General features: G+C 45.6%; 2 long non-coding RNA genes across 3 annotated transcripts; one reads left to right on the top strand and one right to left on the bottom strand.

The window, feature by feature from the left end:
* Nucleotides 1–36,043: 36,043 nt before the first annotated feature.
* On the bottom strand, nt 36,044–49,947 carry LOC113624506 (uncharacterized). Its single transcript, XR_003434365.1, has 3 exons — nt 49,739–49,947; nt 39,582–39,655; nt 36,044–38,657 (listed from the first exon to the last, which is right to left on the bottom strand). It is a non-coding gene; the product is annotated as an uncharacterized LOC113624506 (long non-coding RNA).
* Nucleotides 49,948–50,105: 158 nt separating this feature from the next.
* LOC113624507 (uncharacterized) lies at nt 50,106–52,774 on the top strand. 2 transcript variants are annotated; one of them, XR_003434367.1, is made up of 3 exons: nt 50,106–50,538; nt 51,320–51,463; nt 51,868–52,774. It is a non-coding gene; the product is annotated as an uncharacterized LOC113624507 (long non-coding RNA). The 2 variants fall into 2 exon arrangements; XR_003434366.1 differs by having other exon boundaries at nt 50,135–50,538; nt 51,888–52,774.
* Nucleotides 52,775–72,089: the final 19,315 nt, after the last annotated feature.

Genomic DNA, 72,089 nt, shown 5'->3' with positions numbered 1-72,089 from the left:
TCTGCCTACCATCCCTCCACCCTGGTCCTCCCTCTCTTCTTTTATCTTTCTCATTAGCACTTGTCATGAACTAACATACTATATATTTTATTTATTATATTTTGCCAATCCATGGGGCAGGGATTTTTGGGTCTATTTTGTTTATTGTTGTATCCTCAGTGCTCAGAAGCATACCTAGCACATCATAAATACACATTACATATTTGTTGAGTGTAGAAACGAATAAATGAAGCATTAAATGAAAAACTAAACTCTGCCCAGTCTTGAGCTACATGAGCACGGTGTGGAGAACAAGCTGCTTACTCTAAAGAAACGCATGATCTGTTTGGGAAGACAGTGCTGGGAGCACTGGCCGTTCAAGGTAGTTTTGCCATGAGACACAGAGACTCGCTCAAAATAAACTCTCAGGGGACTTCCCTGGTGGCGCAGGGAATCCGCCTGCCAATGCAGGGGACACGGGTTCGAGCCCTGGTCCGGGAAGATCCCACATGACATGGAGCAACTAAGCCCGTGCGCCGCAACTACTGAGCCCGCGCACCTACAGCCCGCGAGCCACAACAAGAGAAGCCACCGCTATGAGAAGCCTGAGCACTGCAACTAGGAGTAGCCCCCGCTCGCTGCTAATAGAGAAAGCCTATGCGCAGCAACGAAGACCCAACACAGCCAAAAAATAAATACATAAAATTAATAATTAAAAAACATACTCTCAGAAATTGGGGTTGATTTTAAGGACACCTGTGGACTAAAATAGGTCCAAGAAGCAGAAAGCCCTCAGGAGCCAAGGGCAGCATTGGGAACCCCCTCCTTTCCTTTTCTCCCATGGTTTCCCCCTCCTACAGAGCCTCTGGCCCATCTCGGAGGCCCTGGTTTGTTCTCCTCACCTGCCAGGCTGCCCACCCCATTCCCCGCTCTCTTGTCCAGATCCCACGAGGGCTGCTCTGCCTGATGTTCACTGTCCCCCTGTTGGACAGAGGCCCTCACACCTCGTGGGTCACTGGACCCACCCACGGGTGAGCTGCCCTTGACCAGGGACCTACTCTTACAGCCTCACTCTACTTTGCTGAGCAGGGACCCAGGTTCAGGTCAGTCAACCAAGGTCAGGACAGGAATAATACAAGACGGTTTGGAATTCTTTGAATTTTCTATGCATTACTTGTAATTATAGAAAAACTGAAAGTGTAGATAAGAAAAAATAGGTTAAAATCCTAACTACTATTGACATCTTGGCATACCTTATTCCTGGCATACAAAATCTGCTCATTGTTTTTATAAACACTTTAATACACGGTATCTACTATGTATCTACTATGCATATTATTTTATATTTTTGTTTTTATCACATATTAATCATATTTCATGAACATCATTCCATGTCATATCCAGAGATACACTGGTATTTAATTATTGAATAACGTTTCATTTTATAGGCATAGTATAATTTAGTCAACCAATTCCCTGTCCTTGGATACTTAGGCTGTACCTAGATTTTGCTATTATAAGAAATTGCTGAAGGGTAGTTTTTTTGTATAAATCCATGATTACTTTCTTAGAATGAATTCCTAGAAGCAGGATTTCTGGGTTAAAGGGCATAAACATTTTAAAAATAATAATAGCTGACATTTATTGAACACTTGCTATATACCAATTACTTTACATGTCACAGTCACAACACGCATATGAAGTAGACACCCTTATTGTACCATCCTGCAGATGAGGACACGTTTACAGAGACATGAAATAACTTCCCTAAGATCCCACAGCAGGTAAGTGGCAGAACCAGGATTTGAATGCAGGAACTCTAGCATAGAGCCCTTAACTTCTAAATGGTACTGCCTCCCTGGAAGAATAGAACCTTTTTGTAGAGGGAGAGGCCCTGTTAGTGCCTTGAAGGAAGGGTAGCCGGCTATAAGCAGACCTTTAACCCAGCAGGCCACATGCTACCAGTAGACAGACAGGCCACCTGCTACTGGTGGACCCATTCATTTATTTAACAAACGACATCAGGAGGTCTCCAATGAACAATAATGTCCCCCTTAGCAACATGCAGCTAAGATGTTTCATTTTTGACCCTTTCAAGGAAGAGTTGGCTTGCTGCCCTCTTAAGCCCAGCCGATGGCCCCTTGGTTGAGAAAATGTTGCCTTTACTCATGAAGGGACTGGCAATTGGGCTGGCAAGATCACTCATCTGTCTTAATAACTTGCATTTCTGGAAAATTACCTGTACCTAAATGTTATAGAAACCCACTCTAAAAATTGTAACTTAAAAGTTGATAAGTCCAACTTCAGGGTGATAGAAGGGACAAGCACGGGCAAAAGGGGGCTGTAAGTGACTCTCAAAGAGCAGGCTGGAGTGGGAGGCCAAGAGGCTGTCGGGTGGCTCCCTGGTGGTTGAGTCACAGGTGAGCAGGTGTGTGCCTGGGCTGGGATAACAAGTCTAGACTTCACGAAATAACAGTCCTCCAGACATCAGCGGCAGCAGGACTAGGTGGGACCCAGAAAGTCAAACATATCTTTTCACCTGGAGATAGTTTATGATGATGTGGAAACTTCACCTGAAAGCTCTTGGCTTCCTCATAGGTACATAGAATTCTTAGTTCTCAACTAAGAATTGGTACAGTCATCTGAAACATAGTCATCTAATGAGTCAGAGTTTGTAGAAGGCCATTCCCAGGGAACACAGGAAAGTATACAGCACAGCTGGAGAACACCTGATTGCTTGACTTGAGAATTCTACCCCCTCCATCTTTTTAACTCCATACTTTCAAGATACTTACACAGGTAAAATATATACATCTTTTAGGTCCATACTTTAAGATATTTATACAGATAAAAAATATAACATTATGTTACAAAATACATACATCTTTTAGGTCCATACTTTAAGATATTTATACAGATAAAAATATAACATTATGTCACATACGCAAGCATGTACTGAAAGGGCATCCACTAGGTTTGACCTTGTCTGTTTTCCCTCCAGTCTCCTAGAACAGAGCTCCCCATATCTGTGTGGAGAATGAGGACCAGGCAGCAGCATCCCTGAAAAAACATCCTGCCCTGAGTTTATTGACTTGCCCATCACCTTCCACCCTACCAGGGTCTTTAAACCTGCTGCACTTTCTCAGGCATGTGGCTAGATGTCTGTACTGGGAACTGTTAGGTCCCCCCACGGGCATCGTACCCACCCTCCCTCCTAACTGAACCCCAGTTCCATTCGGTATCCCCTCCTTAGTGAGGCACTTGTGCTTCCAGGGAGGCTGGGACCATCCCCTGCTTCCAGAGGCTGGGTCTTGATGAAGTTAAGCCACTTCGAATGACCCTGTTCCTCTTACTAGGGATAGTTTAAGCCTGAACATGTGATACAATTCCAACCAAAATGAAATGAGAGGAGTCTGCTGAAGGGATTTGAGAAGATTAGCTCCTTAAAAGAGAGACAGGGATATTTCTTTTATGTGACATTTTTGTGTTTTTAAGTGATACTTCTAGCAGTGGCTGCCATTTTATAACCACAAGTTGATAACCTAAGGATAAGCCAGTGGATTTGCACTAAGGATGGTAAAGCAGAAACGTGGAGAGAAGCTGGGTTCTTGATGATGTCACTAACTTGGGGGCCATCCTATTGCAGGGCTTTTTGTAATGTAAAATAAGAAATTCTCCTTGTTGTGTGAGAGCCAAAAACATTCTAATACAATCCGCCAATGTTTTCATACCCAAAGAGTTTCTGACCATCATTTGGTGATGTTAGAAGCATCCAGCATCTCCTCTCCACCTCCCTCTCTCCCAGCAAAAATATTCTAAAAGGCATCTTGGCTATGAATACAAATTAAGCAGAATTTCACCACACCCTGTTGGAGGTAGAAAGAGGTAGAGCTGATTGATACCAAATTTAGTTCTGAGAATTGTTGCCAGAACTCTATAACTGGAATTCTTAAAATCAGGATTCTGAGCCCTAGATTTGAAATGTTGGTGGTAAGCCTTCAAGAATTATAATTTTTGGCACACCAAATGTTTCCAGATGCCTATTTATCTTTTATCTTCTTTTTTAAATTAAAATTTTTTTCATTCATTTACTTATTTTGGCAAAATATGAGGTCTTATTTCACGAAGATGTTGGCTATAAACTAGTGTCATTTCTTAATCCCAATTGCCCCACCTGTCCCTAATTCCTTCCAGGAACTTGCTAAGTTCTTACAAATTCATGATTTCCTGACAGCTTGCTGTCCTCTCTTCCCCCTGGTGAAGAGTTAGAAATCTGAGTCCTTAATATAGAAGTCTGGCAAAGAAGAAAAATCATTGGCTTAGCTTTCGGGGTATGAAATCATGAAGATAATGAATCACATAAATGAAATCTGTGTCCTAACAGGTTATCAACAGTTCAGTTAACTTCCACCATTTATTGAAAGCCTATAATATATAGGCTCTGGGGATTCAAAGACGTTTAAATCGTATCATCTGACTTTAAAGAGTTGAAGGCCTAGTGGAAGTGTTCTAACCCTTCACAAAGAGGAGAAGAGTGAGTTGTTTGTTTGGAAATCATGAATTTGTAGGTACTCAGCAAGTGCTACTTAGGAATTAGGGATAGTTTAGATTAAGAACACCAGTTTTTAGCCAAAATGTTCATGAAATGGAACCTCGGATTTTTCACACACACCCCCCCTCAATTTTAAAGTAGAGTGAGTAGGGTTAGGGTCTGGGAAGGCGTGGACTAATAAACACATCATTTTAGCACATACACGCTAAATGCTACAATGGGATCTTGTGCAGCATTATAGAAGCACTGGGCCCAACCTGGTATGTGAGAAAACTTCTAGAAGACAATACCTGGGCTACACTTTGGAGAAAGAGTTACCCAAGTAAAGAAAGGTGGGCATTAAGTAAGAAAGTGGAGGGAACAGTGATGGCAGTCACAGAGCATGTGAGATAGCTAAACGCAACTTTGTGCCCAGGACAGAAAGAGGCTTTGGGGGCTGGGCAGGACCCAGAGGGCCAGGCCGGGCCTTAGACCCGCCGCTGTGTGCACCACCTTGGATGTTCACCCAGCCCCTTAATTTATTATTCTCCTTAATCCTGCTGCCTCCCTGGGGCTTAAAATAGGTAGAGCCTTCTCACATTGCTTTAGGGGGAAAATAGGGGTGATTCCAGGAAGGATTAGTCCTCACGCTGCCCTCACCAAAGTAGGGAGTCAGGCCGAAGAGAGGGAGTTCTGACTAACTGGCAGTGGCTCCCCTTCCCTGGACACATCTAAGTGAATGGGATGACTGCCAAATGGAGCAGCTCCTGCCCACCCCCCACCCTGGCCCAATCCACAGGCAGGACCCGGAAGAGTCCAGGGAGTGTTTAGGAATGAGGACTTCCAGGTCCCCCTCCAGTCAGAGAATGGGAACTGGCATTTTCAAAGCTCCCCATGTGATGTGGATGTCTAGCCAGGTCTCAAAACCATTCTTGAAGCAGCATTTCTTAAACTGTGTCCCAGGGACTTCCCTGGTGGTCCAGTGGTTAAGACTTCACCTTCCAATGAAGGGGGTGAGAGTTTGACCCCTGGTCAGGGAGCCAAGATCCCACATGCCTCAGGGCCAAGAAACCAAAACATAAAATAGAACCAGTATTGTAACAACTCAATAAAGACTTTAAAAATGGTCCACATCAAAAAATCTTAAAAAACAACAACAAAACACCTGTGTTCCATTGTTCTGGGAGCTACTGGGTCAAACACATTTAAACAGTTGTCTTAATTACAGGACCTCTCAGTTTTCTCTATCTGTTACTACACTGTAAGACTCCACAAGAGAAAGTGGGGCAAGGGTAGGAAGAAATATATTGTATTATATTTTCTAAACATATTTGACCATATGGTGTTTCTCTCTCTCTTTCTCTCCCTCTCCCTCTCTCTCTCTTTTGGTGGAGTATTTCTTAAGACTGGACTCCATGCAGCACATATTTTGAGGAAATCTGCTCTAGAAGCTCAGGAAAATGGTGTTAATTTTCCTGGTGATGGTTAATTTTATGTGTCACCTTGACTGGGCCACAGGGTACCTAGATACTGGCCAAACATTCTTCTTGGTGTTTCTGTGGAAGCATTTTGGGTGAGCTTAACATTTAAATCAGTAAATGAGCAAAGCAGATTGCCCTCCCTAATGTGGGTGGACCCTATCCAATCAGGTGAAGGCCTGAATAGCTGACCCTCCTCCAGGCAAGAGAAAATTCTTTCCTGTCTGACTGCCTTCAGACTGGGATATTGATTTTTTTTTTTTCCTGCCTTTAGACTTGAACTGAAACACTGGCTCTTCCTGGGTCTTGAGGCTGTCAGCCTTTGGACTGGAATTATACCATCACCTCTCTTGAGTCTCCAGACTGCTGACTCATCCTGCAGATTTTGGGACTTGTCAGCCTCCATAATCTCATGAGCTAATTCCTTATAAATAAATGTCTTTCTATCTACCTTTTGTAGGAGACCATACTAGGCCACCCCAAAACATGCTCTTGGCGTAGAGATTATTTCGAGGAATAGTAAACACAGGAGAAGCTATAAAAAACTGACTAGAGGTTACTCTTCGGTAAGGGAAATTTGCATTTATTTTGAAAACATCTCAGTTTACAAGGATGTTTCCTTCTCTGTACCTGAAAGAGAAGGATGACTGAATTATCAGAGACATCAATGGAGAAGACATCGATTCAAATCTGTATAACAAACTTTGCTTTTCTTTATCATACTTTTCCTGATCTCCCCCATAATTGGCCTTGCCACACCCTTGTCTCTTTGATTTAGCTGAAGATGGTATTTAAGCCTGAATTCTAAGATACTTCTTTGAGAGTTTCTGGGTGTCTCCCGTGTATACATGAGATATACATGTTAATAAACTTCTGTCTTTCTCTTGTTAATCTGTTTTGTTACAGGGACCCCAGCTGAGAATTTTGAAGGGTAGAAAGAAAAGAATTCTTTTTCCGCCCCTACTCTATCATCTGTCTGTCTCTCTCTCCATCCATCCATCCATCCATCCATCCATCCATCCATCCATCCTATTGGTTCTGGTACTCTGGAGAGTAATACTGGTGACCTCCATCACTCACTGCAGGAGTGGGGTGAAGGCAGGGCACGCTGCCTCCCACCAGCTGGCCAGAGAGTGCCATGTAGTCAGGAGCCATCATGGTGATAGGCAGCAGCCTTGATGCATAAAACCTACCTGGTGAGTACTTCCTTCCAGAGCCAAGGCTTTCTCTAGGCACCTGGGAAGGGATGACCACCCTCTCCCCAGGACGCTGCTTCTTACTCAGGAGGTAGTTACAAGGCCTGGCTGGTACACTGTGATGTGTGGGCTCCAAAGTGAGGGAATGGATTCTTTATGGAGTTCTACAATTGACCAAAGGACCCTCCCTTCCCCCAACCCCTTCCTGCTTACTCAGGTGCTTCACAGGGACAAAAATGGGTCCATAGAACAGTCACAGGACACCTCACAGGTGCACAGTGCTGTTTTCCAAATAAGCTGACGGCCCAAATGAGTCGGAAAGGAAGCAAACTAGAGCTGCATCCCTCGCAGGAACCTGCCTGCTCTGGAAGATGGTGCTCAAGCTCTGGAAAGGCAGCAGCTAAGGGAGACCCTCGTTTCATTACCTGACACGGTGAGTGTCATCTAATGCAGAAGTTACTGCAGGTCACACTGTGGGTGTGCCAGCGATGATGGGGAAATCCTGCCAGAACCCCTTTCCTGTGTGGCGGCTGGCCTGAGAGAGCAGTGCAGTGTGCTCCAGAGATGGGCAGAGCTGGGGACTGAGTGAGAATCAGATCCCTCACTGGGGTTCAGAAATGTGTTGCACAGCAGCCTGCAAACCATCTGGGAGTGGGACACGCCCAGCTTACCACTGAAGCTGAGATGGAGGTTTGAGCCTGGAAGACTTAACTTCAGGAAAAGGAAGGAAAGATTGTGGAAGGAAAGAAAAGAGGGAAGGAGAAGAGAAAAAAGAGAATTAAAAAAAAATCTCCTGCACTTGCTCTGGGCTGGGTGCACACATTTTCTCATCATCGCTCACCACAGCTACAGGAGGAGAGTGCTATTATGCAGACGTAAATGGGAAGTACAGTGGTCAGGAGACTTTCCCATGGTTGCCCAGCAAGGATTCTAACTCCCACCTGCCTGGCTGCAGGGTCTGGGTGCCGCGTGGGTAGGAAGAAGGTGAGATGGAGGGGACAGAGGACAGATGTTGGCAGCAAGATGTACAGAGAGACCAGCTCCTGGCTGCTCGGCACGGAGGATGGTTCCTGGGTTCACAGGACTGGAAACGAGAGCAATGAGGGGATGGAGTGTCAGGTCCCCCAGGGTGAAAGAGGGCACTCCTTTAGCATCTAGGGTGAAGGCTCCAAACAAGCATCTAATGTTTTCTCTGGATTCTTCTCCCTGGAAACATGTGCTTTGTAAGTTGCACTCTTTCTTTTGATGTCTCTCTTCTCTCTGTTTATTGACCTGTTTTCTTGGAGCTGCTAAGAAGGGCTGTGGCCTGTGGCCTTTTTTCCTGTGAGTGGAACCAGGAATTGGGAGCAATGGGAGAAAGAAGGGAGGGGCCTGTAAGGCCTGTGGGTGGCCAGGAGAGTGAGTGCTCAGGGCCTCGTGGGAATGTGGCCCGCCCACGGCGCCCTTCCATCAGTGGAGCTTTCCCTATTAACAGCAGACCCAGAGGCGTGTCAGCAGACCCAGGTCCTCTGCAATTTCCGTGGGCCCAAATGTTTCTCCTGAGGCCCGTGTCTTTGCCAAAATGGGCAAAGGATCCTGTGGCTGGAGGGATAATTGGAGATGTGTGGGCCGGGCAGATGTCCACATCTGACAAGAGCAGCAGCTTAAACAGCCTGGAGAAAATTTCAGAGTCAGGCAAGGAGACTTCGGTACCAATCTCCCGGTGTTCCTTGGCCATCACTTCATGCTGGATATTGCTCAACAGTCCCACCAGTCACACGGAGCCCCATCCCCAGACCATGTGGAAACGAAATCTTATCTTTACCCCGCTGCCTGGGAAGCCTGCTTTCGGCCTCCGGGCTGGGTTCTTCCCGCCTTCTCGGGGGGCAAGGAGGCTGCCATGGCGGTGAGGCTGACCTGCAGGCTCTCCCCACTCTCTCCTCTGCTGAGTGTTTAGCACCTGGACCTGCATCTGGTCTTGCTGTTTTCCAAGGACGTGCACAGGTCTGAGAGGAAACGGTCAGCCTGGAGGGAAATCAGGTGGGCGAAAGTGAAAATGAATCTCCTTTAAGTTCCTCTTGGGTTTCCGTTCATGGTATTACTGAAGCCAGGGTCAAGAGGTTGCATAGTTCATAACCCGGAACCGATCCACTCCAGAAGACTGCAGGGGCCGGCAGGGAGGCGGTGTGAGCAGTGCCTTGTTGGCCGCGTGGGCGGAGTCACACTTTCCAGCAGAAGTAAAGCAGGTGGCCGCCTGCCTTCTGTGGAGGTGGGTCCCTCCCAGGCTGGGTCCTTGTACTCGCTCAAAGCCAGCTGATAACCAACCCCTGAACCTTTGTGTGTGTGTGTGTGTGTGTGTTTTAACAGCGTTATTGAGATATAATTCATCTACCGTACAATTCACTCTTTAAAGTGTACAATTCAGTGGCTTTTAGTATATTCACAGGGCTGTGCAGCTATCACCACTCTCTAATTCTCAACATTTTCATCATCCCCAAAAGCAATCCCACACGCCTTAGCCATCACCCCCTCTAATCTTCCCCAACCCCCTAGACCTAGGCAACCACTAATCTGCTTCCTATCTCTATAGACTTGTTGATTCTGAACATTTCATTTAAATGGAAATCATATAGTATGTGTTTTTTCAGGCTGGCTTCTTTCACTTAGCATACTAGTTTTCAGGTTCATCCATGTTGTAGCGTGTAAAAGTGATTCACTCGTTTTTATGGTGAAAAACATTCCATCGTGTGGATGTACCACATTAATTTAGCCATTCATCATGGACATTTGGACTACGTCATCCACCTTTGAGCTATTGTGAATAATCTGCTATGAACATTCATGGACAAGTTTTTGTGTCGACATGTGTTTTCTGTTCTCTTGGGTATATACTTTAGGAGTGGAATTGCTAGGTCACATGGCAAACTCTGTTTAATCTTTTGAGGAACTTCCAGACTGCTTCCCAAGGCACAATTTCAATGTACCATTTTGCATTCTTTCCAGCAATTTGTGAAGGTTTTAATTTCTCTACAACCTCAACAGCCATTGTTTATTGTCTTTTTCTGGGTGTGAAGTGGTATTTCATTGTGGCTTCGATTTGCATTTCTTTGATAGCTTGACCTTTTGTTTTTGAGAGATTAAATCTGTTTTAGAACTTTAAACATTTCATCTTTCAATCGTCTCCTGCTCTTGGCTCCCAGAGGAGTGGAAACTTTTCTCTGAGCCATGACAGCATCAACTCCTTGACCACCCTGAAAAACTGGGGGTTCATTTTGTCATTTTTTGAGATTCCTCACCACTAACCCCTTGTCAATTGCTCTTCTTTGAACTTTCCACATCTCTCTTTAAAAAAGCCTGGATTCTTCAACAAGTTAATAGCAGAAGGAAAAAAAAAATGTGAGGGAATATTGTTCTAAATTTAAAAACACATGAGATATAACAACCAAATGTAATGTGGGTGTTGTTTTTGTATCATGATTTAAACAAACTGACAGTAAAAAGACATTTGGGGTGCATTCTGAGAAAACTGGGTACATACAAAGGGTCAGATGACAGCAAAGAATTGTTGCTAATTATGTTAGGTATGATGATTGTGTTGTGGTTAGACAAGAAAATGTTCACATTTTTAAGAGGTAACTACTAAAGTAGGGATAAAATGACACAATAGCTAAAATTTTCTTTAAAATATATCAGAAAGGAAAAAAAAAAGAAATAGATGAAGCATGGATAGCAAAATTTGCGTGATGGAATATGGAAATTTACTTTTCTCTCTAGTTTTATACGTGCTTGAAATTTTTTATGATAATAGTGATAAAAACAATGGAGACACTCTAAGAACTGAATGTTAACTGTAAAATGAAAAACTTGATCAAATATTTGGGTCCCAGACTGAACACTGTTCACCTATGTTTGGTTGAAATCTTATTAGGTCTGATACGTGAAAAGTAACTGATTTGAGCGTATCTTATGTATTGTATTTTAACTTACAACCTACAATATTAGCCAATGTTTTGATATTGGGTAAAGGTTTTTTTTTTTCTTTTTGAGTATGGGGTCTGTTGAGTGGCGTTTGTGTTGTTTCTCTTACATAGAATCCAGCCATAGTGTCTCATCTACAATTTTTTATTCTGGTTTCTTCAAAGTGGAACAAGAAGATATAGACACTACAGAGCAATCTGAGTGATGAATCTTTCTATATATTTATTATTTTCACCAAACACCAAAATTTTTTCCACAAGCCAAAACTGACTGCAGATATCTTTAGGAATTTAACTTAGTTTACTCCTTATAAGCTAAATGCTTTGGCTTTTATATAACCAACAGCTCTCTGTTTTGCACTTGTATTTAATTGTATTTAACATGTGAGTAAATCGCCTCACTGCAATTACAAGGACTGCTACCATAAACAGACTGGGAGACAAGCACAGCTGAGATTCTTGGTAAGCCCAGAGCTCAGCTGGTGGGAGCAAAGGGCATGGTGCAGCCTCCGAGTGTGGGGCATCCACCAGCATGTTTTGTAGGAAGGTGGAAAGTATGGTTAATATAGTGGGCTAGGAGGAGGTCAGTCTCCTCTATTTGGGAAAATTTGAATTAGCTGACAGAATTTTTCCTCTTACATCAAATTCTTTGAGTGATGGGTACCTGGCCAACAAGCGTGCTGAGGCTGGGGAAGGTCGATGTGATGCCAGCAGAGTGTAGTTCATTCCACACACGGGCACGTGGCTGGGACCAGAAGCAGCACACAGGGGAAGGGAGCTGGCACGTGAGGTGAAGAGGGTGAACTTTTCTATCACTTAGCATTGGAGGTTGCCCTTTCCTCTCCAGAGATTAAATTTGTTCACCTGGTTCCCACAACAACTTATGCTAAGAATGGGGGTCAGTGACTAAAATTCAAGCCTCTGGGCTCGGTCGCAGCCTCCTCCTCGAAATTCAACTACCCTGGGGTGAGGCTGGGAGTAGCTGAGTATTTGTTTCTCACTGCCAGGTGGCTTGGCGGCCAGATCCTTGTAGAACATGATATGCTTTTTGCGGGAGCAAGAGAGAGAATAATTATGGATCATGGAACATCAGAGTTGGAAGGGGCTCACTCCAACCATCCCATTTTACAGATGAGATTACCCTCTAGATAGAGGGTATGGCTCATTATCAACTTGACCGATGTGCTGACCATGTGCAGCTAATAAAAATATGCTAATGATGTATTAATTCCAAACTTCTGCCCCCAGTTCTCTGAGCTCAGAGGGGCACTGTATTGCTGGATGTTAATAAAGGAGCAAAGTGGCCATTGAAGTGATGACAAGGTGGCTCCAACATGTAAAAGAGATTCCCTGTTGAGTGAGAAAAGATCTTCAGTGACCTTGTAGCCCAAAGCTTTTACTTTGTAGTTGAGGACATCCAAGCTCTGAGCAGGTAGTGAATGGATTAGCTGAAGAATGAACGAGGAGAAGGCGATAAACTTTGAAATGCTGGAAACTCATCCGTTGAAATAGGTACTGCCTGGGCTGCTAAGAGCCCCATGTTGGCTGAGTTAACTTTATCTCACGCATCTCTATCTCCAATGTCTGGCACAGCACACAGTACGTTCTTGATAAATGTCTTTTAACTGAATTATGAAGCTTATCATTTAAGGCAACACAGCGTAAGGCACAATATATATTCCATACAGAGATGAAAATGTGGTCAAGACCACAGATGGTTGAAGGGGTAGGAAATTCTTCCTCGAGGAGATAGCATTGAGGTGGACCTTGAAAAGTGGGTGGAAATTTGAGGGGTGGGTTATAGCGGTAGGAAGTGGGAAGAGCATGTTCTCCGCAGTGGGAACAGTATGTTAAGGATGCAGAGGGCAGGGTGCCTGGGGTTTGGGAAGCGTCTGGACATCCAGTTACACCCAGTTGGCTGCAGTGCAGCGCTGGAACAGGGGAGTAGGGCTGGTGGGCTTGCCACCAAGGGCCCAGAACTTTGTCCTTAACCCATCACGAGGCTCTGGAGAAGCCTACGATTTTGAGGGTTGGGAAGGACATACAAGACCCATCATTAGGAAAGAGACCCTGCAAGAAGCCAACAGGTCACAGACAGGAATTTCCCCACTTCATCCAAATGCTCTCTGGCTCTACAAAAAGGTCAGAAAAACACGGGTGACTGTCTCTTTTGGGAAATACTTTCAGACCATTTAAGCTGTCAGGGAGATAAGCAACCTTATGATGGTTCTGGTGATCCAGACCCATTCTGGCTCAGGAAGTACAAGGGCTCACAAAGATTAGCTATGCCAGAGGAAAATATTTGCTAAACAGTCTCAGTTCTTCATAAAAGTTCAGGATGAGTTCAAATTTGGGGCTGGGGCTGGAGCCAATGTGCATTTTATCAGCACCTGTTTGCTCCGAGACTTTAGAAGAAAGGTCATTTGTATTAGTACTGTTGATGCCGATGGAGGAACCAGTAATGACCATTTATTGAGTGTCTCCTCTTAGGCACTTATGTACATTTTCCCTAATCTTTTTGGCAATTTTGGAAGGTGCATAGCTTTAGGGGTGTGTGGTAGCTATCGATGTTGTCTTTCTAGCAAGCTTTTCCATCACCCTCCTTTTGGTGGCCACGTGACGGAGGCCAGGCCAATCTTGAACCAAGGAGTGGGCATAGGACCCAACCTGCACCAGTCACAGACCTTTCCTGAGACTGATACCTTGATGTTGGGGAGAGAAGCACTTCCTGCTGGGTTAAGCTGAGGTGACCACTGCGACAACTGCACTGCAGGCTGGCCTCTCCCTCTGCCTGGTCCTGTTTCCTTTACTCCCTTACAGGTGTGGGACATGAGCACTCACCTCAAACACCTTCTTGCTTGTTTACCTATTTCTCAGACTGGACTCCTAGGGAACAGACCAAAGAGGAAGAGGAGGCGGATGATAGTGGTGGTGGTGAGGTGCTGATGTCTGACTTTACAGAGAATTTTTCTTCTGTTCCATAGTATAATTAAAAATAAAAATACAAGCATTCAGGAAGACTTCAGAGAGCTAGGATAGTTTGGAGGTGGTTTTGCCTAAAGGCTGAGGAATGACCCAGGTGGCCTCTCAAAGATGCTTCTGACTTTGAGTTTCTGTTAGTTATGTTTTACATACCTAAGAGCTGCTTCGAATGGTTGATTTCAGAAAAGTTAGCAGTTGGCATGGGTTGAGATTCAATGCTCTTTTTGCTGAGTGGGCATGGGTGACGAGTGCCTCAATACCCAGCGGGTGATGCAGCCATTGGCCAGCCCGTGAACTCCAGTCACCCTCACCGCTCCATCTCCGACATGATGGCTGTTCTCGGGTCTACAGTGGGCAAATCTGAAGCAAGCATTCCAAGATCTAAGCTACCAGTTACCCTCTCTAGAACAGGGCAGAGACCATCCCAGCAAAGTTCTGTGGTCAGGGGCTGGGGCTGCCTCACAGCCTCCAAGGGGCCGAGTGGGGCCTGAAATCAGCCTGTGCTCTGTTTGCCAAGCTGTGTGCCCAGGAGCCGCTGTGCCCACCTGGAGGACAGGCTTCCTTTCTCCAGTCTTCACACAGGCACCACACTGACTAGTTTCTCCTGCCGGGCACACACCTTCCCTCCTTTCTAATCATTTTCCCATGTGAATTACAAAGGGGCCTGGGGCCCCGGCATGAACGATTGTCAGGAACTGGGACACACCTGTAATGGGTAAGTTTGTTCACAGTTCACGAGGCATAGAGATTTAATTTGTTTTCACATTAAATAGGCTGATTAGATATGACAACTAAATTTCTCATTGTCCTCTCAGTGACAGAAAGGATTTGGAGTACTTTTGATTCATGCAGGCAGTTCATGGAGTTTACCTGTAGACTTAGCTCACAATCAGACAAAAAGATTAGAGCTGGGCATGTAGAGTTTATTGAAAAGTTTAGAGTGAGACCAAAGAAAAGCAAATACAATTTTTCTTTGCTTCTTTTCTTATGCCCATGCCAAAATATACACAGTAGTCAACACCTTGAGAACTTTGCACGGAGGTAACTCTTCCTCCCTGTACTGCAAGTACCTGAAGGTGAAGGTGGGGTTCTTCCAGAGGCATGCTGCAGCCCAGGCCTCATGGCTGGGGCCTCTTGGTCACTCTGAAGGGGCACATAGACGCCACGTAAGGGGCATGGCTGGCCACTTCTGGTAAGTTACATCCGCTCAGTGACACATAGACTGAGGGGCCTGAGGCTGGTGAGAGCATTTAGCACGTTTGTGCCCCAGACCCTCATCCTGAGCAGGACAGGACGAGCCTCTCTGGACATACTAGAGAAATGAGAAAAGAACTTGGCCTTGAGCTGTTCTCCAGATCCATGTGACTGACCAATATTAATAAACAAAGACATAAAACTAATATCACAAATGAACAAGTTAGACTGAATGACGGGCCCGGGGGTGTCACTTGCTTGGTGCAATTTGAGCAGCTTCGCCTTTGAGTTTGACATTGCTTTTCTTGAGGAACTTCTTTCTAATGGGAAAGGAACGTAGTAGGTCGCTATACCTTAGCAAGAGTGAGTTTGTCATCTGGAACCAAGGGAACAAGAAGAGAGGTCTGGAAGTTGTATGAGGGTTGGAATGATTGTTACCAAACGCAACTTCGTGTACCTGACACACAGCGAGGCCAAACCAAAACACTGAAGTTTGGAGCAGAGGAAGGTTTATTGCAGGGCCATGCAAGGAGAATGCGTTACTTATGCTTAAAAAACTCCAAACTCCTCAAAGCGTTTTCACAAAGCATTTTTTTTTTCTATTTTTTTGGCCGCGCAGCATGCGGGATCTTAGTTCCCCGAGCAGGGATCGAACCCATGCCCCCTGCAATGGAAGCACGGTGTGTTAACCACTGGACCACCAGCGAAGTACCCCACAAAGCATTTTTAAAGGTCAGGTGACGGAGAGACGTCCCAGGGTATGTGATCAGTTCGAGCACAATTTTCTGATTGGTTGACGGTGATCAATCCTTAGGCGCCAGAAAGTCTGGGGGCTATGTGCTCATGATCATCGAGTAGTTAATTTCTTCCATTTGGTGGTGGTTTCTAGCATCTGAAAAACTCAGGAAATATGCTTGAAATTCTATCTGGGTACTTCAGAGAGGAGCTACAGCTGAGGATCTGGGGAGGGGTCTGTCCCGGGAAGGCCTCATATGGTCCCGCTGGGTTACATGATGGTGGGGGAACAGGAAGTGAAGGGGGGAGTGGGCTTGATGGGTAAGTTTGTCCCCCTCCTGCAAGCTCACCTTTTCCATGAACTTGTTGCGGGGTAAGAGGGCAGGCTATGTCCAGTCTCAGCCTCTGTTTTGCAGCAGTGAATTGGGAGAGGTGGATTTCCTTGTTTCTGTACAGCAGTGCCTCAGACTTCTCAACATAAACAACAACTCCCACAGCCTGAGTCAGGCTTGGGCCGCGGGACCCCACTAGGATCAGGGAACAGCAGACTTACTAGAAACCGAGCCTCCCTGAGCAAATCTATTTTGAATTCCAAAGTTAGCAGGAAGCATCTAAGAAAATAAATGTTAGCAGAAATAACTGTTAGCAGAGCACAGCAGCTCTATTTGTTCTGTGGGATTAGGTACCTACAGAAAGCCCTCCTCTTGCAAACAGAACAGCAAACAGTAGGATTTGGAGAAAAGAAGGAAGAAAACCTCCAGAGATTATCTGAGTTCCTTGTGTTCCAAAATGTTTTTCTGCACAGAAGATCCTAAATCACGTGGCAATCCACCCATCATCCACCCGTCATGCGCTTACCCACCCATCTCTCTACCCATCCATTCACCTGCCCCCCCCATCCATTCATCCATCCACCAAATGCTTCTTGATACCCATTACATGTGTCAGGCCAAGGACAGTCAGCCACACATACCCATCTACTCACTTGGTGGGCAGGAAGTAAGTAGTTCTTTTCTTTGGTAAAGGAAATAGCTGGCAGACATACTAAGGCCCAGTAAGATGCAGTATGGCATAGACGTAAAGAGCATAGGCTCTGGACTTAGCTGTGTTTTAATCATGATTCTGTCCCTTTCTAGCCATGTAGGAAAGTTATCTAACCTCTCCTCAAGTGCCTCAGTTTCCACTTCTGTAAAGCGAGACAATAATAATAGTTCCTACCCTAGGTGAGACAATGAACGTAAAGTGCTTAGCATGGTGCCTGGCACATACAATGTGCCCAGTGCAACTTAGCTAGGGATGTTCAGAGTAGGAACCTGAATAGAACCACAGTGAAATCTGCAGAGTCGAAAGAGGTAGTGAGAAAGGGGAGTTTCCCAAAAGGCAGAAAATTGTGTCAGAGGCCAAAACCAGGCTCTGGGGACACTTTACATACACTGCAGCCACTGGGCATGTAGAGATTAAGTTGATGGTGGAGGGTGGGGGGGGGGCAGTTAAAACCTAGGGTTTTTTCACTACGTTTGTCTTCATGTTCCCAGAGGCTTAGCAACAACTCAAGCCAACAGTTCTGTCAAAAAGGGTTCCAGTGGGGAAAGCCAGGGAATGGGGCATGTCCCCAGAAGAATAGAGGGGGCAGATCAGAAGACCTAGGAGGCAGAAATCTTGTAGGATCCTAAAAAGAGCAAATTGACAGCGAGGGGAGCCTGCAAAGGCTTTGAGAGTCAAGGCACATCAGAGCCTTTGAGCGTGCGGGGTCCTGGCTCTTTTCTATTAAACATTCCCCAGGGAAGCAGAGATAAAGGGGAGAAATTGGAGGAGAGACAAAGCCCAGGTCTAAGGCCGAAGGTTCTGTGGCCGTGACCACAGCAACTTCTATTTTATAATCCCACCTGAATGTCTGGAGAAAGAAGAGACCCTGTTTAAGAATCACACATCGGGGTGATATAGAGAAGCCAGGTACTGCCTCTGGTGGAGGAGAGAGGTAAACACCCTGAAGTCCCACAGTCTTCTTTTGACCAGCTGGTCCCTGGAAAACGGGAGTTAGGATTGGGATGGGGGAGGATGCCGTGATTAGTAGGAAAAGGGTCCCTCTGATTCTGGGACCTGCAATTAAACTTCTCGGGGACTCTTTCTGTGTGTCTTGAAGGTAGAGGGTAGGTGTCTGGACACCCTGCAGATGGCAGGAAGGCCCACCATCTGACTGCCTCCATCTCAGGGAGACAGGATTGATGCAAAGCCTGAGGAAGACTGGAGACCCAGGGCAAAGGAGAAAGGATTACTGTACCGAAGAATTCTGCCTGCTGGTGGTGGAACTGCTCTAGAAGAGAGCCAGGCTACAGGGGAAGGTGCTGGTTATCTCCAGGCTTACACAGTGCAGAGTGCACTGCTTTAGGGGCAGACACTCCTCAGATTCCAGCAGGGCTGCCCTTGAAGATGCTGGGACAAACTGGTTGAGTTTGTCCAGTATGTGCCATGCGCACAACACCCAAAGAATCCCACCTTATCCTTTAAGACTCATCAAGGTTGGCTCAATTACCCATTCCAAGACCGGTGGAAAGTACAAGTCACCCCCAAAGATATCTGCAAATTCTAAAGGAGGCTTGTTCATGGGCAGCCTTGGCTCTGAGCTCCTGCTTCCCCTGAATTAGTTCCATGTCTGACTCTGCTCCCTGTTCTGTAGCTGCTGTCCTGGTTTTACATCACAGTGACCCTGTGGAACGCAGCCCCTTCCCTTGGTTTCCCCTAAGAAAGCTACTCCTACCAACCTGTGTGAATGCTTGTGAAACAGACTCTCCTGAAGGCACAAGGAAGCCGTGGAGGGGATTCCATCCGAGCAGAACAACCGACTTCAGATTCTGAAGTAGACTTCCTTGTTTGTAAGGGTTTGTTGGCCTCTCAGTAATGTGGCTTGTCATCGTCCTTCTCCCTCCACAACTAGTGAAGACCAAGATGCAGATGTCAAAGGTGCGTTGGAAGAGTTTGATCAAAAGTACTGTGTTGTGGGCTTCCCTGGTGGTGCAGTGGTTGAGAGTCCGCCTGCCGATGCAGGGGACACGGGTTCGTGCCCCGGTCCGGGAAGATCCCGCGTGCCGGGGAGCGGCTGGGCCCGTGAGCCATGGCCGCTGAGCCTGCGCGTCCGGAGCCTGTGCTCCGCAACGGGAGAGGCCACAGCAGTGAGAGGCCCGCGTACCGCAAAAAAAAAAAAAAAAAAAAAGTACTGCATTGTGAGTCGGTAGAAGCAATATTTCTACATTATAACCCTGTTGTGATTTTTTAATATATGATTTAAACTATTAACCTCTTAATCGCTATTTATAAATTAGCACATATTATGTGATTTTAAGTATGTATATGTAATTAAAACAACGCATGAACTGTTATACACAGACGTGTCTATTTCATTTATATTCTGACACATTTTTGTATTCTCATCAACCAAGTCTTACCTTTAATGCTCACTGGGTAAATAGGGATACTCCAATATTCAGAGTTACCTCACCCTCAGCACTCACCCAGTGTTTTGTGTCCACTACTTCACTCTCCTTGAAGTGATAGCTATATCTTCTTTTTTTTTAACATCTCTATTGGAGTATCCAATAGAGATTTACTATGGAGTATCCAATAAAGATTTAGAGATTTACTAAACTGCTTTACTATGGTGTATTAGTTTCTGCTTTCTAACAAAGTGAATCAGCTATACATATACATATATCCCCATTTCTCCTCCCTCTTGCGTCTCCCTCCCACCCTCCCTATCCCACCCCTCTAGGTGGTCACAAAGCACTGAGCTGATCTCCCTGTGCTATGTGGCTGCTTCCCACTAGCTATCTATTTTACGTTTGGTAGTGTATATATGTCCATACCACTCTCTCACTTCGTCCCAGCTTACCCTTCCCCCTCTGCATGTCCTCAAGTCCATTCTCTACCTCTGCGTCTTTATTCCTGTCCTGCCCCTAGTTTCTTCAGAACTTTTTTTTTTTATATTCCATATATATGTGTTAGCATGTGATATTTGTTTTTCTCTTTCTGACTTACTTCACTCTGTATGACAGACTCTAGGTCCATCCACCTCACTACAAATAACTCAATTTCATTTCTTTTTATGGCTGAGTAATATTCCATTGTCTATATGTGCCACATCTTTTTTATCCATTCATCTGTCGATGGACACCTAGGTTGCTTCCATGTCCTGGCTATTGTAAATAGAGCTGCAATGAACATTGTAGTACATGACTGTTTTTGACTTATGGTTTCCTCAGGGTATATGCCCAGTAGTGGGATTGCTGGGTCGTATGGGAGTTCTATTTTTAGTTTTTTAAGGAACCTCCATGTTGTTCTCCATAGTGGCTGTATCAATTTACATTCCCACCAACAGTGCAAGAGGGTTCCCTTTTCTCCACACCTTCTCCAGCATTTATTGTTTGTAGATTTTTTGATGATGGCCATTCTGACTGGTGTGAGGTGATACCTCATTGTAGTTTTGATTTGCATTTCTCCAATGATTAGTGATGTTGAGCATCTTTTCATGTGTTTGTTGGCACTCTGTATGTCTTCTTTGGGGAAATGTCTATTTAGGTCTTCTGCCCATTTTTGGATTGGGTTGTTTGTTTTTTTAATATCGGATAGCTATATCTTAACACATACCGTCCAGCCCAACATACAGTCTGTCCTCAGTCAAAGGTTGTTGAGTTGTTGCTGTCATTTTAGAGATAAGAAATAGCAACTCCAAAGGGTTAGGAGACTGGGCCAAAGCACACAGCTATTAATGAGCAGAGTTGGCTGGACTAGAACAGTTTCCTAATGTTCCAGCCAGAGCACAAGCCACTCTACCAGACAAGGAAACGTTTCCTCCTACTCCTTTGGCAACAGGGCCCCATCATGAGGCAGAGATTCTACAAAGCTTTGGACTGGAAGCCACAGAGCTGGAGATATCTGGAGACGTGTTTTTCTTGGATGTGGCGATTGCCCAGGCCGCACATAATTATGGCCTTTTGATAATTTGTTATCAATCATGATAGCTGGCAAGCAGAATTGGCAACATTTGATTACATGGTTTAGAAATTCCCACTTTTTTTTCATTTCAGACATTATCTCCTTTATTCTCACATTCTTTTCAATGCGTGATAGTAGCACTACACACTGCCAACAGTACACTTGTATAAAGAACACTTCCCCGGAACTCCCAACTTTTCAGAGAGGACAAGGTTAGTGGAAAATTTGCAGAGGTATGGTAATGTACAAAATGCTAGGAAAAGGGCTTTGACACAACACGCATGGCAACCAGGCTGCTAATACTGCAAGTTGCTGTGTTTTGATTGCTAACAGTCAATTTGGTTATGGTATGAAGAAGGTTTTTTTTAAAAACAAATCACAATTTATTGAGATTTTGGAGATATATTCTCACAAGTTGAAAAAATGTGGTCTTCAAATATAATTTTAAGAAAAACACTTTAAAGGAATGTTAACATTCCCCTAAAGGGGAAACGTATGGAATGTATGTGTGTGCATGTGCACCTGCGCGCACATGTACATGTGTTTAAATCTTCGTGACTTCTGAACAAGTGGACAAGTCAAGCTCTCAAAGGCAGAACCGTCTCTGGGTAGAATCGTACTGTTGCCATAGGTTGCGTCCCTTCTTGCTGCCTTCCCACCAATCGATTGATCAAAAAGTCCTTGTCGATATCCCACCTCTCCCCCTTTTCCTTCTGTCCCTCTCTGGGTCCCAGCTAGCTCTCAGAGTTGTCCCCCATGAAACACTGTCCTAGGGAGGCAGCTGGGGAAGACATGTCTCTATTAAGTGATTAGATCACAGACTATGAGGGTGAGAAGAAACCTCAGTGGATCCTCTGGGGCAAGGCTTCATTGTACACATGGGAAAAGGCTTAAGGACCAAAGGCCTCGGTCTTCAGTGGGGACATCAGGGCAGACTTTGAGAATGCTGTCTGGGGGGTCCCTCAGTGCTTTCCCAGAACCCAGGAGAGCAACCCCACATGGACAGCCTTGATGGAGGGGATCATCCTTGAGATCCCAGAACCAATCTACTCTTTGCCTTGTCTCTCTCCCCCAACCCCCTGCCCCCAAATCCACCCCTCTGAATAGGTCTTGAGGGGCCTACCTCCAAATGCAGCTATGCAGGATGACCCTTCCAGATTCAGACTGCTGACAGAGGTGGATGAATACATCCTCTTGAGAGGATTGCTTGGGCTTAAATCATCATATTGTCAAGAAGAAACACTTGCCACAAGTCCTTTAATTGACAGTCTTTAACTTACAACAAATTTACTGTTTTAGAAAAACCAAGAGCCAAAAAGGCAGTTCTTAGTTCTCAACTTGATTTATAAAATTTGTGGGCATAGGTGTCATTCCCTTCTTCTTTGACTTATAGACACATCACCTACGCCCTACAAAGGAGTATCATCGTTCCGAAGATAGTCCAGATCTAAAAAGGGCCCTCAAAATGGGACCTTGTTCACCTCTCTGGCCTCATACTGTACCTCTGGCCCTTTCTCTGCATCCAGCCGTCTTGTCTTCTTCCTGGGGGAAGCATTTTCTGATTCCCCATTTCCAGTCAGGACCCCCAACCCCGACCCAGGTACGCCCTGTCTCAGCAACTTTGCAATCTTTGCAGAATTGGAGGTAAGTAAGTCATTGAGTAACTACTTGGTTATTGACTCCACATTCCTGAATGCCAGCTCCCAGAGGGCAGGGACATCTCTGTCTTATCCCCCAAGACCTTAGGGCTGTGCTTGGATATATAATGGGTATGAAACATTTGTTTGAATGAATAATAGGGGTGGGGGGTCAGAATGTCTGGGCAGCCTCCCTAAATATGGGATGAATTTGGCCAGCTGATTAGCTCTGGGAGCCAGAGAGACAGAGCCTGGGTGCGTGGGGAGGGCAGCCAGAGGCTGGGGAGAAGGAGGCCCAGCCTGGGAGCATCTCACACAAAGGCCTGCACCACCCTGCTGGCCTGGCTCTTCCAGTGTCGAGCAGAAACAGCACCCAGGGATTTGACTTAGGTTCCTTGTTTTTCTGAGTGAAACAGGATGGGAATGAAAAGCAACACAACATTCAAGTATTCCTTGAAGGTCTGGGAAATCCTCACGAAGAACAGGACAAGTTGGAGTGACCAAACTCCTTCACACTTCAAAGCCCAGAGGGCCCTGGTCTTCCATGGGCATTAGACGTTTATGACTCCCGTTGAAAGAACTCCGTGGGTTCTGGAGTCAGCAAGATTCGGGTTCAAATCTCCCTGCTTCCACCTGCTAGCTGTGTGAACTCAGGCGAGTGACGTAACCTCTTCTCCAGCTTCAACATCCTGGATTACTATAGGAACTAACAGATCATAAATGAAGCACTTGACGTAGAGGAGACATTGCAAGTAAAGAATAGCTAAAATTATGATGGTCTGGGCTTCCCTGGTGGCGCAGTGGTTGAGAGTCCGCCCGCCGATGCAGGGGACACGGGTTCGTGCCCCGGTCCGGGAAGCTCCCACATGCCGCGGAGCGGCTGGGCCCGTGAGCCATGGCCGCTGAGCCTGCGCGTTGCTCCGCAACGGGAGAGGCCACAGTGAGAGGCCCGCGTACTGCAAAAAAAAAAAAAAAAAAAAAATGATGTTTTGATTACTCTGTTAGCTCCTGGAGGAATGTGGGCTTTGAGCTATGCAGATTTTGACCCTTCTTTTACTAGGGGTTAAATAATAACCCACTGTGAGGCAGGTGTTTATATAGCTGTTAGGAAGTTTGTTTCTCAATTAGTAAAAAAAAATTTTTTTTCTTTAAACAACTCATTAGCCCCATTAAATCCAAGTGCAGCGCTGACTCAGAAGCTTTATAGTTAGGATTATCTCTAGCAATTAGTACTCTCCTGACTTGGTGAGAAGAGAGACTCCCTGTTCTGCTGTCCCGGAAATGCTGCGCTCCGGTGTGGAGCCCCATCGCCAGGTAACTTGAGGAAGAACACACGCAGAGGCCGCATTCCTGAGCGACGAGCTGGGCTCTATGTTGGCTCCTTATAAGGAGCGAGTTATCATCAGTCCCGCAGAGAGGTCACCGCTAGTTTTTTTCTCTCTCTCCTCAAGGGGCTGAAATCAGCTTTTTTCCTCGGAGGGTTGGGGCGGTGATTAAACAGGGTAAATATGCCAGCGCCTCAGCTGTCCAACTATGGGATGTTGATAGACACTGTAGCCTTGTTGGGGTTCTTTTTTGTTTGTTTTGTTTTTTTGCCTGATCCTAGGGACTCTAAAAAGACATACTTGGAAGCCTCCCCTTCCCCTAAAGGCAAGTCAGCCTGCAGAGCCTGTTTTGCAGCTGGGGCCCAGACACCAACGGTGGCCGGTGGGAGGGGCTGGAGTGTGTTTTGACTCTCCCACTGCTGTCAGTTCCTTTCTTCCCTTTCCCTTCACGGTAGCCCTTGAACCTTGATGCTGGAGCAGGCGGCGGCTGGGAGGAACAGGGGATCCAGAAAGTGCCAGATGATGCTTTTCCTCCTCTCAGAAGGATCACAGGAGCAAGGACATAAGGTGGCTACCCTGGGATTGCCGAAGCTCGAGCCTCACCTCCTCTCTGAAGCCCTCCGTCCTGCCGACCCCTCCTCTGTCCTCGGGACGCCCACTGCACCCCCTCGCTCCCAGTGCACAGTCTGACGCTCGCTTGCCACGGTCTTTGGAGTGGATTGTGGTGCTTTCCTGGTCACGTTGGTCTTGCCTCCCCACCAAGACCGCAAGTTCCTCACAGGCAGGTGTACTGCTTCCACTTCATCTGTGACCCTGCATTAGTGCTGGGCTGTGTTCAACGGCTGCTCAGCGAAAGCTGGTTGATGGCTTGATGGAAAGCGGATTAGGTGACACGCTCCAGAAGGTCTGGATCATCACCTTTCTATGTACTTCGTTGAGAATGATCCCAAGGTTGCTGAGGGCTGGCTGGTTATCTGCAGGCATCTAGGATTCCTCCACCCGACACTTCTCCTAGCTGCCCCTGGAGCTGACCAGGCCCAACAGTTCCACTCTCCCTTCCTCTTGCAGGTGTCCATTTTTAAAATCCGCTCTCCAGATGCTCCTCCTGTCCCACGTGAGTGAGCCCCACTGTGTGCTAAGATATCAGTGCAAAGGAAGCAGAGCTACTGACCTGCCCCGGGAGCCTTCTATTTAGTTCAGGAGTCAAAACACGCACTGGGGGGTACCTCCATGGGTCCCCCCAACATTTGCCTTTCTTCCATCCTTCAGGGTGTTTTTAAAGCTTTTATCACCTATCCAATTTCCTGTTGTTCCTTTCCACAGCCTGGGAACATGGACCAACTTCTCAATGTCCTCTTTGTTGTTCCCTGACATCCTTCATGGACCTCCTTGTCTTTTTATGGGTTTTATTGTTAATCACCATAGGAGCAAATAAGAATAACAGGCATGGGAAAGTTACAAAGGTCCCCAAATCTTTACTTTTAACTCCTGCTTATGGAAGGTAAATTTGGTGCAACTTTTCTGGACAGAAAATTGGCAATATTGCCTTTAAAAGTTCGTGTACCACCAAACATAAAAATAAACTCCAAATGGATTAAAGACTTAAATGTAAGCCCTGAAACCATAAAGCTCCTAGAAGAAAACATAGGCAGTAAGCTCTTTGACATTTGTCTTCTTCATATTTTTTTGGATATGTTTCCTCAGGCAAGGGAAACAGGAAGCAAAAACAAACAAATGGGACTAGATCAAACTAAAAAGCATTTGCACAGCAAAGGAAACTACCAACAAAACGGAAAGGCAGCCTACTGAATGGGAGAAGATATTTGCAAATGATACATCTGATAAGGGGTTAATGTTCAAACTATGCAAAAAACTCATACAACTCAACATCAGAAACACAATCAACCCAATTAAAAAGTGGGCAGAGGACCTGAACAGACATTTTTCCAAAGAAGAGTACAGATGGCCGACAGACACATGGAAAGATTCTCAACATTGCTGATCATCAGGGAAATGCAAAAACCACAAGGCAATATCACCTCACACCGGTTGGAATGACTATCATCAAAAAGACAAGAGATAACAAGTGTTGGTAAGGATGTGCAGAAAGGGGAACCCTCATGCACTTTTGGTGGCAATGTAAATTGGTGCAGCCACTATGGAAAACAGTAAGGAGGCCCCTAAAAAAGGGTGTGCCTCTCAATTCCCACTTCCTGCCTCCTTCAGGCTAAGCCCACCCTGGGTCTAGAGGGACACTGCCTCCCTGAAAGCTCACCGCTCACAGGAGGCCAAGTGCTGCTTTTTTGGGCAAATAAATATGAATTGTGGACATGTACATGCCCCAGCCTAATACTGCAAAGCCCCCATCTCCATCTCCTGTGGCCCCTCCTCCCAGTCAGCCCCTCTCCGGTCTTTCCCCACGTGATGTACAGGTCACAAGGGCATGAACTCCTGTATCCTTTCTCCATCTATGGTCAGGTCCTTTGGCTTTGCAAGCTGTGAACTGACACATTGCTGGGGGGACTCTCTTCCCCACCACTCGTACTGTGCAGGGGAGGGGGTGGAGTAGCTCGGAGCCTCCTTGGTGCCCCTCTAGCGGCTGTGACCCTTGTCTAGTTGTTTAAGAAGAAAGTGCAGAAGACCTGCAAGGGCACTGCTGCACTGCTGTCAGAAGAGCTGGATCAGAATCCCAGCTTTGCATGTGCCTGCAGGTAACACACCTAGCCTCTCTGACGATGGCTGTGAAGGTCTTAGGAGCCGGTACAGGAAAGCACATTGTAAACTGTTAAGCTCTAAGTAAATGCCAGGTGTTATTACCCAGAAAGGGATAAGAGTCAAAGAACAAGACTAGAATAGCTGTGGGATTCTTATCTGCTTTATTCACTACTGCATCCCCATAACTGAGAACGGTGCCTGACTCACAGCTGGCACTCAGTAAAAGTTTTTAAATGAATGCACTATCTATGGGTCCTTGATGGTTTCTCCATTCTCTCTTTTAACCTGTGACATTTCAGGCTTATCTCCCAAGAAAACACGTCCTGTATGAAAGTGGGAAAAGGCAATGGAAGGGGATGGTTTGTTTCTTGCTGTGTGAATTTGGACCAGTTCTTCATCATTCTGGGCCTCAGTTTCCACATCTGGCAAGTGGGAATAATAACATGATCCACAATCTTCATCCCTGGGGTAGTGCAAACAGCTAATGGGAACACCTAGGTTTAAAGGCTTTCCTGTGTATGTGGTGCCTTTTTTTTTTTTTAATGTGATGCTTTTTTTTTTTTTGGTGGTACGCGGACCTCTCACTGTCGTGGCCTCTCCCGTTGCGGAGCACAGGCTCCGGACGTGCAGGCTCAGCGGCCATGGCTCACGGGCCCAACCGCTCCGCGGCATGTGGGATCTTTCTGGACCGGGGCACGAACCTGTGTCCCCTGCATCGGCAGGCGGACTCTCAACCACTGCGCCACCAGGGAAGCCCTAATGTGGTGCCTTTTAAAAGTACCTTGTTGGATTACAGCAGCCCAGACAGGGACACTTAAAGGACCCATGTAGACCCTCACCTATGTTCCAATGACAAATCAGTCTCGAAGATGAAGAAAATATTTTATTTGTTAGATGTTGCCTGTACTAAAATGAGTTGAGCTGTCTGCGTGGGCAGAAATTTGTTTGGTTAGGAATTGAATTCATGATGTGTGTCCAGTCTTCCCTAATGATCTATATAAGGAAAGGGAAATACTCCCACACAGGATCAGTTTACAAAGTCTTGAGAAATAACTCTCTGGGTTTACCTAACACACATGCCCACTCCTGACTCAGCCTGCTCAAGTCAGGAGCTTTTCGGAAATGCACCAAGCTCCCTAAACAGATATGAGAGCTCTTATTTCATCACCGGAACATGTTTTCTGAAAGGCGGTGCTGAGCCCCAGCACACAGACCAGCTTGGACACAATCCTCAGGGTCCAAGGCTGCTTGCAGAGATGGCCTCCCTATTATGCATATCAGATTTTCCCAGCAGCCCTCCTCCCTCCTCCTCTCGCAACGCCCCGTGCCTGCTTGATGGCTGGGCCTGAAATCTCTCTGACAAAGACAAAGTTTTTCACTGATAGCTGGAGAGAGAGCCTGAATGAACATACATACCCCAGGATACAGCTTACATGACTACCAAACTGTCACCTGTCAGTACCTGGAGGAGAGCAAAGGGCCCAGAAAGGGAAACTTAGGGATAAGAGCAAGGTTGACCTACTTTAGAATTCGGTCAAGCATCAGCTCTGGACCACAGTAACCGAGGCCCTTTTTTGCCTGTGTCCTCCCCCATCCATGCAGGGCACCTTCCATCATTGTCTGCTTCTTGAGCCCAGAGAGACTCGAAGAAGGTCTTCAAGAAAACACATGCCCTAATTTGCCTTTTGTCCCTGAAGCCATGGACATAAGGTTCATGGTATGCTGTGCTGAATAGGGCCATGAACTGTGTAGGCACATGGAATTTTGGACAAACCACTTAACCCCTCCAGGCCTCAGTTTCTTCATCTGTAAAATGAGTGGTTAAACTGGAAATTTTCCAAGTTCTTTTCTAGTGCTCAAAGACTGCTAAACTCTTTGGATTCAGTAGAATGTCGGGGATTCTGTATGTTGCCCTCTTGAGTGAATATATACTTGGGGCATACCCAATACAGTCCTTTGAGGTTCTTCCTGCCTACAGTTGATTATGCTTGAGTCCTAGAGAGCGTCAGAACTATCTGGGTTCTTGGTCTTTGCTGCCTCCTAGCTGTGTGTGACCTTGGAAAACCTTTGCATCTCTGCTTCTTTATTGCTAGAACAAAGTGAAAGCTCCTGCTTGGCCAGGTCAGTGGGAGGTTAGAATTGACGTAGCCAAGGAGCTGTTGGCTCCCTTCGTTCCTTCTTGCTGATGGAGTCATACTGGGCTGGATGTGTTCAGAGGAGGTAAGCTCAAGAACTGTTCCACAGATGTATCGGTTAGGCTTATTGGCTAAGCTGCTGTAACAAAGAGACCCCAAAATACAGTGGCCCAAATCTGTTCAAATTTAATTTCTCTCTTATTAACAGAGGTCATAAGCTAGAGGTAGGAGGCTAGTGAGCAGCTCTGCTCTGTGAAACCTTAATTTTCCACATCCTGCTCTTCTTTAAGACCAGCTCAGAGCCCACCTTTCTTGGAGGCCCCGGATCCCTCTTGTCCACAGGGATCACACACGGTCAGTTCTCCTCAGTGGACACTGCACACACTGCCTTGCAGGGCTGGATAACTTTGCAGGTGAGAAAGCTGTGACTCCCCCACCAGGTTGGGAGCCCCTTGAGGTCAAGGGTCATGTGTTCTTGACATTTATTCCCATGGAGTTGGCACATGGTAGGCTCTCCGGGAGGGTTTGCCCCAAGTGCATGCATTACTGGAAACTTCAGCCAGCCACAATCATGAAAGCTGAGGTGTTTGCTTAGTCATCACCGCTACATAATTTTCAGCTTAATTACCAGGCAGTTTCTTCATATCTTCCAATAAATGAAAGAAAAAATGTGTATTGGGGGTTGTGTGAAAATTAACTCTCATAAAAATCCTTGACTCACCACAAAAATTCAAGAAATGTGCTTCTTACACATGGACACAGAAATGTGGATTCTCCTGTCCTGTGCAAGTTAAGAGCCTTGGGTGCAAGAGCTGACTGGGCTGCCCAGTGGAGCAAATATTTCTATTCTCTGTTAAGTTTATAGAATCAGATTTCGTAGTGGAAAAACTTGCCGTGGTTAGTTGTGGTAACTGCCCCTATTTAGCTAGTTTATGGCTAATCCCAATCTCAAATAGCAGTGTAATTCACTCATCCACCATGGTGTTGATTTTACAATTTGTGCATTGAAGGGAAAACCACACTGCTCAAGTGAGCTGGTCAATGGGAGGCCTGTTGAGCTATTTCACAGTGGGTATGGGTTGGCGAGGGAGGATATATTTTGTTTCACCTGCTTTAAACATTTTCAGACTAACATTCTCTGTGGCTGTTCTCTGTGTTAGATCAAACTTCAAGTTCTTTCTTACTGAGCATCTTGGTCCTGCCCACTGCTGCTCCTTTAGTCTATTTCTGCAGTGAGTGAGATGTTATGTGTCCTTTTCTGGCACTGGAACCTTCATAAACATGGCAAACCTTCCTCTGCTTTGGCTGCTGGCTAAAACCTATGGCTCTACACATAAGCAGCCTCATAAACAGGGTTGCCTCATACGGTTGTGCAGGCTGTACACTGCATGACTCCAAGGAGCGCCATTCACATGGACCACAGTGGAACCTCCAAAGCTGTATTGGTACAGCCTCCGCAATATTCCAGGAAAGCCCCATCTCCTAGATTACCTGAAAATTTCTCTATATGCCAAAAGCACTCTTCTAGATACCACCCTGAATAAAACAGACAAAAGGTCCTACCCCCAGGAAGCTTACATTCCAGTGAGGGGAATACATGATAAACAAATTACATACAGGCACATATGTAATGTTATATCTGCATTACATATATGTAATATTATATTAGATGGTGATAAAGAAGTAGAAAATAAATCAGGGAAGGCGAAGAGAGTGGGAGGAGGTGAATGTTAAATAGAGTAGGGATCTGGGAAGGATTTTCTGAGAAGATGCCACTTGAGCAAAGCCTGAGGAGACAAGGGAGTGTGCTGTGTGGATCCCTGGGGGAAGAACGTTCCACACGGAAGGAATAGTAAGTGCAAAATCCCCGAGGCAGGAGTGTGCCTGGCATATTGAAGAAACAGCAAGAAGGCTGGTGTGGTTGCAGTGGGGCCAGTGAGTGCGGTAGTGACGTGATCAGACAGATCCGGAAGCAGGACCATGTTGGGCTTTGGAAGGCTGTGATGTACTTGGACCTTACACTGCATCAGATGAAAAGCCATGTGATGGTTTTGAGCAGAGGAGAGACAAAAGTTAAACAAAAGTCACTCTAACTAATGAGATCAGACAAAGGAGACAAGAGTAGAATCAGGAGACCAATTAGGAGACAATTACAAGGATTCAGAGGTGATGGTGCCTTGAGCCAGCTTGGTAGTAGGAGCATGAGAAAGGGTTGTATTCTGGATATATTTTGTAGGTAGAGCTAATAGGACTTGTTGACAGATGCAATGAGGGTATGAAAGAAAGGGAGGAGTTAAGGGTGACTCTGAAGTTGTTGGAAGGCTGGGGCTGTCTTGCGCTCCATGCCCTCCCAGGTAGTAGAACATGGGGCAGCAGATTTGGACATGCCAGGATTGAGGGGCTGGTTAGACACCAAGTGAGGATGAGCAAGCTTGAGTTCTGGCTGGATGTAAACAATCTGACGGTGTTTGGAGCCAGGACACTGGAGGAGACGCCCACTGGGGTGAATGCAGGTAGAGCAGGGGCAGCCAGGGACAGAGCCCTGGGGCACTGCAAAGCTAAGAATTCACCAAAGCATCCCACCTCCTTTTTTAAACCTAATTTCCTAGGCTGTATTTAACAAATCTTGTTATTTTCAGTTCTATAAACCTCCTATATTCTTCTTAGAACAAGTCAAATACATTGAAACCAGTGCTGTAGCAGTGACATCACGTCATCCACTTAAGAAATCCTTATTGAGAGCCCGTTATGTGTGGGCTTTAGGAGCTGGGGATAACCAGCCAGCCTCTGGCCCCGAGAAGCTTCTGTCACCGTTGAGGAAAATGACACAACTTGACATGGAAGTAAACACACCAGATAAATTCAAATTGCAGCAGGGGCTGTGAAGAAACTAGAATGGATAAAGGAGGAGAAGGTAATTCAGGACAGGAACGGTGGTTTCACTGAGGACATGTTCTTTGAACTGAAACCAAGGTGATGAGAAGGAGGCACTCCATATTTGGAGGAGGAAGGAGAGTTCCAGGCCGAGGGAGCAGCCAGTGTCAGGACCTGAGATGGGAACGAGCTAGGCTACCTTGGGATGACAGAAAGTAGAGAGCTGGTGTGGCGGGGATGCAGTGAAAGGGGGAGCCGTGTAGGGGACAAGGTCAGAGAGGTGGGCAAGGGGCTGGGCGGTCCAGGTTGAGTCTCGCTGGCCTGGCAAGAACATTGGGTTTTATTTCCCAGCAGGCGAGTGGTGGTGGCCTGTGGTTCATCCTGACTACTGAGTGCAGCACGGCCTGTAGAGAAGCAGGGAGACTGGCATGGCCGGGGGCGGGGCGATGGGGCGTGTGACAGGGAATGAAGACAGAAATGGTACAAGTGGGGGAGGGGCTCTGGTGTCGTTTGAAGGCATGGCTGACGGACAGCATGAAGGAGGAGGAAAGTCAGGGATGACTCCTAGGTTTTGGCTTGAGCAACTGAATGGATGTTGGCACAGGTTACAAGATGGGGCAAACTGGAAGAGGGCCAGGCTGGGGGGAGAAATGAAGAGTTCCACTATGACTCTGACTGTGAGATGACGTTAAATTTGAGATGCCTGTTAGCCGCTTTGCAATTCTGCATGTTGTCTACAAAGGAAGTCACACATTCATTCAGTTAATATTTGTTGAATTAGTGAACGCCAACCCTTTTTGGATGAGGGAGGCCAGGCTGGGAGTTAAAGATTGGCGATTAGCGTCAGTGATGATGCTAACATAATACCTTAGGAAGCAGTGTCACCGATGTCATTGTGACCAGTCATCTGGGAACGATGATCTCTCTTCATAGGTGAAGGATCTATGTCAGAGTCTGCAGGACCAATGTGCCCACCCCAGGGGCAGATCCAGACCCTGTACCTGTGCTTTTTCCACTATCCCACACCGCAGGCCCCCGAGAGAGCTGTCACAGAACATCCCACATGATGTGGAAACAGCCGTGGCCCTTGGGCACATGGTGGGTAACTCTGGCCAGTCAGAAGCTGCGGACCCAGTTCCAGCCTGAAGTGGTCAGGGCCATCAGTAGGCAGCACAAAGCCGGCCAGGGCTTCCAAACAGGCCTGACCCAGCTCTGTGACAAGAGCAACGTGTCACCCTCAGGCAAGGCTCCTCTCCTTGTCGCTGAGTCAGAAACATCGTGGGGGAAGGTTGGCTCAGGCTTCGGGAATGGAATCCAGGCCAGGTTTCTTCTGCAGGAGCCAGGCCTCTTCTCTGGGCAGTTGGCTTCACTGGAGTTAATTAATGAGGGGGCAGGAGGGGTGGGCATGGCCCCTTGTCCAAGACTATAGCCTCTCATGTCCCGGTTTCCAAATTTACAATCTCACAACCCAGTTTGGCATTCCCTTTAAGAAAATTTATTTTTGTAAATGTTCACGTCAAAGGTAGAAATATAGATATTTACTTTGCAGATGAAAGTGATATATATCAAATAATAACTGTAACGGTGAGTCTCAAATTTAAGCATAACAATCAGTGGGGAGAAGAGGTGGTATCTTAGTTCACTTGGGCTGCAGTAACAAAATACCACATATCTGGTAGCTTATAAACACCATAAATTTATTTCTCATGGTTCTGGAGGCTGGGAAGGGAAGTCCAAGATCAAGGTGTCAGCATGGTCATGTTCTGTTGAGCGCTCTCTTCCTGGTTCATAGCTGGTACCTTCTCTCTGTCTTCACATGGTAGAAGGGGCTAGGGATCCCTCTGAAACCTCTTTTATAAAGGCACTAATCCCAGTCATGAGGCTCCACCTTCATGACCTAAGCACCTCCCAAAGGCCCCACCTCCTAATACCATCACATTTGGGGGTTAGGATTTCAACATATGAATTTGGGGGGACACAAACATTCTAACCATAGCAGACAGTATTGTGAAGTGATTAAGAGCTTGAAATCTGAAGCCAGACTGCCTGCATTTGACTCCAGACTCTATTACTTACTAGTTATGTGCCTTTGGGAAAGTTTCTTCATCTCTTTGTACCTCAGTTTATTCATCTGTAAGATGGGGGGTAATAAGAGTACCCAATCATAGATTGTACTGAGGAATAAATGAGTTAATTAATGTCAAGTACTTGGAATAGTGCCTGCACATAGTATTCTATAGGTAAAAGCTATTATTAATAATAGTATTGTTTTTATAGCTAGATGACTTGTTAAAAATGCCAAGTCCAGAGTCATACACATAGAGTTTCTGTTTCAGTGAACCCCACTGAATTTTTGTGAATTTTTCACAAGCACTACAAGAGATTTTTGATGCAACGGGAACCAAGTGACACTTTGAGAAACCCTGGACTATAAGACAAACATGGGCATCCAGGAACAGGGCAAGGTGTGATGTGCTACAGAGAGAAAAATGGGAGTAAAGAATAATGTACTCTTCCCTGATTCATAATTTCATACTCTTCAGTGTGCTGTGTTTAGAAAAGAATCCACTGAGCTCTTGCAATGGACACAAAGAGAGTAATTTAACAGTACTATTGATTTTTCCCTATTACTTTCTTTTGATATATCTCCCACCACCAGATTCTTTAATTGAGATATAATTCACATACCATAAAACTCAACATTTTAAAGTGTGCAATTCAGTGTTGTTTAGTATATTGGCAAAGTTGTGCAATCGTCTCCACTACCTAATTCCAGAATATTTTCATCACTATCCACCGAGAAAGAAAAATATACCCATTACAGTCACTCCGCAGTCTCTTCTCCTCCCAGCCCCTGGCAACCACTAATCTCCTTTTTGTTTCTATGGACTTGTCTCTTCTGGACCTCACAATATATGGCCTATAGGCTTCTTTCATTTAGCCTGCTTTCAAGGCTCATCCATTTTGTGGCATGTATCAGTAGTTTTGTGGTTTTTTTCCTAGCTAAGTAACCGTCTATTGTATGGGTATATCACATTGAGTTTACCCGTTCATCAGTCGATAGGCATTTAGGTTGTTTCACTTTTCTGGCTATTATGAACCATGCCGCAATGAAATTTGTGTACACATATTTGTGTAGACTGATGCTTTCATTTCTCTCGAGTATATACCTAGGAGTAGAGTTGCCTGGTCCATATGGTAACTCAATGTCAGATTTTTTTAAGAACTGTTTTCCGAAGCAACTTCACCATTTTACACTCCCACTAGCAATGTGTGAGAGTTTCAATTTCTCCACATCTTCACCAATACTTTTCTGTATAATGTCTCTTTTATTTTAGCCATCCTAGTGTGTGTGAAGTGGTATCTCATTGTGGTGTTGATTTGTATTTTCCTAATGATGTTGAGCACCTTTTCATCTGTCACTTTCTGGTCCTGCCAGGTTTTGGGTCCCCAGGCTGGGGCTATCAGGACATGATGGCATTTACAACAGTGCTGTTGACTCCTTCCTATCAAGCCTAAAGAGGTGCATATTTTATCAGAGTATGAGCAAAATCTAGGCTCTTTCTGCAACAGATGTGGTTTTTGCCTGAGAGCATAGCAAAGGAAATTAACAGCAAAAAAAGTTTTAAAATGATTGATATTTCACAAACTGAGTAGCTAAAGAAAATAAACTAACATAAATAAGGTATAGGAGAAACTCTATTGGAAGAAATTTTATTATTTAAATACTTTCTAGAAAGATATTTACTTGCAGTGAAACCCACTGGCCTGCCTTACCCTCCTGTACATGATGAGTGGCACCACTGTCCCTGTGGACAAATGTCACCTGCCATTTCAGTAAACAAAGGTTGTTGCGGCCATAAAGGCATCAGCCACTGCAGCTGACCCAATAGTGCATTCTGAGGGGAATTTCAGATGGAGAAAAACTGGATACTGGCCCTAGTTAAGATGCATATGGAAGGAATAATTTCAATGAGCCCAGACTTTTGTATCTTCTCATACACAGAAAAGCACTAAAATCATTAACTTGAGATGTCTGGGGTTTTTTGTGATTAGCAGTAATCTTTTTTTTTTTTTGCGGTACGCGGGCCTCTCACTGTTGTGGCCTCTCCCGTTGCGGAGCACAGGCTCCAGATATGCAGGCTCAGCGGCCATGGCTCACGGGCCCAGCCGCTCCGCGGCATTTGGGATCTTCCCGGACCGGGGCACGAACCCGTGACCCCTGCATCAGCAGGCAGACTCTCAACCACTGCGCCACCAGGGAAGCCCAGCAGTAATCTTTTGATGTTCGACTACACAGGGATTTTGTTTGTTTGTTTGTTTTTGTTTTTGTTTCTAGCAAAAACTCCTGTATATCCTGGCTCCTCCCTTACCTCTTTGGAACAGTCCCTCAGGGCTATCTGAGAGGCTGCCATCCTGGGCTATAGTTCTCAGTAATGCCCCAGATAGAACATAATTGTCAACTTTTAGGTCGGACATTATTTTTCAGTTGACACCCCGGACATCCAGTGACCCCGTAATATGAAAAAATAAACAGGCATTTTCTTGGAACTAGGAGTTAAATTTCCTTCAGGGAGATCTCATGATCTAACCCACCCACAGGATGTTTCCTGACTGCTGAGGGGTTTATGTAGAGTCCTCAGTTTCTCAATCATAAGAATTTCTAAGTGTTCCCAGTCTGCAGTCTGGGGATTAGAAGGCTAAATTCCTGGGGGCCTGGAAAGGGGAGTATATCACTAAGAATCTCTAAGCCTAAACTTGCCGGGAAATGGACTCGATTTTCACTTATGGTGCAAACCAAGAATTCCCTAAAAATGAGATGGCAAATCCAGTGGGACTCCTACCGAGAATATTCTGGGAGGTTCCAGAACCTTTGTCGTTGCTTGGGAAATTCGGTTCTAAACTTAAATGTCCCCTCTCCAGGCACATTCTGTCATCCTGTGAGTGTCATGATGCATCACTCTGCTTTTTAGAGCTTACAGTCGTAGAAATCTCAAACCAAGGCAGATTTTTAAAAAAAGAAGTTTGCAGTTGTTTACACAAAATTCTGTTCTCTGAGGGAGTTGTGTCAAAACCTGAGTGTTAGAACATCTTTGCCACTCTGGAAAGCAGCTAACTGGGGAGACAATAAGAGAAGAAAGGAGGGCCAGTGACAGCTGCTGTAGGTGGCATTTGTATATTTTTTAAAAGGTCCAGCCTTTACCACTTTGTGGCTATGTGGTTTGGGAAAATTACTTTCTATGAACCTCCATTTCTTCCTCTGAAAAACCAAGATAAGGCTACTTACCTCAAAAGGGTGATTTGAGACATACATAAACAATGAAGAGAGCACTTGCATTGTTTTGTTTTTCTCCTCAAACTTTTCCCAGACCCCAACCCCAAACCAGGGAATAATTCCAGGCATTCAGAAGGTATTCTATTTTCTTAGATGAAACAAATCCAGTTTTCTGGTTGAATAAAATATGGAATAGATGAGTGCATTTGGTCATTTAACAAATATTTACTGGGTGCCTCTTATGTTCCAGAGACTGTTCTACGTACTGAAGAGATAGCTGTGAACAAAACAGATAAAAATCCATGCCCTCATGCAGCTTCCATGCTAGAAAGGAGAGAAAGACTCTAAATAATAAATCATGAAAACGAAATGGATGTTAACTAGAGGTGAACGTTATAGACAAAAATAAACCAGGGGAGGAGAATGCAGAGTGGCAGGAGTGAGGTGAGGCTAAAGATGGGTCAGGGTATTCTCTCTCTCTCTCTCTTTTTTTTTTTTTTTTAGATACTTAAAAGTTATTGAAGTGTAGCATACACATAGAAAAGTCATGAGTGTACAATTCAGTGAGTTATTGCAAGGTGAAAATATAAGCGTGCCCAACATATACAATATAACCAGAACCTCAGAAGGCTTCCTTAAGATACTTCTCAATCACTCCTCCTTCCCTCTTCCCTAAAGGTCAGTACTATTCTGATCTCTAATAAAATAGATTAGCTTTGCCTGTCTTTAAACTCTAGATAGTGGAATCATCAGAGGGTCGGGGTATTCTTGAGGGCTCCACTTTACAGTTCCAAAGGCTGGATTCTTTGGGGGTGAGTTAGCCTTCCAGGGCTCATTTCTAAAGAGGCGTCATCTTCCAGCTCAGTGGTCACTCTGGCCCCAGGTACCCAGCAGACAGGCTCAGGATCGAAAGCTAGGCAGCAGTTGTGAGGATGAGTACCGACCAGATGGGCACATGGAAGGAGACTCTGGGGCAGTGCTCATTGCCCCAGGGAATTAGATCACATTGGGAAAGATTCTCCACCTTGGCTCTGTCTAAAATGTCCTGCGCTGTGTTTCCTTAAACAGCACTGGACAGAGACCAGTTTCTCACACTTCAAAGCCCTTCCCTGTTTGCATTGCACAAGTGACACATTCCTGTCCAAAATCATCCAGACAAACAGCTGCTAATTTCCTAGCAACACTGCCCTAGCCATTCTTGTATGGAATGGAATTAATCCTGGCATAGAAATAGAAGTTTATATTCCAGAAAAAAAACCTTTCAAAATTCCTTCTCCCTGTCTGCCCTAATCCATCCCCAGGGACCATCTTGGACCAAGCTCAGCAGGGAGTTCCCTCAGCAGCTTGAAAGCCCTGACTGTGTGATAGCTTTGTCGGGAGGACTCACAGAAATGCTAGTATTCACAACACTCGCATTTGTGTAGAGCCTCCATGGGCTGTTTCTTGACTTCACGGAATCATCAGTTTCTCCCTTATGACAAGTTTAATAGGAAGTCTGAGCAAGCCTACAGAAAGTGATTTAGAATCACATAATGTCAGGGTAGAAAGGCCTTACCCAACTGTCTGGTGGAGGACGGAAAGTAGGTTATATCCTGCACTTGTTCCAATGCTTGGTGTTGGCTCCCTGTAGCATGTCTGTGAAGGAGTCTCAGGCAGCTGGGTGGGAAAGGAAGTGATGGGTGATTGATTAGCAATGTCTGGCATGGATGAGATGCGGTAAAGGAGCGCGCCCCTTGGGTATTTACCATGCCTGATCTAGGGCCGGCTTCTCATTTTACAAATGAGGGAACTGAAATTCAGAGAGTTGAGGTGCCCCCATCAAGACTGTACCCCAGTGAGAAGCAGAACTGGACTCCAAATCCAGCCCTTTAGTTTTCCATCTGGGTATGTTTTTCAACACCAACTCTTTTGCTTTCTATCATAAGGTCTGAAGAGGGCTGGTTTAGTGAGGCAAGGAGAGACCAGGGAGCTGGCTGGCTCTATCTAATGCCTGACACACGGCTCACGGGAATCAGCTGCTCTGGTGGTCTCTGCCTGGTTCCTGCTCCCTATCTCCCCTCCCAGCAGGACTGCATGCCTCAAGCTATTGTGGACCCAGAAGGAAGAACGAGGGGTCCTCCCAATGTAGAAATCTACAGTGATGCCCACGGGCCTGAATTCCTGATCCAGAGCCTGAAGTTATTCCCTTCTCCCTGTAATTACAGTATATTGCCCTCATCGTTCTTACCATCCCAGTTTGGGTGGGCTTAAACTTCTAATGGTATGCACAGAAATGCTTTTAGTTTTCGCTCAGAGTAATATTGACACAAATTGCATTTACTTCTATTTTAAAACTTAGCCTTGCTGGCTAAGAATAACTGATTTATTTGGTGAGAAAAGACATTTGTATGTGGATGTCACTAGAAGGGAAAAGGGACCACAGAGGTTTTTTGTTGTTGTTGTTTGTTTTCATTTTAACTTACCAAGAGAAAAGCTTTCTTTTAAAAATAAAATAAAATAATCCCTGGCTCAACTGATAATATTTGCCTTTTCTTTTGGCCCAGGACCTGGTCTTACGCCAAGCTCCATGTTGGTCGTTACCTCCTCCTGAAATGCTCTGCCTTCTCGCCTGGCAAACGTTGTTCTCCCCTTTTGTGTCTAAAGTTCTCCTTTTCCTAGGGGTAAGAAGAAAAAAAATTATTTAGTTCAATAAACACTTACCGAGCACCTTCAGTGTGTCAGGTACTGTACTCGGCACTCAGGACTCAAAAATGAAGACACTAAGCCCCCTGCCCTTGGGAAATTTAACTGGAACTTGGAATGAGACAGAGAAACACAATGCTGAGCCTTGTGCCCTGTTATCTCGTTTCATCTTCAACCTAAATGTACTCTTCTGGTGGTCACGGGCTGTTTCTCTTGTTCTCCACTCTGTCCTCAGCACCAAGCACAGAGCCTGGCACATGGTGCTGGGAAAGACTATAACTCATTGAATAACTGTCCTTAAAACCACCCTAAAATGCAGGCATTTTTCCCCTTTTACAGAGAAAGAACTGAAGTTGACAGAGACTAAGTAACCCCTCCTGAGGTCTCCTAGGAGTGATGACTTTGGTCATTTGTTTCCAAACCCTTGGCTTTTTCCTCCCTTATACTACCCCACACTACACTTTTCTAGACCCAGTTTTCTCATCTGTAAATTCAGAGGAGCAGACTGGATGATTCTACGATCCCTCCAAGCTCTAAATTTCATAGCCAATGACCAACGCTGGTACTAGAATGCATATACTCATTTTCTCCGAGAGGGTTTTTATGTGTTGTTGTTTTTAACATGCATTTCTTTTGCCCTTATTATACCACCAGCTCTTGGATCTTAATATTTCATTTTATAACCTATTTGTAGCACCCTCAGATCTATGTTTGATGCTCAAAGACTTCTCATTTTTTAAAGTTCATGACTCCCTATAAACCTGCCTTATCTATGCTAAGGAAACCATACACGCTTCACTTCCCAACACCAGATGTTTTTTTCGCCTGTTTTGTCTCAGAAACAGCAGCAAGCTTTGAGTGCTCTGTAACAGGCCTCAAAGAATCTCATGCCTTAGGATGCAGAAAATATTTATTGAAAATGACGATTCCTGATTTTCTAGGGAAAAACACAGACTTTAAAATTTTGTGGGATCATAAAAAATCCATTGCATTTTTATACACTAACAATGAAAAATCAAAAATGAAATTAAGAAACAATTCTAGTTATAATAACATCAAAAAGAATAAAATACTCAGGAACAAGTTAGCAAAGGAAGTGCAAGACTGAAAATTTTAAAACATTGTTGAAGAAAATTGAAGATCTAAATACGTGGAAAGATATCCCATGTTTGTGAACTGGATTAATACTGTTAAGTTGGTCACACTTCCCAAATTGATTTACAGATCCAACACAATCCCTAGCAACAACCCACCTGGCTTTTTTTTACAGAAATCGATGAACATACTAAAACTAATATGGAAATGCAAGGGACCCAGGATACCCAAAACAATCTTGAAAAAGAAGGGCAAAGTTAGAAGACATACTTCATGATTTCAAAACTGCAAAGCTACAGTAATAACGACAGTGTAGTACTAGAATAAGGATAGACATATAGATTTGTGGAATAGAATTGAAGGTATAGAAGTAACCTCTTACATTTACAACCAATTGATTTGGACAAGGATGTCAAGACAATTCAATAGGGGAAAGAGTAGTCTTTTTTTTTTAATTTTAGAATTTTATTTTATTTATTTGTTTATACAGCAGGTCCTTGTTAGTCATCAATTTTATACACATCAGTGTATACATGTCAATCCCAATCGCCCAATTCATCACACCACCATCCCCACCCCCCACTGCTTTCCCCGCTTCGTGTCCATACGTTTGTTCTCTATTTCTGCCCTGCAAACCGGTTCATCTGTACCATTTTTCTAGGTTCCACATATATGCCTTGATATACGATATTTGTTTTTCTTTCTGACTTACTTCACTCTGTATGACAGTCTCTAGATCCATCCACGTCTCTACAAATGACCCAATTTCGTTCCTTTTTATGGCTGAGTAATATTCCATTGTATAAATGTACCACTTCTTCTATATCCATTCGTCTGTCAATGGGCATTTAGGTTGCTTCCATGACCTGGCTATTGTAAATAGTGCTGCAATGAACATTGGGGTGCATGTGTCTTTTTGATTTATGGTTTTCTCAGGGTATATGCCCAGTAGTGGGATTGCTGGGTCATATGGTAGTTCTATTTTTAGTTTTTTAAGGAACCTCCATACTGTTCTCCATAGTGGCTGTATCAATATACATTCCCAACAATAGTGAAAGAGGGTTCCCTTTCCTCCACACCCTCTGCAGCATTTGTTGTTTGTAGATTTTCTGATGATGCCCATTCTAACTGGTGTGAGGTGATACCTCATCGTAGTTTTGATTTGCATTGCTCTAATAATTAGTGATGCTGAGCAAGTTTTCATGTGCTTCTTGGCCATCTGTATGTCTTCTTTGGAGAAATGTCTATTTAGGTCTTCTGCCCATTTTTGGATTGGGTTTTTTTCTTTTTTTTTTTTATTGAGCTGCATGAGCTGTTTATATATTTTGGAGTTTAATCCTTTGTCCGTTGATTCATTTGCAAATATTTTCTCCCATTCTGAAGGTTGTCTTTTCATCTTGTTCGTAGTTTCCTTTGCTTTGCAAAAGCTTTGAAGTTTCATTAGGTCCCATTTCTTGATTTTTGTTTTTATTTCCATTACTCTAGGAGGTGGATCAAAAAAGATCTTGCTGTGATTTATGTCAAAGAGTGTTCTTCCTATGTTTTCCTCTAAGAGTTTTATAGTGTCCGGTCTTACAGTTAGGTCTGTAATCCATTTTGAGTTTATTTTTGTGTATGGTGTTAGAGAGTGTTCTAATTTCATTCTTTTACATGTAGCTGTCCAGTTTTCCCAGCACCACTTATTGAAGAGACTGTCCTTTCTCCCTTGTATATCCTTGCCTCCTTTTTCATAGATTAGTTGACCACAGGTGAGTGGGTTTATCTCTGGGCTTTCTATCCTGTTCCATTGATCTATGTTTCTGTTTTTGTGCCAGTACCATACTGTCTTGATTACTGCCGCTTTGTAGTATAGTCTGAAGTCAGGGAGTCTGATTCCTCCAGCTCCACTTTTTTCCCTCAAGACTGCATTGGCTATTCGGGGTCTTTTGTGTCTCCATACAAATTTTAAGATTTTTTGTTCTCGTTCTCTAAAAAATGCCATTGGTAATTTGATAGGGATTGCATTGAATCTGTAGATTGCTTTGGGTAGTATAGTCATTTTCACAATATTGATTCTTCCAATCCAAGAACATGGTATATCTCTCCATCTGTTTGTGTCATCTTTAATTTCTTTCATCAGTGTCTTATAGTTTTCTGCATACAGGTCTTTTGTCTCCCTAGGTAGGTTTATTCCTAGGTATTTTTTTCTTCTTGTTGCAATGATAAATGGGAATGTTAAAGAATAGTCTTTTAACAAATGGTACTAGGACAAGTGTATATCCACATGCAAGAGAATGAAATTGGACTCCTAGCTCATACCATGTACAAAAATTAACTCAAAATGACCAAAAACCTAAATATAAGAACTAACATTATAAAACTCTTAGAAGGAAACATAGGTGTAAATTTTCATGACCCTGGATTGGGTAATGGTTTCTTATATGTGACACCAATAACACAAGCAACCAAAGGCAAAAAATCGACAAGTCGGACTTCATCAAAATTGAAAACTTTTATGCTTCAAAGACACTATGAATAAAGTAAAAAGACAAGCCAAAGAATGGGAGAAAATATTTGCAAATCATATATCTGATAAGGGTCTAATATCCAGAACATATAAAACCACAATTTAAAAATAGGCCAAGGATTTGAATAGACATGTCTCATAAGACGATACATAAATGTTCAATACGCACATGAAAAGATCTTCAACATCATTAGTCATTAGGGAAATATAATCAAAACTATAATAAGATGCCACTTCATGCACATTAGGATGACAATAATAAAAATGACAATAACAAGAATAATGAGGACGAGGGAGATTGGAACCCTCCTTCATTGGTGGTGGGAATGTAAAATAGTGCAGTTCCTTTGAAAAACAGTTTAGCAGTTCCTCAGAAAGTTCAACACAGAGTTACCATATGACCCAGCAATTCCACTCCTAGGTGTATATATATGAAAATATTTGATCACACAAACTCTTACACAGGAATGTTCAGAGCACTATTATAGCCAGAAAGTAGAAATAGCCCAAATTTCAATCAACTGATGAATGGATAAGCCAAATATGGTACATCCATGCAATGGAATACTATTTGGCAATAAAAAAGGTGAAATATTGATTCATGCTACAACATAGATGAACCTTGAAAACATTATGGCAAGTGAAAGAAGCCAGTCACAAAAGAGCACATATTATATGATTTCATTTATAATTACTGTACAGAATAGACAAATCTACAGAAACAGAAAAGAGAATAGTGTTTGCCAGGGGCTGGGGAAGTGAGGAATGGGGGTGACTGGTAACGGGTACACGTTTTTGCAGGGGAGTGGTGAAGAAAAGATTCTGGAAATGAATCGTGGTAATAGTCGTACAACTTTGTGAATACACTAAAAACGACTGAATTTTACACTTTAAAGGGGTGAATATTATAAAATATAAATTATATTTCAATAAAGCTGTTTAAATTTTATGGGACCAAAGAAATTCAATAGGGAAATGAGAGGCTAATGGAGAAACCCGGGCTAGCCCCCATTCTTAGCACCCAGAAGGCTCCCACCACCACTGTGGCAACAGTCACAGCCACAGAAATAAACCTGCATGGATCCTTAAATGTTGTCTACTTAGCTATTGATTCTTCAACCGCCTCTATAATATTCCCACCAGGTGATCATCTAGCCTATGCTTGACTAGGCTCTTTTTCTTCCTCTCCAAGCATTTGTTGAATACGTACTATGTGCCCAGCTCTGAGCTAAGCACTGCGAATATACTTTGCAATGTTGTCTCTTTAATGTAATAAACATTTATTTGAATATTGTAATGTGTAAGACATTTTACTGGTTTATATTCCTTTGTGTTTATTGATACCTGTTTTAGTTTGGGTTCTCCCAGAAGAAGACCCTGAGGCAAAGATTCAAGTGGAAATAGTTTATTTGGGAAGTAGAGGTAGCACTCAAAGGGAAGTGGGAAAGAGATCCAGGGAAGGAAAGGAAGCCAAGTAGTCAGCTACCACAGTGAGCCACTAAAGCTTAATCCTGAGGGGAAACTCTGAGACAAGGTGTAAAACACATGCCTGAAAACGTATTCCACCCAAGGGCCAGGGAGCTGGGATATTCATGTGCTAAATTCAGAGACCCTGGTTGAGCGCTCACGCTGGAGATGTGTTACTTCTTAGCATCCCTGGCTGCTGAAGGAAGCACGGATTATGCAGCCCTCCCCAGATCTAAATTGGGAGGGGGGAGAACCCTCAGGCACAAATGCAGATTCTAGCAATTGGTGTTTGGCAGGACCTGTGGTCCCTGGGGATCCAGGTGGGACACTGACAGCATCAGCTACAATACCTTCCTCCTTCCACACCCTGGGGATGGTGTACAGGAATACACAAAATGCCACGAATTAGGTAAATGTGAAGAGAAAAAAGATGTAAAGGAAAAGAAGCCTTTCTGGTGAGGGCACGAATATCCTAGTAGACTCAGGAAACAGGTGATATTTCTCAGCGTATCCTTTGTTAAACTCTGGCTCTCCAAAAATACAGCCAAAACTACCTTTGGAAAAGGCAAAACTGAGTTGCCTGCTTACCACAAACTTGACAGAGTCTCAGTAGCATCTCAAAAGGTGAGAAGTTTGGTGGGTCTGAGGTCTAGTTTAAAGCAAGTCTTTCCGTGCAGGAGCCTGATTAGAACTAAGGATCTCAATGTAATAAAGATTAGTGAACACGGAAAGGCGAGGGTTTTGAAGTGAGAGTTCCAGAGTCTTCTTATTGAAAAGTCATGTGTTTGTTTAATGGTTTTGAGGGGGAAGTTCCTGAGGTAAGCAGAGTGATTTGCAACATTAATCCTTCTGAGTGAGTGTTTTGTGGGATGGGAATTCCCTGCTAATGTTGCAGTAAAACTGTGTGGGCTTCCCTGGTGGCGTAGTGGTTGGGAGTCCGCCTGCCGATGCAGGGGACATGGGTTCGTGCCCCGGTCCGGGAAGATCCCACATGCCGCGGAGCGGCTGGGCCCGTGAGCCATGGCCACTGAGCCTGCACGTCCAGAGGCTGTGCTCTGCAACGGAAGAGGCCACAACAGTGAGAGGCCCGCGTACCGCAAAAAATAAAAAATAAAAAAACCAAAACTGTGTGGGCCGAAATGGTTTCTGTTCACACCTTCAGTGTGAGCGTATGATGTCACACAGTAAAACATGATGTAGTGAAAGTAGTTCTCTAGGAAGTCAGTCACATGCAGCCCAGGTGCCGGTAATTCTTACTGAATAGGGAAAAAATGTGCACAGGTTCCATCTTCGAGGAGGAGCAGGATTAGAGGGGGAGTCTTGGCGAGCAGGGGTGTGACAGCCTCTGTGGCTGTCCCCGGGCATGCGGCCCTGGAGCCCCGCCCTTGGGCCCAACGGGCAGGCTGAGAGCCGGGAGTCCCTGTAGAGACATTTCCTAAATGACTCCTCTGCTGGAAATGTACCCCTGCAGCGGATCCTGCCTGCCTGGCTGCCAGGTTGGGCAGCTCTCTCACTGTCGCCAGAAAGGACGTCACAGCAGGTCTGGCCTCCTGCTCGGCGCCCCCTCCCAGCCCCTGCTTCTCCCTGACTCACCCTGCCGTTGTGGCTGCTGTCCTATTCTCTGTGGATCTGGGCAGGATGCTCTCTGTTGACTTAGCCTGGCGGGATCGCCAAAACCTCAGGGCTGCTCCGCCACTTCTGTCCAGGGCCACTAATGCCAACGCATGATGCAGGGCACTGTGGAGCCTCCAGCGTGCTTGTGCCACTGGCCTCATCAGGGGTTCGCTGCGCCCCTAGCAGGCAGGCGGGCGGGATCATGCTGTTCTCCCTCCTGACAGAAGGAACTGAGGCTCAAGGTCAAGTCAGTGAAAGAACCAGGTGAGCAACCGGGTCTTCTGACCTAGTGCAGAGTTCTTTCTGGGGTGGGAAACGTCCACGTATACTCATCTCTAAAACAATTGTGACAAAATCGTCACGTAGGGCTATGGTTCCACATCCAAATGAGAGAAACGGGTCTCTCTAGTCGGAAACACAGTTGCATTTGACTGCTATCCACACAGCCTTGCTATTCAAGCATTTACAAATACAGGTGATTATTTTTTCCAGGATGATAGTAATACTGCTCATTACAGAAAATGTGCTTAGAGAGTGGATTTCTGTGCTTCAGGAGGAAAACCTTTGGTCCATTTTTTGGAGAGGATGACCTCATCTTAAATGAATGAATGCTCCTGGGGGAAGGCTGGGTCACGGTCCCGATGGTTTTGTGTTTCTAACGGAGGACTGGGCCCTTCTTACTCTCCAGGAGAGTAAATAAGTCCTTATGTTCCTAAGGGCTTAACGGAACATTGTGTCCTTTCCAACAAGCTGCTAAGGCTTATTGTGCAAGAAAAGAAAAAGAACAAGAACTTTTGTGTAAAAGACCTGGGGATGGTGGGCACTGCTCCAGGGGGAAGGGGGTCACCAATGGATGGCTCAGCGGACAGACTCCATAGATGAGGGTGGTCTGAATCTGGGCTCGTGTCCTCAAAGTGCCTGCTGACAGGACAGGGGAAAGAGCATTAGCGGGAAAGTTCTGATGTCCAGGGGCTGCGCTGGACCAGAAGGGCCAACCTAAGCTGCTGGGCCCATTCATAAGAGAAGGGCCCCCTGACCTTAGAGTGCCTGACTGATAGATCGACGTGTGAGGGAGTGAAGCTTTACAGAAGCCTGCTCTTCACACCTCCCCCAGCCCAGGACACCTGTAAGTCTCGGAAACCTGGTCCTGGCTTGGGGTGGATTCCCGTTTCTGTATTTGGAGGCCAGACAAGAATGGCTAGTGGAGCCTGAGCAGGGAGGGGGGGGGAACAGACACCGGTGTTGAAACATATGGAAAGTCGTAAGGATTTCGCACCCTTCCCCATCCCAGCAGGCGGAGTTAATAGTGCTGGGCTCTGGAGAGCCTTCCACCCTAAGCCCTCCCTGAACAGCAGGAGGAGTTGACTCCAACTCTTTCTCCAACACTGTCTGTAGCACCTGTGCAAATGCAGGTTTTAGCCAGAACATTCCACCCTAAGAGAAAGGTAAGCCTCAGCACTCGGGAGTGCCGGTGACAGCGCCCTTCACCACCTTTCTTCTTCCCTAAGTCAGCAGCATCTTGCAGCTCCTGAAACTGGTGAAGGACGCCTGGGATTTTGCAGTCCAGAACCTTGCAACAGAAGATGCTTATCAGTGGAAAGGGGAAGTCCAGGTGTCAGTAGAGCAGCGAGTGCAGCAAGGGGTGCCGAGCCCCTTACCGCCGGGGTGCGTGCAGGGCACGTGTTCCTGCTGTTGCCCCTGCTTGGGGTCTCATTGGGATGGGACGGTTTTGGTGTGACCCTCCAGACATGATGAAAGTCCGGCCATCTCTTGGCTACTGCCTCTCTAGTTCACAGAACCCCTGTGAGGCAGGTGATGGAATGTGATTGAATCTTGGCTTGTGTATTGTGAGGATTACATGCATTTTTGTTTAATTAAATTGAATTCAATAATGTGTAAGCTACATGTGGGAGGGGAATAAAGGCCACCAAAGCTGTCCACGTCCTGATCCCCAGAACCTGTGACTGTGTTAGGTTGCATGGCAAAGGGGAATCAGGATTACAGATGAAATTACTATGGTTGCTAACCGAATGCCTTTAAGATCAGGAGATAATCCTGGATTATCCAGGTGAGCCCGATATGATAACAAGGTCCTCAAAAGTGGAGGAGGGAGGCAAGAGAGGAGGTTGAAGCGGTGCGTTGTGGGCACTCAGTGTACCCCTGCCGAAACCTTAATTGCAGCCCAAGGAGACCCATGTTGGACCTCTTACCTACAGAACTGTAAGGTGATAAAGCTGTGTTGTATTAGCCTCTAAGTCTGTGGTAATGTTACAGCAGCCATAGGAAACTAATACACTGTGTAGTGACACATCTTCAAGAAATAGCTCTCCAGGCATTGAGGGATGTTTCAGAGTTTTCAGATCTCTGCCTCAAACAAGGAAACCACTCTTGCTCCATTTTCTAGCTTTCTCGAGATCTTGTGTTTCAAGAAGAAAGTATGTTCTTAAAGTTCCTAGAACTCATGGCTGCAAAAACAGTTTGAGGCATCTCAGCTAAGTGGGGAACAAGTGTGAGAAGGTATTCTTTTCCCCAGTCACCACCTCTGCCCATCCTGTACTGATGTCTTAAGGAGATTCCATAACTCACTGGTCACACTCAGCGTCCAGCCCAGTCAGAGTCAAAACTCCAATCTCAGATCCAATTCAAATCTCCCCTTTCCTGTCTCAGTGGGATAGTCAGGCTTCAGCTCAGGACTTGAAGTAGGATGGTGTGTGTAGTCTGCCCTCTCTTTCTTCACCTTCCCTTTCAGGGTCAATTTGCTCTAGGTTGGGGGTGGGGGCGGACAGGGAAGAAGATGGGGGAGAATCAGGGCAATGTAACATGACTGGTCATCTAACTGTGCTGGGAAGGTGGTGTTAGTCTTGTCTTGGCTCGGTCGGGGTGCACATGATACTGGAAATTTGCGCTGGTGTGCTGGTCTCCACATAAATGGGGGCAAGGTTTTCTCTGGGCCCTGTCCAGTCACACCCCTGAACTGAGCCCACCTTAGGACATCTGTATCTCCTTTTGGCCATCCTTGGTCTGTGTCTTTGCCCTCCTCTCCGGGTGGGTATTGCCTCACTTGGCCCGCTGGCTCATTGACTCATTGCCAAGCAACTACCAGAAAGCCCCCTCCCACCTCTACCCATGCTAATCCTTCAGGCCTCTGCCTTCAGAAACCTCCAGGCACACATGCTGGGCCCCCCAAGAACTTTCCCAGTTTCACCACATTCTGTCCCACTCACATGGCCCCCTCGGTCTTCCAGCACATCCAACTCTCCACGTCACTTTGGGGAGGAAGTAACCTCTCCCTGTGAACACTGCACTGGTGAAAACTTGTCCCTTCTGTCTTCCTTCCCCTGGTTCCCTGCTTATGTTGCAGGAGAACACTTACGTGAGGATGGAAAGCAGGAACCACGAGACATTCCTACCCAGCCTCTGCTCGTCACGCTGGAAGATGGTGTGAGACAGGACACTCTGAGCCTGTCCTCAGGCTGTGAGGGACCATGTGTAAGTTTAATTCAAACCTGTTTCCCTGAGCCCTTCTGTGTTTTCATAAAGAAACCTCTTGAGAGAGAGTGGTATGAAACAACACCTCCGTCCCCGATTCCCTACCCCCTGGTGGAGGTGAGAGGCCCACACCCATGGGGCCGCATTTCTCTCCCAGGGTTGGGCTGAGTATTCATTTCACCTTTCCCACGCGCCTGCTGGCTCTCCTCTTGGCGTGCAGCGCTGCTCCAGGCCCGGGCCTGTGGGAATGAGGCAGATGCTGTGAGGCCTCGCCCAGCTCCACTCCCACTCCCGCTTCCTCAGGCCTACACATTCTGGGACTCTGGCTGAGGGATTTCTCTGTCTGTGGAAACTTGCTGGCCTACAGGCTGGGCAGACTTGCCGGAGGTCGGTTCTCTCCACCGGTGACAGAGGGAATTGGCCAACTCGTCCCCCAGCTTCCTCACCCAGGCTGGGAGGTCAAGGCCAGGCAAGGTCTACACCATCTCCTAGAGGTCCCCCGTGGGAATGGGAGCATCTGTCTACACAGTAACCTGCCATCCCATGCACTTTGAATTTGCTTCCTTCTCTCATCAGCCACTTAAATCCACGGTGGGTAGGAAGTGTTAGAAAGAGAGAACATCAGAGAAAAAGTGCCTCCTTTAGGACCTCATCGAGCCCAATCCAAGAGAAGAGCAGACCTTGGTGAGTCCTTTATTCGAGCAGTGGGCTCTTATCCTGTTTTTGGTTAATAATTACATCCGCCTCAGCAGCTTCAGGGTTGCCTGTCGTTTGAGGCCATCAAGGATACAAACTGTGACACCGTCTTCCTTTTCCTAAGGTGCCTGGTACAGGCGCAGCACTTAGTAGCTTCTCAGTAAACGCTAAAGTCAGCAGAGCTCACTCCAGGGAGGTTGGAAAGGGCTCTCCAAAGACGCCCGGGCGAGAGAGTGGCTCTTGGACTTTCTGTCCATCTAAAGCCACCAATGAACAATAGTTTAAGCATCCTGACATCCCATTTTGCTCTATTACTGGAGCAGTCAGCATGCAGGCTCATGAGTGGATGTAGGGCTCCTCGTGTGAGGACTGTGGGGTCATCTTCAGGAGAAAGAAGCTTGGAGCCTGGCCTCCTTCCAGGGCAGAAGGCCAAGCCCTGAACTGAATATTGCCCTGTCCCCAGAACTGTGACCAGGATGTCCAGGGTTCCTTTAAGTGCTGCTTCTGCAAGGCTCACTCTGGACACTGCTCCCACGATGTAATAATATTTGGTCATAGCATTTATTTATGACACATAATTTATTATTACACAGGGAACTGGGAGGATGTTGAAAAATCCTGATTAGATCTGAGCTTGGGAATAAGCTTTTCTATAACCCTACTGAAAAATTCCCTAACAAGTCAAAGAAGGAAAAAGAAGAAGAAGAGAAAAAAGCCCCTGGTACTTGCAATGAAGACCAGATCATCAAGTCATATTTGTCACCCACAGGTATTAGATCGTTGGTCTCCAGGGACTCCCAGTTACTGCCTTAAGATGTCAGTGTCTGTATACGTTGCCTGGCTAGTAAACTTTGGAGGAATTGATGAACCGCTGTGTCTGGGCTTTTCATTTCTTTGGCCTGAGTCCTGCCAGGTAAGCTCACCTAACCTTCCCGAGAAATGTGGAGAAATGCGGAGGACATGCAGGCCTGGGAGTGCCATTGCTGGGACCCAGCCAGCCCCCAGATCCTCTGGTTGCAGAGTGGCCTGGCCAACTCACACAGGTAGTGTGCCCTTGTATTCTTGGAAAAAGAAGCATCAGAGTAAAAGGGGAGGGGGAGGGAAGGCTAGACGGGAATTTTTCCAGGCCCTTCTGCTTAGGAATTAAAAGTTTGCTGGGAAACGGTTCTGATGGCTTTAAATGTTACAGATGATATACTCCAGGGGGAACACAGTCCCCACGGGACGTGGCCTCTGGGAGTATTTAATATCACTGGCTATTGTGTTTTTCTACAACAAAACTCTACATCCCTTGAGAACAGAGGCTAATTTTCACAGGTCTTTGTTGTCTCCCACAGGGCCTTTCATACATGTGCCCAAGAATGCGTTGATCTACTTTGATCTCCTATTGTGTAAGAAGATTTCCTCCGGGAAAGGACGAGCAGTGAATTCATGAAACTTGGCACGGATTTTGATCTCAATTTATAGATGGGAACACCTATAAAATGAAGAGGGTTGGGCCAGTCTGTGAGGCCAGTTCTAGCTCAAAATCCTGGCATCCTCTAAGATGTGGAAGAGTGAGGTCAGAGGGAGGCGGCCAGCTGCTGGCAGCGCCGGGCAGCTGGGCACTGGGGCCCAGGGCTCTTCAGAGACCATGTCAGAATTCCCGTTTTGCCATCACCAAGATGTACACCCAAAGGCACATTCCACAGTACTGCCCCTGGGTGTGTAGGCAAATATTGATTTAAATCATTGAATGAGTTAGTATTTGCTGAGAACCTTCTACAGACAGTGAGCTGAGGGGCGGTGTCAGGAGGGGTACAAAAGGTGACTACATCAGGACCCTTGCCCTCAAGGAGGTCGGGGCCCTGTCTGCAGCAGGCTGTGTGGCCCTGCACACACAGCCACCTCCTTATTTCCTCATCTGTGAAACGAAGGAAATGAAACCAATTTTGCTTGTTATGAGAATTAGAGATAATATAGGTAAAGCTTGTTGGACTACTTCTAGGATCGGATTGTTATTAAGAAATAGGTTTTATAGGTCAAGTTCCCAGCACAGTGCCTAACACTTGGTAGGTATTAAATAACTGGTACTGTAAGGGAGCAGAATTTACCACCCCCAAATAGGTCTCTTTGGTATAACGATTATTTTAGGCTGGTTGTTTTTATTTTTTAATTTTTTCTTTTTTTCTATATCGAAGTATAGTTGATTTACAATGTTGTGTTAGTTTCAGGTGTACAGCAAAATGATTCATATATAATATATATTCATATTCTTTTTCAGATTCCTTTCCCTTATAGGTTATTACAAAATATTGAGTAGAGTTCCCTGTGCTATACAGTAGGTCCTTGTTGGTTATCTATTTTATATATAGTAGTGTGTATATGTCAGCCTAATTTAGCCCTCCCTCCACCCTTTCCCCTTTAGTATAGGCTGGTTATTTTTGAAAAACAACAGACACAGGAGTAGCTCTGAAAACCAAGCAGAAGTTACGCCTTGTAAAAGATGCTTACGTGTGTGAGGGAAATCTATATTTGTAAGGGTGTCTCCCTTGCTGTATCAGGAAGAGGGGGAGGACTCAATCTCTAGAAACTCTTATCAGTGGAGAAGGCAAAGGGCTTCAATCTGCCTAATAAGCTTACTCTTATCACTGTGCTTTTCCTGATACCCTCTCATAACTCCCTCCTCCTTTCACATCTTCATTTGTCTTCAGCTGAAGATGGTATTGAAGATGAGGGTTTCCACCATTTCAGGGAGTTAGTTTTCCTGGGTCTCTCCCATGGATACAGGAGGTATACATGCTATTAACCTTTTGTTTGTTTTTTCTCCTATTAATGTGTCTCATGGCAAGTTCATAATTAGACCAGCCGAAGAACGCAGAAGGGAAGAAGGCAACGTGTTTCCTCCCCTACAGTAATTACTGTAGTTGCTGGTAATATACTCTCATCATTATTATCAGCACGGGCCAGCATTAGTAACGCTTTCAGCAGAGAGGAGACCTGAGAGGGACCAGGGAGGGGAGGGGCTCAGTGAATGGCAGGTGAGTTTCCACCCAAGAGCTCTTTGCCTCTCTAACGCTCAATCTACGTGCATCACGTCCCCACCTGTGTCCCTACGAAGCTACTCATATGCTTGTCATTCATTCTCCAGAACCCTTAGACTCACCCTTCCACAAGGCTTTCTAACAGGAAATACAACTGTCAGCGGATTTTTTTAAAAGTGAAAACCAAGTTCAGCGCTCATGCATTTCTTCAGGCATTAACCGTAAACCGCACTGCCTCATGAGCAGATCCCCACCCGCTCTCTGAACGAGGCAAACCCTGGTCTCTGTGCTGATCCAGAGGTGGTTTTGTTATCCGCAGTTCAGTCAGGGGGGCTTTGGAGGCTCTGCCCTTAAGTGGGGCTGAGGCGGGCTAGAGCCACTCCACTGCCCCCAGAGGAATGTGAGAAATCCCCTTGATCCCTAAAGAATCTGGATTAACAAGCCTTCTTGGTGGGCAAGGAAATCTGCTACAAATTCTAGCATCTAAATCCAAAGGCTTTCAAATTCTTGCTTCTTAAAGCTAGTCCATTAATTAATTCCATACACATCACATTTTTTTCTCTCTCTCTTTTCCTGTGCTCCTGTTTTTCTCTGAAACCATAACTGTATTTGGGGGGTTAATAAACAAGTAATTGTAGAAAAGGTTTTTACTGCTTTGACCTCTCCTCTCTCCCTCCCTTTCTCTCTCCCACAAAAGCTTCACAGGCAGACCTCCTTTTACCGTACTTAGCTTTTTTGCACTTTACAGATCTTGTGTTTTTTTTTTACAAATTGAAGGTTTGTAGCAACCCTGCACCGAGCAAGTTTCTGGGAGCCATTTTTCCAATAGCATTTGTTCACTTCGTGTCTCTGTGTTACAGTCTGGTAATTCAGTATTTCAAACTTTTTCCTTATTACTGTATTTGTTATGGTGACCTGTGATCAGTGATCTTTGATGTTACAATTGTGAATGTTTTAAATGCCCGTATAAGACGATGAACTTAACCCATAAATGTGGTGTGTGTTCCCACTGCTCCACCGACCTGCCACTCTCCATCCCTCTCCCCCCCTCACCTCGGGCCTCCCTTATTCCTTGAGACACAACAGTATCGAGTTTAGGCCAATTAATAACCTACCATGGCCTCTAAGTGTTCAAGTGAAAGGAAGAGTCGCCTCTCACTTCCAATCAAAAGATAGAAATGATTCAGCTTAGTGAGGAAGGAATGTCCAAGGAAAACGGGCCAAAGTCTAGGCCTCTTGCACCAAACACTTAGTCAAGTTGTGAAGGCAAAGGAAAACTTCTTGAAGGAAATTAAAAGTGCTACTGAAGTGAACACATGAATAACAAGAAAGTGAAACAGGCTTATTGCTGATATGGAGAGGGTGTCAGTGGTCTGGATAGAGGGTCAAACCAGTCACAACGTTCCCTCGAGCCAAAGCCTAACGCAGAGCAAGGCCCTCACTTGCTTCAGTTCTGTGCAAGCTGAGAGAGGTGAGGAAGCTGAGGAAGGAAAAGTGTGAACTTGCACGTGGCACTTAGCCTTTCTGGGCCCCACTTTCTTCATCTGTGAGATGAGGCTAATCACACTACTTAACACCCCATTCCTGTGAGCATTAAAGTGTGTGCAAAGCCCACATGGTGCCTGGCACACTTCAGAGAGTCCCTAAATATTAGAAATAGTTATTCCTTCTCTCTCCCCTGCCTCCTGGACTCGTGGTGCTGCTGTATTGCTGCTGAAATTTTAATAGCTTAAGATAGCTTAATATTGAAATATGGAACCTGGAAAATGCTATATCTTTATAGAGACAGAAGTAGGGTTAATCTTTTGTCACACATTTTCTAAATGTCCTGATTGATGGGGGAGGGAGATCCGGAAGAAGGAGTTGGAGACTTTGCCCTAATCAACCTGGGCCTTGAGCTTTGGTTCCAGATGCTGTTATGACTCAGAATGCTCAGGCCAGGGAGCAGACATGGTTTTACAAAATTATCTTCCCAAGGTGCAAAGACCGCAGCTTCAGAGACACCTGTGAGTCAGCAGCAAGAGTGAACTGTGAGTAGGGAGACCGTCACTGATAAGGAAGGGATGACTCAATGACCTAGACTTTGGTTAGGTATGATGATCTGAACGAAGTACCACTTAGGTGAGTATTTTGTGCCAGGTTGTTGGGGAGAGGGGACGGAAGTCATTAAGACTATGACATGGGATGAGACTTCCCTGGTGGTCCAGTGTGGTTAAGACTCTGTGCTTCCAGGGCGTGTGGTTCCATCCCTGGTTGCGGAACTAGGATCCTACATGCTGCACGGCCAAAAAAAAAAAAAAAAAAAAAAAAATGCTATGAAGTGGGAGCTTTCTTCCTGAAGGAACTCGGGAGGTGCTCCAGCAGACACCCACGCATCCCTTTCTGCCAACCCCTTCAGCCCTCAATTCCCTTTTTGTGCCAAGAATCACCCTCTTGGGGAAACATTTTCTCACTTTACTCATTACAGCCACTCTCCTTCTTTTCTTCCCCCAAACCACTCTTATAAATGCCAGGGCTCAGGAAAAGAGTCTCTCCCTTCTCTGCTTCCCCAGAGTTAGCAGAACTACAAGGACCCACCTTAGAAGACCACGTGAATCCCACAGGCATTTCCCAGAAAGATTCTGGCCCATCCTGTTTATAAAAGAGTCACAAAAGGAATCCCACGTTGCGTGCAGAATGAACAGGTTTCACGCTGGATGGATTACCATCTGCATGGAGTGTCCACACCGAGCACAAATGAACCCCCTTATTTCCCTTCAAGCCCCAGCTGGTTCCCGCCTCCCACTCAGCCCCCAGAGCCTGGCACGCTAATGTGAACGATTTCCTGAGCCAGAGAGGAAGGGGCTGCAGGTTTTATTCATCAAGATTTTGGGGCCCCATCCTAGCATCTAAATCAATTCAGCTGATATTTATTCAGAAACTAGCAGGAAGGCTTGTGCCAGACTGCTGAGGCACTGTCTCTTCACTGAGGTACTTAGCGCAGTGCCTGACACTGTCTTTATGATCCTTTATGTAGCCACGTCCCACTGTCCAGCTGACCACGTCCGTCTGTGCTCTGGGGAGACCTGCAGGCTTTGATTTGGGTTTTACTGGGTCTTGGTGGGGGCAGGGAGGGAGTCAGGGCAGGGGATTGACAGGAGAAGAGGCTCCTCAGCTAAGCTCGGGCCCAGGTGGCCCTGGGAGCCTCGCAGGCACAGATGGGCTGCTTTTCCCTTCTGCAGCTGGAGCCCTGATCTCCTGTCTGGCTGCCGCCATTCACACACAGATCCCATGCCCCGAAGTTAGCAGCGGCTGATCCCTTCCAGAGCTCAAGGGCTGGCACTGCCTGCACCCCTCATTCTGTCTGTTCCCCTACTATTTCCTTGAAGATCATGTATGGACCTCACCCCCTTGGCTAATGAGACCAGGAGCTCCTGGAGGGCAGGGTTCTGGTCTGGGTGTTTTCCATCTCAGCTGTCGGCACCCTGCTTGGATCAAGGCTTAGTGTCTAATTGATTGTTTCCAAAATGCCAACTTGACCAATTCCAAGTGAATCTTGAACTTTCAAGGAGCCCTTGACTAAATACATGTCCAAAGTTAGACCTGTAGCCATCCAGCAGATCGACAGACATGGTTGGCTCAGCCCTCCTTCTGCAGCTGGAGCGCTCGCCCTGGACCCTGCATCCTCCCCTAAATATCCAGGCAGAAGGTAGGGACCTGTCAGGCCCAAGGCCCACGGAAGAGACAGGGGAAGCAAGAGGAAGGGAGAGATTAGGAAAGAGATCCCCAAAAGAGAAAGAGGAGGGAGGGGATCAGAGGACACAGAGAGACACAGAGAAGCGGGGAGAAAGACAAAGGAGAGAGAGAAAGACAGAGGAGCCGGGGGAGCATGGCAGACAGCTCAGGAGGGCTGGGGGTTGCCATGCCATAACTTGTCCTCATTCTTGAGCACCTACTGTGTGCCAGGATCTGTTGTAGACCCTTGAGGATACAGTGGTCAAGAAGACAAGCTCTTTCCTCAAGAAGTTTATATTCCCATCGATGACTGATGACAAATAAATTAGTATATAATAAGAGTTGTTGAAGAAAAATGAAGCAGGTGATGGTCTACTCTCAAATAGAAGCTAGTTTCACTCAGAAGCTTCTGACTCCTAGTCTAGTGCTGTCGTGTTAATGTGAAAGACAAAACTCCCCAGATCATGAAGGAAATGCTTTTATTCAGGTTATTGCAGTGGGGAGAACGTTCATTAAGGAGGAATGTCTCAAAGAAAAGGAAGGGGCCTAGGGTTTCACACAGGCAGGTAAACAGGGAATCATCCTGAGTCTTACAGGAGGCATGAGGGAGGATGGAGATGTGTCTTATCTCAAAATATGTGAGGGTGGTGATCCTTTGAGGTTTAGCCTCTGGGACACAAAAGATGGGGGATTTTGAAAAGCCCAAGGGTAGGGGGTTTCTTAAGCATTGCTGTTTTCCGGAAGCACAGGGCTCAGGTAAAATTCAACTAATATCTAATCACTAATTAGATCACTGTCAATAATACCTTCCCACCTCCATTATTCTAAAAACTAAATGTGATTGCTTCCCTGTGCTTACTACCTGCCCTTTCACTTTGGAGCTCCTTCAAGCATCACACAGGCCCTTTGTGACCTGATTCTCCCTTGCTCCCAATTAGCTGAAGTGGGAAGGCACACAGGAGAGGATCTTCTGGGCCAGGCTCGCCCATCACCTCCGCACATCTGCCACTGGCTAGAACTCAGTCATGTGGCCGCACTTACCTGCAAGGGTGGCTGGGAAGTATAATCCAGCTGTGGGTCCAGAAAGAAGGAGAAAATGGATGTTAGTGGTCACAGCTAGCTCGCTTTGTCACGTGTGCTTTTCAGGCTGTTTTCTCTCTCTCTAGGAACAGCCCTCTGCCTCCTTCCTGGCCCTTCTCTGATTATATGGTGCCCGTGCACCCTTCCAGAGTCATGTAAGCATGCTGTCCTTTAGGAATTCTTTCTTGACCACCAGAGTGGGTCAGGTACACACCACATGCCTCTGTAGCACCCAGGGATCTGTTACAATACCAATCACGGTGATCTACAACTATTTATTTTCTCATCAGTCTCCTTACACTAGATCTCGAAGTCCCTGGCATTAGAGACTGCCTTTTGTCTCCCCACCCTTGATGCCTAGCACTGCCGGGCACTGGAACGGTAACGCATAACATCTGTCAAACACATGAATGGACTCTGGTTTGCTTCAAAACTGTCAGGATAATTTCAACTGAAAAAAAGACCAGAGGGCCGCCTCATAACCCTAATAGAAGGTTTCATTTGAGATCTGGGCCTGGATCAGTTCTCACAGTGGGCCCCCCACAAGAAGACACTAGGCATTGTTGATGTTAGGGATGCAAAGAGAGCTCAGATGCCTTATTTTGAGTTCAGCCCACTAACCATCTTTCACTGCCCAATTAGCCCTTAGAGAGAAAAGAGAACTGTGGCCTCAGCTTCCTGGCAGGTGAGGACGGATGTAACGGGCGCCCATTGTGTGAGTTGGGCGAGGACTGTAGCTGACTTGGAAAGAAAACAAAGAGCTGGAATGGCCCCTGTTTGCATGGTATCTGGGTAGTCAAGTAAACAGTGACACAGTGACACATGGGCACAGCTTCAGTGATCCCCACATCGTTCCCCGCCAGTTTGAGTCAAGACCAAAGACGGTAAGACCTTATTAACACAGGAGAGAAAGGCTGAGTCATTTCCATAATGACTGGCTCACGGCGGGAATCATTACCAAGCCTGAGGATGAAAAAATGGCCTCTTTTCATGTCGGGTTATTGGCTGGAGTCTCATCTTCACAACTTCTGAAGAAGGAATTATATGGCTCACATATCCAAGAACAAAAAAAAAGAAATGGGGAGATTACGTCATGGCGCATGAGTAACCAGACCACAAAAGTGACTGGGACCTAAGGCCTGAGGGGGCAGAGCAGCTACCCACAGCTACTTAGGGTTCCTACTCCACGGCCACCGAGTTCTCTCCCGTGAAGTCCTAGGTTTGTGCATTGGTTAAGCAGGAACACTGAGCAGCCCAAGTGATAATGATGATAGCTTACATTTATTAGAATTTAAAATGTACTAGGCACTAAGCTGGGGGATTTATACATGCTATCTCATTCAACTTTGTAATCACTCTATAAAATATATACTACATACCCTTATCATTTTAGGTGGGAAACATGCCGTGGGGAGGATGCTGAAAAACTCAGCTCCAGACACCCTGGCCTTTGTTTTCCTAAGATCATGTCTAGTTGTTTCCCACCTCTGGGGCTTTGCACGTGCTGTTTCTTCTGTCTCTGCCACATACTTTGCCCAGATCCTCCCCTGGGTTTACTTCTTACCTCATTCAGGCCTCTGCTCAAATGCCACCTTCTCCAGAGATGTTTCCCTAATTTTTCCACATAAAATCGTCCCCGACTCCCACCTGCTGTTCTCTATCTCATTACCCGCCTTTGTCTTTCTTCATAGCATTTAACAGTAATTGAAATGATACCATAGATTTATGAGTCTCCAGAGCCTTGAAGAGAGCCTGGCACATAGTAGGAGCTCAATAAATATAGGTTGGGTAAATGGATAAAAAAAGTCCCTGGAGAGCAGGGCCACCTCAGCATCTGCCCAGGGCACACAGTTCTCAATAAGAACCAACAAAAGGAGAAGGAAGGAGGGGAGCAGAAAAGTCCTATTCAGATTCCAATTTAACTCTTTATTTAGTTTTTCTTGTGCATCAAACTTAGTGACCCACAGTATCTCATTCAATTCTCATATTCTGTGAAGTAGGTAATTTTCGTGAGAAAGGGGAATATAAGAATAGTGGGCAGAAATACATTTGCATCAATTCCTTGGTAAACTCTTTATAACAGGAAAGAGCGTGTTATTAAAAAAAACAGATTCCCAATTGCTTATCTTTATGTAGCCCAAACCACAGAATTTTGTGTTTATTGTTTTATGGTTCAGCTTCATGAAACTTGCAGGCTATTTAATTTACTGTGTTTACTTTTACTAGAACTTCAAGACAAAAGATTTCTTTCTAACATCTACCCTTCCCTCAACTCAGCGTTTAGAATTTCTTCCATGGTTTACGTGTATTGATTCAATTCTCTGGATGCCTGTGAGTTTCCTCCATAAATTGTTTTGTCAACTTTTATGGAGAAGGAGCCTGAGTTTTTCTAAAGATGTGTCCAAACTAAAATATCATTTTATAATAGCATTACAACAGCATTTTAATCACTTGATCATTTTAATCACATATTAGAACAGTGACCTGACAAAATCTTTCAGGGTCCTAATCTGGAATCCCAGGAGCCCCTGACACCACCCCCTGACAAAAAATCCTCCCTGCTTTTTTTTTTTTTTTTTTTTTGCGGTACGCGGGCCTCTCACTGTTGTGGCCTCTCCCGTTGCGCAGCACAGACTCCGGACGCGCAGGCTCAGCGGCCATGGCCCATGGGCCCAGCCGCTCCGCGGCATGTGGGATCTTCCCGGACAGGGGCACGAACCCGTGTCCCCTGCATCGGCAGGCAGACTCTCAACCAATGCGTCACTAGGGAAGCCCCCTGCTTATTAAAAGAAAGCATTCTTCAGTGGGTTGGTCCTCTCCTTGCCTTCTTGCATAGCAAGGCACAGGTTGATTGGTTGGTCTGTGGTTAAACCTGAACTTATGCAATGAGGATGTGGCTACTATTGCAGGGTTGTGCAAAATGGGGGAATCTGATGAGGTTTGGGCTTTGAGCTGGGTCCCAGTTAATGTAACAAGCCCCAATCTGACAGCTCCCTAGGCCAATTGGCCATCTGGTGACCCTGACTGGTCTCTCCACCCCTCCTTCTGTGTACCAGTGGGAGCCCATAAATCCGGGGTGTGTGTGTTAGGATTAGGGTCAGAGGTCACCCTATTACAGCTCAGATCCACTTAGTGCTGAAGCAGCCCATGGGCTGTTTTTCAGAGGTGCCGGGAGCTCTTAAAGGGATAGTAATGCGGAAATAATAACACATCCCTGACCAGAGGCATTTAACCCCTGAAAAATGTCAAGGAGAATGGAAATGGTAAACCAGGGTCACTTCAGAGAAATACCCTGGGTGCTCATTCCCCTCTTTGTGACCTGATGAAGAGAAAAGAAATTTGCCTATGCCGTTGAGCCGCAATTCTCACCTACCACATGAAGCTCCACAGGAGGCAGTTTGGGGGAGACCCCTTCCCCTTCGAACCCTGCTGCTGTGTCTACCAGAGTTATCCCTTCCTGTAAACAGCTCCTCTCCACATGATCCAGAACGTACTTCTGATTAAATATTTGTCTAGGGCTGGAGTTGAGCCTGAGCAGGTGTTTTTTAGTTAAATGAGCTGACATGACGGCCGTGTGACATGCGGGATCTTAGTTCCCTGACCAGGGATCAAACCCTCGGCCCTGCAGTGAAAACACAGAGTTTTAACCACTGGACCACCAGGGAAGTCCCACATGACATAGCACCTTATGGCTTATGACATGCGTCAATCCTTAACCCTAGGTATTCTTACTACCATTTTTTTAGTGGGAAAACTAAGGCATATAGGAGTTGATAACTTGTCCGAGAACATATATCAAGATGAAGATTGCAGTTTGAATTGCAATCACTTTTGACATCATATTACAAGCAAGCAGGAATAATGAAAGCAAGTCTAAGCAAACCCGGCTCTCTCGGGGTGGAGACCCCTACTGCCAACGCTAGACAGGGTGCCACACTTTAGAGTATACAAAACATCCTCAGGCTCTTGTCCAGACAATGACACAGGGGCATTACTGGATCACAGCCACTAGCCCACTGAAGGCAGGGGCAAATGCCAACACACTCTGGTAGCCTAAGAGGGCAAATTCAGAATGCCTCCATAGTTGGTTTTCATAATGATGCTCTTAAGTCAGCGGGGCAAACGGGACCCAATTTCCGTTGCACTCTTATTTCAGAAAGCAATGAGTACACAAGGGATTGGGGAGAATCTTCCACCAATAAGGAAGCTTCCCTGGTGGCGCAGTGGTTGAGAGTCCGCCTGCCGATGCAGGGGACGCGGGTTCGTGCCCCGGTCCGGGAAGATCCCACATGCCGCGGAGCGGCTGGGCCCGTGAGCCACGGCCGCTGAGCCTGCGTGTCCGGAGCCTGTGCTCCGCAATGGGAGAGTCCACAAGAGTGAGAGGCCCGCGTACCGCAAAAAAAAAAAAAAAAAAAAAAAAAAAAAAATGTTTAACACAGGCCTTGAGTTTCTCAAAGGATAGGACTTAAATACTTCAATATTTGATTTCTCTGAAATGCCTCATCCCCTGATGGTCCCAGATAAATGAGGTGTTACCATATGTACCTACTAATCTTCCAAACCTAGGTTCCAGCACAATAATTAAAAAAAAAAAATCTATTCAAAGTTGCCACTAAACAACGAAAGAATTTTCAAACTTCCCACAAGCTAAAGTATTTTATTCTGTTAAAACAAAAATAAAGTCTTCTTTTTCCCAGTAAGCCTCCAAAATTCTCAAATTGTTGGCAATGAATTACATATTGATGTGAATTACTGCTTTCATATGGTCAGTGCAACATTTTACTTTTTCATGTCCATGCACCATATTTTCAGTGAGTGCCAAAGAAATAAACATATTTTCTGGAGTAAATATGTTTAAAATAAAATATATTCCTAATTCTTAGGGCCATGAGAGAGAGGAGAAGTCCACAGACCAGCACTCAGTTCCCCACAGCTGGCAGCCAGCCCACAGGGGCCCGCTAGGGAAGGAGACAGGGTTTGGCATCTTATCACATTCAGAGTTTTGATTGCTCTCCTGGACTGACATGCTCGTTGCTGAATCAAGTCGATACTTGCTGCCTAAAATGACTCTCAGATTGTCCCTAAAAATAAGCAACACATTCTTGGGGCCTGCTGGAGTACTCCTTCAGGGACAGGGAAGGGTTACCAATAGTAAACAGACCATAAAGAATGCTGAGAGACTACAAATAAAGATGCATTTTGATTACTTTATGAGTCTGCTGTGCATCACACAGGCGACTCCTGTTGATATGTTGCTGCTCACACAAACACAGCTGCCCTGCAGCAAATCAGAGGCGTGTCCTCCCTCAGGAAGGCCTCAGGTGTCACATGAGAGGGAGATGTCATAAGTAATGTGCCTGGCTGATCATCGGAGGAGGCCGATCCCCGTGACTCTCTGTTGATTTTTCCTTTGGGCCAGTTCCTTCTAACCCACAAGGAGGCCCAGCAAGGAGCCTCTACAGCTGGTTGAGGCTGGGCCCAGGCTGCTTCAGAAGTAGACCTGGGGCAACAGTACTGAAGCCTGGATGTAATATTCCTGAGGTCATGAAGGGTTATGACTGGAGACCCATGGAGCTTCAAAGCGCGCACTGGGGTGCTTCCTGTCGAGCTTACAAGAGCTTTTCCCCTTGGAGGACTGCTCATTCCTCCTTACTCTGTCGGGGGTAATGGAGCTGGGAACGCCTGCATCTGAGCTGCCTTGAAGGAAAGAGCCCAGAAAGGAATCGCTGTTCTTCCCAAGTGTCTCGCCTTGATTGTTAACTCTGCCCCAACCCTACCGGACATTCTTCCATCTGGACCAGCACTATGGCTGCCACCACGGGGCACCCGGGGACTTACCTGGCCAGGTGTGAGCAACACATTCATCACACCTGAAACAGGGTGTTTTTAAAAATTACAAAGATTAAAATAAATAGAAATCAACTAAGAGCAAAGTATCTACAAATGGAGGGTGCTACCGAGCACAGGGTTTTTCTGGAATAACCAGCCTCTAGACATACATTGTCTGGGCTGCTGACACTGCTTCTGGTCCTGGCTTCTTCCCTTCCTTCAATAGCCCCTGACAGACCACATCCCAAAGCCCAGTTTTCAGTCCAGAAAGATTATAGATAGAGTTTGGGGGAAGAAGCAGGAGTCAAGTCCCAGTTTGAACAATAGATTTGCTTGAGGTAATAACAGAAGTGCATACTCTTCTAGGAAGGCAGTGATAAATAGAAGACACCGACGGAGATGTCCCATCCATAGGCAGCCAGTCTCTCAATTCCTCTCATCTCACAACGGCTTTTATGTGACATTCATTCATTCCACAAACATCTCCTAAGCACCTACTGTATGCCAGGGCCTGGGTTAGGCACTGTTGGTGGAAATAAATAAGGTTCAGCTCCTGCCTTGGAGAAGCTCAGATCTAAAGGGCAAGTCACTGTAATCTCTGGATTATTTTACCGGCTTGCTATCTAGTTTTCCTACTTCTCAACTTTTCCCCTTCAGTACATTCTCAGAATAGTAATCAGGGGGATCTCATTAAAACTTAGTCAGGTCTTGTTATGTATTTGCTACCATGTCTTTCCCTCTCACTTACAATAAAAACCAGCTTCTTTCTAATGGCCTAACAGCTGAATATAATCTGACCTCCCTGTTGCCTCTCATCCATTACAGCTGCCCAGGACGTTCCCGCTTCAGGATCTTTGCTCTTACACTTTCTTCTTCCTTGAATTATCCTTTCCCACATAATCCCCTGCATCATTCTGCTACATACTTCAGACATGCCCTTAAATGCTATCTTTTCAGGGAGGTCTTCCCTAAATCACTGCTATGGACTGAATGGTGCCCCCTCAAAAATCATATGCTGAAGCCCTAAATGCTTATGTGACTACATTGCAGGTAAGGTCCTTAAGGAGGTGATTAAGGTTAAGTGAGATCATAAGAGTAGAGCCCTGATTTGACAGAACTGGTGCCCTTATAGAGGTGGAGACATCAGAGCTCTCTTGCCACCGTGTGAGGGCACAGAAAGAAGGCAGCCATCTGCAAGCCAGGAAGAGAGTCCTCACCAAAAGCTGACTGTGCTGGTACCCCGACCTCAGACTTCTGGCTCCAGAACTGTGAGAAAATGCATTTCTGTTGTTAAGCCACCCAGTCTCTGGTGTTCTGTTATGGCAGCCTGAGCTAATTAATATACTCTCCTACCCTATTTGAAGTTTTAACTTCTGCGTCATCTCCTAACTTTGCTCCTTTATTTGTAGCCTTCGTCATAGTCTAATGTACTACCTATTTTGTTTATTGTTTGTCTTCCAGCACAATATAATATGAATGAGAACATAAAAATTGTTTTAAAGAAAGAGCAAGATAGTCATGTACAGAGGAAGTCTAAGGGAGAATGTGGCAGTTGTCCCCCACCCCAACCCCAGGGAAGCAGACTCTGAGATGGAGCTGAGCACGAAGGGTGCCCTTGGAATCAACATCTGTGAAAGGGCAGAGGAGGAAGAAGGATGAGCAGAGGGAGAGGTCCAGCTGCAATGTAGGCCTGATGACAGTGTCAGTGACCCACAGGGGGCTCTAGAAAGGCCCTTCAGAGTTAGGCTGAGATCACTTCATGCTCTGCACTGATCCACCACTGGCTGTGTGCCGTCAGAACGGGGCATGACTTGGGCAGCTGGGGCAAGCCCTGGGGAGCTGGACTGCTGATGGCTGTCTGCCGATAGCACTTCCAGCAGCCGGGGCAACAAGTCCAGGGACTGGGGGGATCAGGGTGGTGTATTGCAGTGCCCACCACAGCACCCAGAGGGCTCTGAGAGCAGGGAGGGGAGGAACAGACTGCCTGGAAGAATCGTGAAAGCGTCACTGAGAAGAGTCTCAGATGATGATAAGTGCTTTCAGGCAGACAAAGAGGGGCGTAAGGGCTTCCCTGGTGGCGCAGTGGTTGGGAATCCACCTGCCGATGTGGGGGACGCGGGTTCGTGCCCTGATCCGGGAGGGTCTCGCGTGCCGCGGAGCGGCTGGGCCCGTGAGCCGTGGCCGCTGGGCCTGCGCGTCCGGAGCCTGTGCTCCGCGGCGGGGGAGGCTGCGACGGTAAGAGGCCCGCGTACCGCAAAAAAATTTAAAAAAAGAGGGGCGTAAATTTGAACTACAGTGCACATGGGTTATTGTTTCATAGTGGACTGGGGAGGGTGTGTTGAGGGGAGGTGAGAGGGTAATTGTCTCCTCACCCGCCATGAAGACCTCTGTGTGAAGCGGTCCCATGAACACTAGATGAGCATAACTATGTGGATAAACAGTAAACTCCTGCGGCCAGAAAGAAATCAAATCATGATCGGCTGGTGAGTAACTCAACAGGAGTTTTCAATCTGCAAATATTTCGTCTGTTAATGAACACCGGTACCTGCGTAGTGGCTGCCGCACTTCCTGCCCCACAGTGCTGCCAAAGTCCAGCAGCTGCAGTGGACGCCGAGGAATGGGCCCTGCACCGCTGACTGAGCAGCTCGTTCTCCGTGTGATCTTAGCTCAGTCGGTTCGCCTCTTGGGGTCCATCATCTGTAAAGCAGAGCTAACACCCTCTTCCCGGGGATCGGTGGCTTACAGGCAGTACCGTATCTAAAGCTGTGCTGTATGCGGTGGGCCCCTGGTACTGCTCTGCTGCCCTGGACAGCTCGCGAGGCCTGCAGCAAGTGCCCCCAGCATGCTTTGAGGCCACCGCTAATCTTGGCCGCTCTGTCACCAAGACACCATTAGGGCCAGAGCAAGCCCGAGGACATCGTTACGTAAGCGGTCTGCTCAGGCAAGGCCGGGACTGGTAATGAGCAGAGACGGGGAAATGAGCAGCCTTGATCTTTTTCCTCTTGAGGGCCCTCGGCTGGGGTTAGGGATGGTTGTTTAGCAACGGCCCTAATTCATCCAGGGGACCGTCGAGCCAAGGCCCCCTGTTCCCACCAGGGAAGGAGTGCTGAACGCCTCAGTGCCGGTCAGAGCTTTCATTTGTGAGGATTTATTTGGACACTTTTTCCTGAAGGGGGTTTTGTTCTGAGGTAAACTAGGGACATTCCTCTGATGGGAATTACCACTGGGATGAAAGAAGAGCTATGAGAGGTGGTGGTGGGGGGAGGGGGGAATGGGATGGGAGCTGCAGCTTGGGACTCCTGCCCACCCTATTCATGGAGCAAATTATTCCAGAACAGAGGCAGGATGACCAAAGAGAAGCTGCAGAAATGGGCCTTTGTTTCATACTTGGCAGAGAGTACAGGAGTCCTTTTTCTCTTTTTCCTTTTAAAATTAGTTTATTAATTAACTTATTTTTGGCTGCATTTTGTCTTTGTTGCTGTGCGTGGGCTTTCTCTAGTTGCAGCGATCGGGGGCTACTCTTCATTGCGGTGCTCGGGCTTCTCATTTCGGTGGCTTCTCCTGTTGCGGAGCACGGGCCCTAGGCATGCGGGCTTCAGTAGTTGTGGCGCACAGGCTTAGTTGCTCCGCGGCACGTGGGATCTTCCCGGAACAGGGCTCGAACCCGTGTCCCCTGCATTGGCAGGTGGATTCTTAACCACTGAGCCACCAGGGAAGTCCCCTTTTTCTCTTTTTATGTCTTCCTAAGTCCCAGCCATTGTGCTGCCCCCCGACGTGACCGGCTCCTGAGCCCCTCAGAAGTGGGTCTGAGGGAGATGAGTCAGATTGCCTGCAGGCACCTGCCCTGGCTTGTGAGTTAGGAATTTCTGGACTGTTCCCATTGAGCTGCCTCCCAGAGCTGTCCTGTCCAATTCACTCTGGGGAGGGAACACACCGTTTAGTCCTGCAGTTGCTTCTGAGGGTTGAAAGCACTAAGCAGTAAGGCCATAACAGTCTGATTTTCCATAAGATTAAAAGAAATGAGCTGCAGCGTTTTAAGAAAACATGATTTCCTCGGTCAGTTACTTCAAATGCTTTTCAAGGAGGAAAGCAATGAAAGAAGCAGAGCTAATCAGAGCAGCCTGGCTTGTTTTAAATTCATCTCACAATGTGAGTTTACAATTAGAGGACTCTTCTTAAGGGCAACTAAAGAAATCAATTTTCAGTGAACTTCTAAGTGGAAAAAAAAAAAACCAGAAAGCATTCAACTGCACAGTAAAACCCTGCCTTGAAGATAGAAGGATGCCGAGCCCACTGGGACATGTCCCGGTAGCACAGGTCCTGGCAGCCCTGCCCTCAGCAGGTGTGGCACTCTGCTCTCCCTGCTCAGGGCGGAATTTATACCCATTCAGCTGGGACTGTCCCTGATGGATATCAGTCTGATCTGTAGGCACCAGGTGAGCTGAAACTGCCCTAAAGTTCACAGCTGCTACCTGAGCCTTTTAAAATTTTTTTAATAATGTCCAACAGCCTGATATACAAAATCAAAGACTAGTCTGTGTCGTGGGGTGATGAGCCTTTTCTAGTTTCCTTCTCCTATAGTCTAGAAATCCAAAATGCCTTCTTGAGGAATTTCCTCCTCTTCTTTCTTAAAAATCCCAAGGAGAAAAAAATCGGCTGGGGTTCAAGATGGTGGACTAGAAGGACGTGCGCTCACTCCCTCTTGCGAGAGCACCAGAGTCACAACTAACTGCTGAACAATCATCGACAGGAAGACACTGGAACTCACCAAAAAAGATACCCCACATCCAAAGACAAAGGAGAAACCACAATGAGATACTAGGAGGGGTACAATCACAATAAAATAAAATCCCATAACTGCTGGGTGGGTGACTTACAAACTGGAGAACACTTATACCACAGAAGTCCACCCACTGGAGTGAAGGTTCTGAGCCCATGTCAGGCTTCCCAACCTGCGGGTCTGGCAATGGGGGAGGAATTCCTAGAGAATCAGACATGAAGACTAGTGGAATTTGATTGCAGGACTTCGACAAGACTGGGGGAAACAGAGACTCCACTCTTGGAGGGCACACACAAAGCAGTGTGTGCATCGGGACCCAGGGGAAGGAGCAGTGACCCCATAGGAGACTAAACCAGACCTACCTGCTAGTGTTGGAGGGTCTCCTGAAGAGGCAGGGGTGGCTGTGGTTCACCCTGGGGACAAGGACACTGGCAGCAGAAGTTCTGGGAAGTACTCCTTGGCATGAGCCCTCCTGGAGTCCGCCATTAGCCCCACCAAAGAGCTGGGTAGGCTCCAGTGTTGGGTTGTCTCAGGCCAAACAACCAACAGGGAGGGAACTGAGCCACACGCATCAGCAGACAAGTGGGTTAAAGTTTTACTGAGCTCTGCCCACCAGAGCAACAGCCGGCTCTACCCACCACCAGTCCCTCCCATCAGGAAACTTGCACAAGCCTCTTAGATAGCCTCATCCACCAGAGGGCAGAGAGAAGAAGCAAGAAGAACTACAATCTTGCAGCTTGTGGGAAAAAAAAACATATTCACAGAAAGATAGACAAGATGAAAAGGCAGAGTGTTATGTACCAGGTGAAGGAACAAGATGAAACCCCAGAAAAACAACTAAATGAAGTGGAGATAGGCAAACTTCCAGAAAAAGCATTCAGAATAATGATAGTGAAGATGATCCAGGACCTCGAAGGAAAATGGCAGCAAAGATGGAGAAGGTGCAAGAAATGATTAACAAAGACTTAGAAGAATTAAAGAACAAACAAACAGAGATGAATGATACAATGACTGAAATGAAAAATACACTAGAAGGAATCAACAGCAGATTAACTGATGCAGAAGGACGGATAAGTGACCTGGAAGACAGATGGTGGAATTCACTGCCATGGAACAGAATAAAGAAAAAAGAATGAAAAGAAATGAAGACGGCTTAAGAGAACTCTGCGACAACATTAAACGCAACAACATTCGCATTATAGGTGTCCCAGAAGGAGAAGAGAGAAAGGACCTGAGAAAATATTTGAAGAGATTATGGTCGAAAACTCCCCTAACATGGGAAAGGAAATAGCCACCCAAGTCCAGGAAGTGCAGAGAGTCCCAGGCAGGATAAACCCAAGGAGAAACATGCCAAGACACATAGTAATCAAACTGACAAAAATTAAAGACAAAGAAAAATTATTCAATAATAATTGAATAATTATTAACAAAACAAGGGAAAAATGACAAACAACATACAAGGGAACTCCCATAAGTTTAACAGCTGATTTCTCAGCAGAAACTCTACAAGCCAAAAGGAAGTGGCATGATATATTTAAAGTGATGAAAGGGAAGAACCTACAACAAAGATTACTCTACCCGGCTAGGATCTCATTCACATTCAATGGAGAAATCAAAAGCTTTACAGACAAGCAAAAGCTAAGAGATTTCAACACCACCAAACCAACTCTACAACAAATGCTAAAGGAACTTCTCTAAGTGGGAAACACAAGAGAAGAAAAGGACCTACAAAAACAACCCCATAACAGTTAAGAAAATGGTAATAGGAACATACATATCGATAATTATCTTAAACATGAATGGGTTAAATGCTCCAACAAAAAGATACAAGATTGCTGAACAGATACAAAAACAAGACCCATAAATACGCTGTCTACAAGAGACCCACTTCAGACCTAGGGACACATGCAGACTGAAAGTGAGGGGATGGAAAAAGATATTCCATGTAAATGGAAATCAAAAGAAAGCTGGAGTAGCAATACTCATATCAGATAAAATAGACTTTAAAATAATGTTACAAGATACAAGGAAGGCAACTACATAATGATCAAGGGATCAATCCAGGAAGAAGCTATAACAATTATAAATATATATGCACCCAACACAGGAGCACCTCAATACATAAGGCAACTGATAACAGCTATAAAAAAGGAAATCAACAGTAACACAATAATAGAGGGGGACTTTAACACCTCACTTACACCAATAGACAGATCATCCAAAGAGAAAATTAATAAGAAACACAAGCTTTAAATGACACAATAGAACAGATATATTTAATTGATATTTACAGGACATTCCATTCAAAAACAGCAGATTACACTCTCTTCTCAAGTGCACACAGAACATTCTCCAGGATAGATCACATCTTGGGTCACAAATCAAGCCTTGGTAAATTTAAGAAAATTGAAATCATATCAAGCATCTTTTCCGACCACAATGCTATGAGATTAGAAATCAATTACAGGGAAAAAAACTTAAAAATACAAACACATGGAGGCTAAACAATACATTACTAAATAACCAAGGGATCACTGAAGAAATCAAAGAGGAAATCAAAAAATACCTAGAGACAAATGGCAATGAAAACAGGACGATCCAAAACCTATGGGATGCAGTAAAAGCAGTTCTAAGAGTGAAGTTTATAGCAATACAATCCTACCTCAAGAAACAAGAAAAACCTCAAATAAACAATCTAAGATTACACCAAAAGGAACTAGAGTGAGAAGAACAAACAAAACCCAAAGTTAGTAGAAGGAAAGAAATCATAAAGATCAGTGCAGAAATGAATGAAATAGAAACAAAGAAAACAATAGCAAAAATCAATAAAACTAAAAGCTGGTTCTTTGAGAAGATAAGCAAAATTGATAAACCATTAGCCAGACTCATCAAGAAAAAGAGGGAGAGGACTCAAAACAATAAAATTAGAAATGAAAAAGGAGAAGTTACAACAGACACCAAAGAAATACAAAGCATCCTAAGAGACTACTACAAGTAACTCTATGCCAATAAAATGGACAACCTGGAAGAAATGGACAAATTCTTAGAAAAGTATAACCATCCAAGACTGAACCAGGAAGAAATAGAAAATATGAACAGACCAATCACAAGTA

The sequence above is a fragment of the Aethalodelphis obliquidens genome, unplaced genomic scaffold, assembly GCF_003676395.1.
Source record: "Aethalodelphis obliquidens isolate GAN/ISIS:26980383/991018 unplaced genomic scaffold, ASM367639v1 scaffold13, whole genome shotgun sequence".
In the NCBI taxonomy this organism is placed as follows: Eukaryota; Metazoa; Chordata; class Mammalia; order Artiodactyla; family Delphinidae; genus Aethalodelphis; species Aethalodelphis obliquidens.
The sequence above is the reverse complement of the archived record's forward strand: the minus strand, read 5'-3'. Positions and strand labels throughout refer to the sequence as shown.